This window comes from Rhinolophus hipposideros (genome assembly GCF_964194185.1).
Source record: "Rhinolophus hipposideros genome assembly, chromosome: 23".
Taxonomy (NCBI): Eukaryota; Metazoa; Chordata; class Mammalia; order Chiroptera; family Rhinolophidae; genus Rhinolophus; species Rhinolophus hipposideros.
The window spans coordinates 1,892,824-1,948,696 of NC_138069.1; the positions used below are offsets into that span (position 1 = coordinate 1,892,824).

General features: G+C 48.6%; 4 protein-coding genes and 2 pseudogenes across 6 annotated transcripts; 5 read left to right on the plus strand and 1 right to left on the minus strand.

Moving 5' to 3' along the window:
• Window positions 1-4,452: 4,452 nt before the first annotated feature.
• On the plus strand, window positions 4,453-4,857 carry LOC308491955 (histone H2B type 1-L-like; annotated as a pseudogene). Its single transcript has one exon. The product of its transcript is annotated as a histone H2B type 1-L-like (transcript).
• A 2,792-nt stretch (window positions 4,858-7,649) lies between these two features.
• On the minus strand, window positions 7,650-8,031 carry LOC308491719 (histone H2B type 3-B-like; annotated as a pseudogene). The gene has a single exon. The product of its transcript is annotated as a histone H2B type 3-B-like (transcript).
• Window positions 8,032-8,342: 311 nt separating this feature from the next.
• On the plus strand, window positions 8,343-8,735 carry H2AC25 (H2A clustered histone 25; the record flags this gene model as incomplete). The annotated part of the gene is made up of 1 exon (XM_081035764.1): window positions 8,343-8,735. The coding sequence occupies one exon, from the start codon at window positions 8,343-8,345 to the stop codon at window positions 8,733-8,735; it is 393 nt and encodes a 130-aa protein (XP_080891890.1).
• A 13,560-nt stretch (window positions 8,736-22,295) lies between these two features.
• H3-4 (H3.4 histone, cluster member) lies at window positions 22,296-22,706 on the plus strand (the record flags this gene model as incomplete). The annotated part of the gene is made up of 1 exon (XM_081035823.1): window positions 22,296-22,706. The coding sequence occupies one exon, from the start codon at window positions 22,296-22,298 to the stop codon at window positions 22,704-22,706; it is 411 nt and encodes a 136-aa protein (XP_080891949.1).
• A 19,757-nt stretch (window positions 22,707-42,463) lies between these two features.
• Window positions 42,464-47,093, plus strand: TRIM17 (tripartite motif containing 17; the record flags this gene model as incomplete). The annotated part of the gene is made up of 6 exons (XM_081035740.1): window positions 42,464-42,892; window positions 44,141-44,236; window positions 44,685-44,915; window positions 46,042-46,064; window positions 46,156-46,256; window positions 46,546-47,093. The coding sequence occupies 6 exons, from the start codon at window positions 42,464-42,466 to the stop codon at window positions 47,091-47,093; spliced, it is 1,428 nt and encodes a 475-aa protein (XP_080891866.1).
• A 1,154-nt stretch (window positions 47,094-48,247) lies between these two features.
• On the plus strand, window positions 48,248-55,144 carry TRIM11 (tripartite motif containing 11). Its single transcript, XM_081035322.1, has 6 exons — window positions 48,248-48,816; window positions 50,905-51,000; window positions 51,244-51,474; window positions 53,202-53,224; window positions 53,309-53,409; window positions 53,818-55,144. The coding sequence occupies exons 1-6, from the start codon at window positions 48,409-48,411 to the stop codon at window positions 54,363-54,365; spliced, it is 1,407 nt and encodes a 468-aa protein (XP_080891448.1). The 5' UTR covers window positions 48,248-48,408; the 3' UTR covers window positions 54,366-55,144.
• Window positions 55,145-55,873: the final 729 nt, after the last annotated feature.

Sequence of the window (55,873 nt, forward strand, 5' to 3'; positions counted from 1 at the left end):
CATCGGGACAGTTTCGTCAGACTGCAGATGGATGCACTGCACCCAGTCTAAAGCATAAGATCAGCGCTCTGACGGCTCCTAGCTCAGCCCACGATGGCTAAGCCGGCAGCCACACCTGCATTCATCCCAGACAGAGCGCTTGAAACCGTGTCTCCTGACCTTCTTACCAGCCTGGCCTGAATCTCGACACTATACAGCCTGTGGGGACAGAGTCCAGAGAGCAGGTCCCAGGCTCTCGGCTTCACGTGGAGGGGTGCTGGCTCGGGTAGGAGATGGCCATCAGCTGTGGCTGGGTGGCCATCAGCTGTTACCGGTTAGCCATTAGCCACTGATATAACTGCCGTGGCTACGATGGTTGGTTGGTTGATTGGTTGACAGAGAAGCGGAGGGCGGGTTGTGCATCGTGTGGCTCCTGCTTCCTGTGCCTCCAACCCAGCTGCCAGCAAGAATATAGCGGCATGACTTCCCTATCTATGCTTCCGTGGGTGTTCCTTTTTGGCCTCACCATGTCCTGTGTTCTTGTGCTGAGTCCCTGCACGACATACTGGCACCATAAGGACTCTCACCGGACACAAGACTCTCTCTCGTCCTTCTTTTGTAAGACTGTTCGCCTTGCCTAACCCTGTTGCTTGCAAAATGTGTGACCCTCTTGTGTAAAACTGCTCCACCTTGACTATTGGAGACTACCCTCTGGCTGGAGCCTTGGTTGATGCCCATGGGAATCCCAGTCCGTAGGACTAGATCCATGGCTTTATTCTAATAAAGTTTGACATTGTGGGAAGACACAAATGTGTGTGAGACTGCTACGGTGATAGCCACGTCCTGCTCACAATATATGGAAAGACAACTTCTTACCCAAACCCTTTCTAGAAATGCTCACCTCCTATCCCGCTTCAAGGAAGCCAAAACACCTCAGAGGAACCAGTGGGAGCACACCGCTTCTCCAAGGGCAGCAGGACCTGGGCGAGCATGGGACCATGGGTGCATAACAGCTGGGACCCTCTCGTCCTGCACCAGGCCCAGACCAATGGCCTCCAGGCCCGGTTCCTGGGCCCGCACCAGGATGGCCCTCAGAAGCACCCTGTGCTTGCTTCAGTGCTCTGTGTGTCCCTCTTGCAGTTCTTAATAGTCGTTTGAAAAAGTGCCCACATTCTTAATTTGCTCCAGGCCCTGCAAGTCATATTGCTGTCATGTGACATTCCCCAACTACCTCCTCCCCAAACCTCAAGCTCAGATGTCTGGGATGAACACCTTTGCTATGAAGGAGCTCAGAACATGCCACTCCAAAATCTGCTGCATTGTAATATTGATTATTTTGAGCTGAAGGCACTTGAAAAACCACAAACTTTGGGAAAAACTTTCTCTGAAACCCCTTTAACCATCTAAGACAGGTCCTCCAACATGAACTCAACTGTCAGCAATCCCCTCCTGGAGTTTCATCAACTTGACTCTCATCCTAGGACAGGAGACTAAAGTTGATGTCACACCCTAATGGACTTTGTCACAAACTGTCATACCTCCGGTCTAGTTTCCTAAGGGCCCAGTCATCTTTCCTATAATCATTTGCTCTCTCCTAAGAAGCCTAAATCCCCCTTCCCCTTTCCCTATAAAGACTTACGCAAGCTCTCAAATCTCATTGTTTTGGGGGGTATTCACATTTCCCCCCACGATACCCTAGGCACATTATATTAAAATTAAATAAATATGTATACCTTTTGTCCTATTAATCTGCCTTTTGTCGGTTGATTTCATGGACCCCACCATCAAACCCAGGAGGGTAGAGGGAAAGTCTTTCCTCCCCAACATTGCAAACTTATTAACCATTTCAATGTCTGAGTGCCAACAAGCCTCTATTGAGACAGAAAGATCTACTCAGGACAGTGAGTTTAAGATTCGGAGGCAGCTTGAGACCAGGGCATCTGTGCCAATTAGATCGACAGGTGAAAGGAAACAAGCTTTTGCTTTAAGTGAACCTCCTGTGTGAGACCAAGCTTCAAAGGTGTTAGGGATGTGTGTGACATTAACCATTTTACACTGATTATTAAGTCTCTGGTATAAAAATAAATGACGGTCACAAAAAACGTTTGAATAAACAATCCAGAAGCAAACTTTTGTCTACTTTTTTTTTTACTATTATTTTTATTGGGGAACTTTGTTTTTTTCCAGGACCCATTGGCTCCACATCAAGTCGTCATTTTTTTCAATCTAGTTGTGGGGGCGCAGCTCAGCTCCAAGTCAAGTCATTGTTTTCAATCTAATTGTGGAGGGCGCAGCTCACTGGCCCGTGTGGGAATCGAACCGGCAAGGCAAGCTTGTTGTTAAGAATTTGTGCTCTAACCAACTGAGCCATCTGGCCGCCCTCTACTTTTTTACGGTGACTTGTATTCTAAGAATATATATATATTTTTAATACTGACTCTGCGGCTGTAGAATTGACTGCAATTTCATCTGTAGTATTTTCATGTTTCTACTTTGGTAGAAATTTTAAGATTTCTGACTGTTTTTCCCCCCAGAAACTTAAACACAGAGCAATCCATTTTAATTTTGTTAACATTTTTCTCCTACACATCACAGGTATCATTCCCCTTCAAAACAAAATTCAATATCCAAAAAGTGAAACAATCTAGGGGGTGGTTAGCGCAGAGCTTGGCACCAGCCAGCCTGACTTTCTAGGGCCAGCACCACACCACAGCAGCTGTCTCAGTTGGGTCATGTTATGTTCAGCCCTTTGCTACCCATGTGTAAGATGGAGTTAATAATAGTGCATACTTGGAAGGGCTGCTATGAGCACTAAATTGAAATATTTATTAAGTGGTTACCTAGCTCATAATAAGCTGTAAGAAATGTTTATTAAATTAATTCCATATTTTTAAAGTAAAATGGTTAATGCTGAGGATGTTCAATGCAGCTTAGGGGACCTACAATCTCTAGTTGCCTGATGGACCTCAGAGGACAGTCTTGCATGTAGATGCCTTTACTGTGTTGGTACCTTGAAAGCAAAGTGCTAATAGCTGTTGTCTGTTGGGGGTCACCCTTAAGTCCCTTGGCCCATTCGGTAATGCCATGATAGTTAAAGTAGGCAGGTAAATGACTTCTCAAATTGTATGTGCATATGAATCTGTATAAATGCACATTCTGAGCCAATACATTTGGAGTGGGGCCCAAGATTCTGCATTTCTAACAAGCTCTCCAGGTGACGATAAAATAAGTGAAAATGTGAATTCATTACACCTTATTTTTCCAACCTTGGAGTTAACATAAGGGGACTTAACCTTGTGCATTTACGAATTAATTTAATAAGAGAGGCAACTGGGGGACTGATGACTTCTGTTAACGAGACAACAGGCCCCAAATGGAGCCACTTCTGCTAAGTCTCAAGTCACCAAACTGAGACAACTTGATTTCGGTTTCAGCTCTCTCAGGAATGGAATCTTAGACCAGCCCGTCAGGAATCTTCTGTCCAGCACTAGGGAGGTATCTGCTTGAGAAACTCCTTCTATCCCCCGAAGGAGAGCAGCCTTGCAATACCCACCCTCTTTGTCTAGTGTGACTTTAGACTTCCTGTTTCTGCTCCCTCTGCCTAGAAAAGGCTTTCATTTTGTACAGCTTCTTAGAGCTCCTTTCTATCTGCTGGACTGGAGGCTGCCCAATTCAAATTGATTTTTGTCCAAATAAAATCTTAAAGATTATAATATGCCTCTATTTATCTTTTACCAGTTCCATAAGCTTGTGTTCTGAGGGAGAACATTAATAGTATTTAATCCGTGGAGGTACTAGGAAGCTGGATGAGATCTCACATATCAAGCACTTAGCACATGGCTGTCACTTCAAAGGGGTTTGTTTAGTGGATATTAACAACAAGGACTAGTGTTTCCTTGGAAACCCATTCCAGTCCTCCCTCCAGTTAAAAGTCAACCCTGTTGCTACAATTCCAATGTAAGCACCTTAATATATCTTCAGCACTATCCTCTGTTTCCTAAAACACAGTGTGCATTTATTCTCGAATTCTGAAAGGAATTTATCTCTTTGGACTTTGCGTGGTTGGGGGGAATGATGGAAAAGAAATGGTTAAGGCAGTGGGGAGCAGCCATTCTCATTCCGTCTGCTGAATAAGCATCAACTTCCCCCTCCTGGCTTCAGAAAGAAATACCCCCGCCACTGTATCTGCCTCCTATACAAGGAAGATGTAGACACAGGTTAAAACGGGTTACTTTTTCTTTTCTTTTTTTGCTAAGGCCAAACATGGTGAATAAACAAATACTCCCTTGGATTACAACAAAAGGTTTGAACGTGTTCCTATACGTTGGGCATACGTACCTTTGGATTGGTTGCACTATCGTCCAATAGAAAAGAAGAGACGGCATCTGCTATTTACATAAATCCCTGGAGGCTCAGGCTGTGTTCAGCCAGCGGCCTGATCCGAGTTTAAAATTTTGGAGCCTTCGTTTGAATATGGAGATAATAAACCCGCAATTTGTGATTCTGCCTGTTTTTCGCTTGGCACCCAAGAAGGGCTGCAAGAAGAACATCGCTAAGCCACAGAAGGAATACTGCAACAAGCGGAAGCGCAGCCGCAGGGAGAGTTATTCCATCTAAGTGTACAAGGTGCTGAAGCAAGTGCACCCGACACAGGCATCTATCTCATCGAAGGCCATGGGCATCATGAACTCTTTATTCAACAACATCGTTGAGCACGTCGCCAGCAGGCTCCCTGCCTGGCGCGTTACAACAAACGCTCCACCATCACTTCCAGCGAGATGCAGGTGGCCGTGCGCCTGCTGCTGCCGGGGGGAACTGGCCAAGCCCCCCGCGATGGAAGGCACCAAGGCTGTCACCAAGTACACCAGCTTCAAATGAGGCGCTGCAACATCCGCGAACACAGAGGCTCTTTTCAGAACCACTTCTGTGCTCAAAAAGGAGCGTGCCCCCCTCTCGTCTTGTGATGTGCTGTTTGGTCAGGGTTGTGGGGGAGCTGCAGTGTGCCATGGGGGCGCAAATCCTGAAGTAAACCAAATCAAATATCCCACAGTATTAGCGATTCCTAAACCATGAAAAAAACCCCGCCCCCACTCGCAGGAACCCATTGTCCAAGGGGGAAAAGCCTCCTGCGGTTTGAATTCGCGACTTTGTCGGATGAACTATGGGCGTCTGACTCCTTGGAGGCTTACATCTCTGGTGTCCACCACACATTCCTCAACATTTAACCTCGTACAGTAAATTTATGTCTTGCATTTAGTTTCTTAAAGGAACGTTTTTCCTCCCTCTAAAATTTTTGGTTTACTCCGTAATGATTAGCAAATTTGACTTGAAACTTCTAGCTGAGATGGGAGAGCCCTGTCTCTTAAATGCATCTCAGATTGCACTTGTGAAATCCCTCAGTACGTTCCAGATCTTTACTAAGCATTTACCGGTTATTTAAGACCCAGAACATGTTGCCTGTTGTGTTGAGTCCTAATTCACTTAGCCTTTATACATTCTCAAATATTTGGTAAACCACTTCGTTTAACCTTCAACACTTGTCTTTCTCTGTTGTAACAATATTATAAACATGTGTTCTGTATACAATTTCTCTCCACTTATTTGATTATAAAATTTCAATAGCAGGGACTCTGTCACCTGCCTCTTCCTTGAGATTACCATCAGGAAGAAGGGCCAAATCGGACCCCTTCTGCGTGCGGGCCGCCTGTGCGGCCTCCACTGCACTGTTCCGTAAGTAGAGGCGGCCTTTTTTTACTCCAAGCTAATTCCGTGTCAGGAGAGTCAAAAGGACTGAGAAATTTATCTTACATTATCCACGGCAAAATGTATTTTTATAGAACTCTATTTGGAAATTAATACCATGTTAATTTTGCTTCCTGGTCTTATTTTTGGTACTAAGCAGTATTAAATATTACCTATTGTTAGAACAATCTAACACACTCTGTTGGAGACAAAGAAGCATCATTTTATTAAACCTAGGTTTTAAGCTCATTAGGGTAGAGAATCACGTGGATCTGAAACCAATTTCATGTGACTATACTGACTCCCAATTTATTTGGTTGCAGGCGCCTTACGGCTGGACCCCGTCTGCAGCCGATTTCAAGGTGGAAAACTGGATTTTGTAGTTTTGAATAGGAATCAGATATCTCAAAGAATTAAAGGACCCTTGGTGACCTATCACTGTTTAATTTTTGGATTATAACTAGGAAAGCAAAGAATTGAGTAAAAGGCTGACAAATTTTCCATTCTTCTGTATTTTTGTAAATACTGTTTCAGAGCATATACCTATAAAATAAGACAAAGGAAAAGAAATGCTGTGCTGTCTACTGCTATCATTGTAATCATAAAATTATATGTGCCCAGCGGTGGATAAACTGAAAGAGGGAAAAAGGGAGGGACCACCATCCATCTCATTAAGAGGCAGATTTCACTGAAATTTTGTTTCATAATTAGTTACCAAAACCTGTTTTAAACAATTGTGTGTACTGTCCAGATGATTTTTTAAATAACGATTTTTGGTCAATTACAAGCATTTTTAAATTTCAATTTACATAATTTTTGTAAGGAAAGGTGGTAGATAAGACACTGGTAAACAAAAAAATACGTTTTACATTAGGACGAAATTCTGACGTAGAAGTGGAACGCAAATGAGTTCAGGAAGGAAAAAAAAGCTACATGACCTCACTGCTAACGAATAAATTGATGGTGTTATTTTATAAATTATGGCACTAAATTGATATTCCAACAGACACTTTTTAAACGCTGATGTGTTTAAAACGTCGTATGGTGGGTTTCCTACCCTTGCAAGTATTTCAGCTAACCATAAAAATATTTTAGATGTCTAAGATTTTAAAAATTCTTTTGGAGTGGTCCCACAGGAAAAGGCTTCGAATTGAGGGGCAGAGGCTTCCAGTCGCAGGATAGCGGAGGACGCTTCCTCCCCAGCCCCGCCTGCCACCCTTTTTGTAGAGCGTTCAAAGGGGGAATTCAGCATCACTAATGCTTCACAGAAAGTGTGGCTGAAAAGGAGAGCTAATTTGCTCATAAAAAGGGAATTCTTTCCTTTAAAACCTATCAGGTCTCTTCCGCCCCCACTCTGGAGTTAAAGCTACCTGCATCAGGGGTCAGGTTACTACACCCTTTCGGTTTCAAACATCGGCAATTTCAAGATCCAGCCACGCAAACAACCTCCCGGAAATGTTCATAAAGATGTCTGGTCCATGCAGGGGGTGCAGCGCCAGCTGCCACCGCCAGACCTCCGCTGCAACACACCGGGGTCTCACTAAGGGCGTCTTGTAGAGCACCTCCGCCCCTCACCCACAGGCCGCGCCCAGAATTGCACTCTTCAGCCACCAAAGTACGTTCCGGCTCGAGGTTCCTCCTCTGCATGGCGAGGAACAGGCCTGGGCGGCGGTCAGCATGGACCTGGGGCCTTACACCACCTCGCTACGGTTTGCTTCCCAGACCTCTGCATTCACCTTTTCACTTTCTGTACCCCGTGCACAAGCGCGCACACACGACTGAAGCGGGACCTCTCCCAGTAATCAGAGAACCGCTGGAGCGCAGATACAGAAAGGGTTTGCTGTGACATTTCACCGTGTTCAAAACCCTCCCTTGACCATGTGGATGGCTCTGAAAAGAGCCTTTATGTCCCTGGGCATAGCGGCGCCTCATTTGGAGCTGGCGTACTTGGTGACAGCCTTGGTGCCCTTCCAACACAGCGTGCTTGGCCAACTCCCCGGACAGAAGCAGGCACACGGTCGTCTGCACCTCGCGGGACGTGAGGGTCGAGCGCTTGTTGTAACGCACCAGGCGGGAAACCTCGCTGGCGATGTGCTCAAAGATGTCGTTGACCAACTAATTCATGATGCCCATGGCCTTCGATGAGATGCCTGTGTCCGGGTGCACCTGCCTCAGCACCTTGTACACATAGATGGAGTAACTCTCCCTGCGGCTGTGCTTCCGCTTCTTGCTGTCCTTTTTCTGAGCTTTGCTGACGGCCTTTTTGGAGCCTTTCTTTGGCACGGGCGCAGATTTGGAAGGATCAGGCATCATAGCAGGTCTCTTCAAACAGAACTTCTCTGGATGAGGAACTACTCTATTTATACGTCTTATATTCAAATAAGGATAGGAGGCGCTAGTTTCTGATAGGGACAAATGCCACACAACGTCATCACTTCGAAAGGCGCATGCAAATTAGGGGAATGGCGACTCCTTTTTCTGATTGGCTATCGTCGCCATCCAATCGGAGGACGCCATCTCACCTACCTCCCTAGCATATATAAGAGATCGCTGTGAGTAGGAGTTTGGTTGTTTCGGGTTTGCCTTTTTTATTTTCGCTCTTGCTAGTTCTGTCTTCAGAGATGTCTGGCCGCGGCAAGCAGGGTGGTAAAGCGCGCGCCAAGGCGAAGTCTCGTTCTTCGCGGGCCGGGCTTCAGTTTCCTGTGGGCCGCGTTCACCGCTTACTCCGCAAGGGTAATTACTCCGAGCGCGTGGGTGCTGGCGCACCCGTGTATTTGGCAGCAGTATTGGAGTATCTGACAGCCGAAATCCTGGAGCTGGCGGGCAACGCAGCCCGCGACAATAAAAAGACGCGCATCATCCCGCGCCACTTGCAGCTGGCCATCCGCAATGATGAAGAGCTCAACAAGCTGTTAGGCCGCGTGACCATCGCGCAGGGCGGCGTTCTTCCTAACATCCAGGCGGTGCTGCTGCCTAAGAAGACCGAGAGCCACCACAAGGCCAAGGGCAAGTGAGGCCGCAGATGCGGGCCGAGAACGGCCGTGCGCCCCGGGGCTTCGTGACACCAAAGGCTCTTTTCAGAGCCACCCAGTTTCCAGAAAAGGGCTGTACCTTGCGCTCTCTTGTTCGTAGCGGGGGCTGGCCGGGGGCGCCAGAGGAGCCGGCTCGAACGTGGTCGGGAGCGGGCAAGGCCACGGCGGGCTCCGTGCTCTAGGCTGCAGGAAGTGGTTGACCTTTGGTCTGGAATCTTGTCCCCAAACCCTGGGTTTTCAATTCCGTTCGTTCTGAAGGTACCCATACTATTTTTGGCTCCACAAAGTGTCAGTCGGTCATAGACACCAAGTGCATTGTTTTTACCTCAGGGTAGATTCATCTAAACTGGTTCCCGGTCAAAATATATGCAAGTTTGTGACCTGAGGTGGCAGCTTTTAGAGAACATAAAGTACATCGGAATAGTCTCGATAAAGGATTGTTTTACTACAGGCGTTTTCAGTACTTAGAAATAAATTTCTAAAGGAGGTAAACTTTTTAAGGGAACTGAATCGTAAGTGAAATAAAGGAATTTAAATTGTTCAAATTGGGAAGGTCAAGCAAAGATCTTAAATTAGCTAAAATCAGGATAATTGGTATATTGAGTGTGAAGGAAAACTAGGTTTTTTGAATTTAGTAAATGTAAAGTGAGTATGTTAGGACCATACTGTGTAATATCCGGCTATTTCAGAAGATGAGTGTTCATGAGCTCCATATTCTGTAATAAAGCAGGGTTAGAGTCCCAGAGATGGTCCTGCAGTGAGCTTGGAAATGGGAATGTTAATAGCACCTACCTCATGGGGTTGGAGCGATTAAATGAGATAATACATAATAATCCCTTCGATGCCTGGCACAAAATAAGAGTTTGGTAAGTTATTCCTGTCACCATTACCCTTACTGTTGTCAATTTTTTATTATAACGATATAGGCAGTAAGACAATTCAGAAATATTACAATATTAATCTTCCTAAAATGAGGTCTACTCAAAACGGGGCTCCCTAGGTAGCCATATATCTGCTGGTCTTTAGGAAATACCCCAGGGCTACAAAACTATTCAACCAATAAAGATTGAGAGTAAGGGCTCTTCATGTGGATGGAAATAACTGGCTCCCCTCAGTGTAGGAAGATAGCGGCCCCATTTCAGTAAACAAACTGCAAGGACTGTCCAACAGACTCTTGTGCCTTCTGGAGGTGCTGCCAGCTTTCCAGTGACAGCCTTGTTTCAGCATAAATTTGTGTTCATGCATTGATACTCACAGAGGTCATTGTACGTCTTTAAACCCTTCGGTGGTATTGAAAGGCTTTTCAGGGGCTTGGATTTAGGTATTCCAAGTGTCACCACAGATATTCCTTCAGTTTTTGTTTAATTCCTCAAGTGTGGTGTCGGGGGAGGCTGTGAGGTGGGAGGTGCTCTTGGGTAGCACTTCATTTGTCACCTCTAAGGCTGAGCTGTCCCATATGCAGCCACAAGCCACAGGGGCTATTTAGTTTTTCAGTCACCCTAGTCATACGTGGCCAGAGGTGACCACAATGGACAGCACTATCTTTACAGAAAGTTCCTACTGGACAGCTCTGGTCTAAAATCTGACCATATGTCAGGTTATCAGGTTAAGAAACATGAAATGTCCAGAGCTGCCTGCCTCTGCAAGAGAATCACCTCAGGGCTCCAAAAGAGCGTTTATTATTCATAACATCCCAAAGGTAGAAACAGCCCAAATATCCCTAACAGATGGGTGGATAAATAAAATGTGGTCCATCCAAGCTCTGGAATATTATCCAGCCATAAAAAGGAGTGAAGGTGATTCATGCTACAACATGAAGCTCGAAAACTGTGTTCAGTGAAAGACACCAGCTGCAAAGGGCCACGCAGTATATGATCCCATTTATACTAAGTATAAGTAAATATATTCATACCAGAATAAGTAAATCCACAGATGGAAGTAGATTAGTGGTTGCCAGGAGCTGGAGGTGGAGGGAGGTAATGAAATATTTCAGAACTAGAGGTGATAGTTGCATAGCACTGTGAATGCCACTGAATTGTTCACTGTAGATGCTTACTTATAGATTATGTGAATTTCACCTTAATTTAAAAAGAAATCTGAACCTAATAGATGGTTATGCACCAAAAAGAGACTGGGTGTCTCCATCACTATCCAGTAGGTGAAAGCTGGGGGGACAGGCTGGCCTGCCTGTCTGCTCAGCACCCCTTGGAGACCACGTGGGAAGAGGGGCATGGAGTCTCTCTGGGTGGCCTTTTCCAGGCCCACTGGGGCACATCACAGGCTCCAATCACTGGGTTATCTCAGTCACTTCCCATATCCCTATGGGGCGATCACTTTATTGAAAGACAGAGAGGTGGAAGGTGCCAGAGGAAGAATGCAGTCCAGCCAGCCTCAGAAAATTTCACACCCACTACAGGTAACTACACCCGTTTCCAGAAGTCTTGGCTCAACCTGGCCACATCCCATAGCCCATCTCGCCGCTCTCTGGAGTAGGGCTCTGCCCCATGTCTAGTCTCTCCTCCTTGATACATCAGTCACCCTGCTGCATGACCCCAACCCTGATCATCAGAACTTACCTGTGCACTGCTCACCAAGCCTCACGAAGGCTTTTCTCTGATACCCTCCCATCAAAAGCTCTAAAACAGAATACCCCCCCAAACCTCGGCCCACTTCCCTCCCTCCCTCCTGGTCCTTCAGTCCCAATACCTCCTATGCAGTTCTCTGGGGACACCAGGTCCTGCTGCTGCTTCTCCTCCTTTACCCGCAGCCCTCTTGCCAGCACTGCCCTTGGACCCCCAGGTCGCCTCCATTGTCTGCACCCATCACTTCATCCCCAACCCCGTGCAGACCTCCTTGGGTCATGTTATTATAGTTCTGTCCTGTGGATGACACATCAGCCTGCTGGTGGGTCAGCAGTTGGAGTGAGGTCCCAGGAAAGCTGGTGGTCAGTGAGCATACTGAAGGCTGGCTCCTGGGCATTAGGGGCCAGTGGGAGTGGGAAGGTCAGTGGAGGGTCAGCTGGAGGTCAGTGGTGGGTCCGCTGGAGGTCAGTTGGGTGTCAGTGGCAGGGCAGCAGTTGATCAGTCACAGGTCAGTGGAGGTCCCTGGGAAGGTGCTGGTTCAGTGGCCTCCCTCCCACGGGCCTTGGTTCTTCTCAGCTTCTCTCCATGACTAAGTTGGTCTTCCTCACACAATTCTCAGAGGACAAAGAGTGCCCTGAATGCCTCAGGCCTAGCCTGTGGCCACACAACAGTCTAGACGTCTGTCCCCCCATGCCTTTCCCTAAGAAAGGAAGGATTTGTGGAACTGTGCCTCTCTGGGATTGAGTTTATTACACCTTGTGTCTCTCCGCCTGGTCTTCAGATGATGGGTTTGCAGTCAAAGATGGGTAAGATTTCTCACGAGAGAAACAACGTAAGCCTGACAGGACTTGAGCTGTATGAAGATTGATGGGAAGAGGCTTCAGTCATTCCTTCTGGTGACTCTTGCCTCTCCCTCTCACCTAATTGTAAGAGAGGATCATTAGAGCGATAATATCAAGCTCTTTCTGCTCAGCTCCAGGCATTGTTTTACCTTGAGAGACTTACCCCACCCCAGGGAGGCACATACCACACCGTAGTTATCATGGGACTGGATACCTTGGCTGTTTTGGGACAAATAATTGGATTTTGAGATCATTCTTTCTATGTGGTTTAAGAAGTTTCACAGACCATGCCGTAAATCCTAAAATCCTTAAATCATGTGACTTTGTCTAAAATCAATAAATACTGACAGTCGGCCTGTGCATTGTGTCTCTGTCTATTTATTACAGCTTAACCCAAAGCCGCCCCTTCTCGCCTCTCTACAGCCTTTGTTGCGGAATAACTGAAGCCTCTTCCCATCAATCTTCATACAGCTCATTGGGGGTCAACGGGGTCCCGTCTGGCTTAGGTTGTTTCTCCCATGAGAAATCTTACCCATCTTTGACTGCAAACCCATCATCTGAAGACCAGACGGAGAAACACAAGGTGTAATAAACTCAATCCTAGAGAGGCACAGTTCCACAAATCCTTTTTTTCTTAGGGAAAGGCATGTGGGGACAGACGTCTAGGCTGTTGTGTGGCCACACCCCAGCTTGTGGGAACTTGTTCCAGCAGCCAGGAATCTCACACACCGTCATCTCTCACCTGGACTATAAATCTCCACTATATACATCACAATATAAATATGATGCTCAAAAACTCAGTTTCCCTGCTTGAGAAGAAAATCTACAGAAAATCAATCAATGGAATCAGCCATATCAACAGACAGAAAAACAAAACAAAAAACAAAACAAAAAAGTATATCTTGATGCAGAAAAAACATTTGACAAAATTCAACAGCCATTCATTATTAAAAACAACAACAACGACTCTCAGCAAACTAGGAATAGAGAACTGCCTCAGCCTGATAAAGAACATCTACAAAATCTTCTAGTAACCACACAATTAATGGTGAAAGACGGAATACTTTCCCTCTGAGATTGAGAACAAGGCAAAAATGTCCACCTTATCTCTCATTCCACATAATGCTGCAAGTTATAGCTGGAATAATAATAATAATAATAATAATAATAACAAATGAGAGAAAGTGAGTGGGGAGGAAGATGAGGCATACAGATGGGACTATAAAAAGTAAAACTGTCTCTACTTGCAGATGACATGATTGTCTACACAGAAAATCTGGAGCAATCTACAAAATAACTCCTAGGATTAAGAAATTAATTCAGAAGGCTTCATGATACAAGATCAGTGGAAATATCAAGTGCATTTCTATACATAAACAATGAACATGTGAAAACCAAAATTAAAAACACAATACCATGTAAAATCACCCTAAGGAAAACGAAACACTCACATAAAAATCTAACAAAATACATATAGAGCCTGTCAGCTGAAAATTACAAATGATGAAAGAAATCAAAGATGACCTAAATAAATGAAGAAACATATCATGTTCATGGATTGGAAGGCTCAATTCTCCCCACGATGGTTTGCAGGTCTAACACAATTCCTATGACAATCCCAGCAAGGCTTCTTGTAGGCAGAGACAAGCTTATTCTAAAATTCATATGGAAAGTTGCACGCCCTGGAATAGTTACACAGTCTTATTAAACAAGAAGAAAGTGGAAGAATCACTCTATTCGACGTTAAGGCTGCTCTATACCTACAGAAATCCAGACAGCGTGGTATCCAGAGCTCACGCACAGTGATGAACAGAAGAAAACAGACCCACAAACAGAACCACACCGATATGCACAACTGATCTTTGACAGACATGCAAAACCAACTCAGTGGAGGAAGGAGCCTTTTTAACAAATGGAGCTGAAACATCTGGATGTCCACAGGGGAAGAAACCTCGACCTAAACCTCACACCTCAAGCTAGAAATTAACTCAAAATGGATCAGCAATTTAACTGGAAAATGTAAAATTATTAAACTTGTAGAAAAAAATGTATAGAAGAAAATGTACAGAATCTAGGGCTAGGCAAAGAAGGCTTGGACTTGACAACAAAAACATGATCCATAAAAGGAAACCAATAATTGGGCCTCATCAAAATTAAAACTTTTGCGTCGGGAGGAGAATGAGCAAACAAGCCAGAGTGGAAGAAAACATTTGTAAACCATCGATCTGAAAAAGCACTAGAATCTCCAACATTTAAAGACCTCTCAAAACGGCTCAGTGAAAAGCACATTCGGTCCTTGTTCGAATTCCTAAATAGGCCGAGCCTCTCCTGTCCCATACCCGCTCTGCCACCACTCTCCAGACCTCTGCCTGACTGCCACCTCATGGAACGGGCACTTATTCTATTGTTTTAGAATATTCAATTCGGCTAGAGAAGACAAGAAAAAAAGGTGTAGCTGGGAAGGAATGGATGACTTTCCTAGCAGGTGTTAATATGTAGTATACAACAGGCACTAAGTATTCAGGACCCTGAGACATTCAGGTTAAAGCCCCAACAATATTTTTGTGCACAGCACGAGCACCCTTCCCTTACCTCTGACCACGCCCATTTCCACGGGGCGGCTTCTTCTACCCTCTGCTGGCCTCTGTGCTCCAAACCCAGGCGTTCCACCATCCCCAGAGCAGGTTCCCCACCCCCCACCCCGAGCGCCTCGGAGTGTCCGCTCGAATCTCAGTCCCCATCGTCCCCGGAAAGACGTCCCAACCTCTCTTTCTACTCAGCGTGTAGATTTTCTACTCAGAAAATCTCCACTCTTTCAGCTTTACCGACCGTCGCCTCCCCCACTAGATGCAAGCTCCAGGAAGGCATTTTTCTTTCGTGTCCACCCCGCCCCCAGGTGCTCAGAGCTGTCCAGGCGCACAGTGGGTGCTCAGTGAATATTCGTGAAATTTAATCACGCGCGGCGGGGTGGGGGTAGGGCAAATCCTCTGCCTTTAGCCAATGGAGACAGAGAAGGCAGGAAACAGCTCCAACGGCCACATGGCCAAAGAGCGCGGAGGGCGAGCCCCACCCCACTGCTGAGCGCCTCTAGCGCCCCCCCACCCCCCCACCCCACCCCCACCCCCACCCCCCCCCCCCCGCACTAAGTAACTGCCCTACCGGATCCTTTTCCACAATGTTAGCGAGCCAACTCTGGCTTTGGATGGGAAGAAGTTACCAAGAAAAGCAAATTAGGGACCCAAGGATGAGGGCCACCCTCCCGCGGGCTCCGGGATGCGATAGCAGTTGCAAAGGGACTTTGAAGGCCTGGCCTCTTCAGAGGCTATGCCGGCTGGGAGGGCCTGGCTGCTTTTACCAAAACGTAAAAAGAGACGTGAGTTTGACGTCCTTTGGAGCCCTGGTCGCCATTCCAGCTCACTCCCTGTGGATGTGGCACATACGCTGGGGATCCATGGGTGTGACGGGGACGCGTCGGGCGGGGTGGCGCACAGGCAGGTGACCACAGAGCCTCTTCAGGCAGGCCTGGCGCCTTTGGTGGCGCCATCACGGCGGAGTTCAGTTTTGGGGTTCTGAGCCGTAGGACGCCCCGGGCGCTGGGAGAGCAGTGCGTAAGCCGGAGGTTCCGCTGATTCCTCGCGGCAGCGGGGCTCGGGAGCCGCGGTGGGGGACGCCAGGCAGCAGGGTTGAGGGGATGCAGGGGTGCAGGAGTGCAGAGTGCAGGGAAGGAAAGATACAGAATGCGGAAATAATAGGATACAGGCATAACAGGGGTGCAGAAGTGCAGCGCCGGGAATACCGCGGTGCGGGCGTGCGGGGGCGCAGGAGGCGGTCTACGCGTTAACGGCGCGCCTGCCGCAAGGCCGATGAGTGGAATCTTGGGCTGGGTGGCTGCCGTGCGCTGGGCGCTGGGCTCGCTGCGGAAGACACCAAAGCCTTTGCCGGGGTGTTTACTCTCGGGCGCGCTTCCATGTTGGTCAGTTCAAAAGCTTTAGGCCTGACCGCATTGGTTTCGCATCCTCCCTCTCGGCCTGCGGCGCTAACCGCCATCCTGCGCCCCGCGGACCCTCCTCTCCGCCCTGGGCTCTCCAGGTTTTGCACACTGAAGTCTCTGATTTCTCGAGGGCCGCGCCTACATGTTAGGTCTATGGCCAATTCTTTCTGAAAGGGGAGCCTTTTCTCCCTTGTCTGGGGATGTATTACCTGATGTGGGTACAGAGTCCCCGGAAAGCAGTTTCCAGGCTCTGGGCCTCATGTGGAAAGGTGCTGGCTCTGGTAGTAGATGGCCATCAATTGTGATTGGATGGCCATCAGCTGAGGCTAGTTGGCCGTCAGCTGTAACCAGGGAGCCACTAATATAACTGCTGTGGCTACGCTAGCAGAAGAGAATGGGGGACTAGCAAGAAGATGGTGACTGAGCTAGCAAGAGCAGATTGTAGTTAGCACGGCGGATCGCAGCTAGCGGGGGGAGTCGATCAGTTGGCAGCAAAGCGGACAGCAGGTCGCACATCGTGTAAACCCAGCCTCCTTTGAGACTACAGTGGTGTGACTCCCCTACCCATGGCTCCGGGGGTGTTCCTTTTTGGCCTAGCCATATCCTGCGTTCTTATGTGGGGAGCGGGAGCAGAGATCCCGCCTGTCACCCCGCAGGACACCTGACGTCTTTGTTCGTGTGCGCCCAGGGCTGGAACACCCAATCCTTCCAGAGTTTGCAGGGCTGCAAACTCTGCTTGCTCTCCCCTCACCCTTCTCAGGTGCGTTTTCTCCTCCTCCCTCTGCGTGGCGTGCGTCGGTTCTAGGTGCTTGGCTGCCTCATCTTTTTGTTGGTGTTTTCCTGCATGTAGGGTTACACACACGTCCACATCTAAACCTTACAGATACGCGCTTAAGAAATACCATATACCGGGTCTGGCAATTAAGTTTGCGAATTCATCCTAGAAGAAGTGCTACACACTTCATTGCTGAATATCACTACGGTCACCTTCGAAGGAAGGTGTGCACCTTGGGAAGCTGTGCACCTAGTCCACCCTTCAAAGCAGTTTTTGAACTCTTTCTGGAATGGCCATCAAGGCTGTCATCATATTACCCTTCACATCCTGAATGTCATCAAAATATCTTCCTTTTAATATTTCCTTCATCTTCGGGTAAAGAAAGAAGTCATTGGGGGCCAGATCAGGTGAGGAGGGAGGGTGTTCCAATACAGTTATTTGTTTCCTGGCTAAAAACTCCCTCACAGACAGTGCCGTGTGAGCTGGTGCATTGTCGTGATGCAAGAGCCAGGAATTGTTGGAGAAAAGTTCAGGTCGTGTAACTTTTTCACGCAGTCTTTTCAGCACTTCCAAATAATTCATCGGTGAGTTCCTTCAGAACCATTTTTGTACACACCTTTCTCATGCCAAGATTTTAAGCTAAGATTTTCCTGTTTCTCTATTGATGTTTACTTGGTCTGCTCTGCTTCCCACAGTCAACTGATGATTTTGATGTACAATTCAACAAATTTTTACAACGTTTTCGTCAGTTCTGCTCTTTTCTGGCCGTCCTGACCTCTCTTCATCATGACACATTCTCTCCCCTCAGAAAAATATTTAATCCATTTGTACACTGCTGTTTTATTCATGGTGTCACATGGGGTGTCATGCGGTGTCTCTGTCCCACTCCCCACATAAGAACACAGGATATGGTGAGGCCAAAAAGAAACACCCACAGAGCCATAAATAGGGGAGTCATACCACTATATTCCCGCCTGTGGCTGGGTTGGGACACAGGGAGCAAACATCCACCAGTACCCCAATAAGGGGTCTTCCTGCACCCCAGTCTCGCTGTTCGTTGGGCGAGACTCACACACAGGAAGTAGGATCCACACGATCCGCAATCCACCATCCCCTTTTCTGCCTGCCAACCAACCAACAAACCAACGCAGTCACAGCAGTTATATCAATGGCTAATTGGCTAACAGGTTACAGCTGATGGCCAACCAGTCACAGCTGATGGCCATCTACTACCTGAGCCAGCACTTTTCCACGTGAGGCTGAGCCTGGACACTGCTCTCTGGGACTCTGTCCCCACACATGGCATTGTCCCGATAAACTTGGACTAACATGTCCCTAATTTCACTTCTACTCTTGCCAAGTTTAACAAGAAATTTAACGTTTGTTCGTTGCTCTAATTCAAGCTCATTCTCTCGATGGCACACAAAAACACGCAGCAACAATAATGAACGCCCCTTAGCAAGATACCGCCACACGTCGACACAAACCCAGCTGTGAGACACTGATATACCAAGGTTATGAAACCTTACCTAGCTGTTTGTACAGTGCTGCCAATGTATGCACATAGTGCACGGTGGCAAGTTCGCAAACTTAATTGTCAGACCTCATAGTCTGTTTTAAAGGTGGCTGTGATTCCGTGTTTCCCTGAAAATAAGACCAGGTCTCATATTAATTTTTGCTCCAAAAGACACATTAGGGCTTATGTTCAGGGAGTGTCATCCTGCAAAATCATGCTAGGGCTTATTTTCTGGGAAACATGGTAGTTTGAGCTAATAGAAAGACTCTTGGAATTTAACTTAAAAATAAGCAGCCCCCTCGCAGCTAGTGAACTTGGAAGAGATCTGGGCACTTTTGACTCAAAGTCACGAGGCCTTGCTCCATCCTTGTAAACATCAGCTACACCTCATGCTAAACCTTCCTGGGGGCAAAATTGCACTTCCAGTGGAGACAGCAGGTCCTTGAAAAGGCAGATGGTGCAGCCAGTCTTATTTATATGGCTTACATTCAAATGAGGCCTTGGTTGATTGCAACATCTGATTGGATTAAATAGCACATTTAAATCAAAACAGCTATTCAGGTCTCTAATTGGATAAAACAGCTGGGTATATCAGCCAATCAGAACACAGGTATCTCCAGATGCCCTCAACTAGCTCCCACCAGAAACTCCTGCCACCAAAAGAAGGTGGGTTACTCCCAGGTACATGGTGACTTTTTAACATGGGAAAATATATCAATATAACTGATATTACTGGAATTTTAAAATATGTATTGGATAGTTATCTTTCTTTAATATAGTAAGCTTTTATTAAAATATAATAAATTCATGATTCTTTGAACTGATAAAAACAGGTAGCTCTCACACAACCCCCAGCATGATGTATGATGGTGACACACATCATTCTCTCAGTGACAAGTCCAGTAATACTTTTATTCTGGAACATTAGAGAAAGTAATAAGAGAGGGTTTTCTGTTTGTTCACTTGTTTTAAGGTAAATGTTATACATTTCAAATTATTTAAGAGTATTTAATACCTGGTGTGGACCCTGAGAAAGAAGATACCTACTAAGGGCTCCTGGTGGCTAACTGGGCTCAAATTTTTAAAAAGCAGCAGCCATTTCTACACAGAGGCCTCTCCAGCAAACCAATGTTCAGGGAGAAGCCTACACTGAATTGCCTGCGAGCACTGTTTCTGTCATGTGCGCCACCCTTTATAAAGGAGTTCCTGGAATAGTAGTTCAACCAATAGGACTTAGGCTTTCCCCATCCAATCAGAGCCGTGCATCTTATCAACCAATCAGAGTGGCTCCATTCTAACCAATCAGGACAGTGTTTTTTTGGACCAATCAAACTGTAAGGATTTGGATTCCTTATTTGCATGAGGACAGACCAATCAGGGACCAGGGGCAGGGACTTCTGTCTGTATAAATTAGTTTTCCTCTGCTTCCAATACCTGTTCTCCTTATAAAAAAGACCACTTTTCTGCAGTTGCATCTGAAGTATTGAAGATGAAATGTCCAGATTGTCTCACCAGCAGACCAGAGCTGAGCTGAACAGAATTGAGCAGAGCTGTCTAGCCTGAGAGGAGCCTCACCCATAGAACCTCTTCTCAACCATGCTAATCATAACTGAGCTATAACACTATTGAGTTGTTTGCACTGATAAAAGTCTCTGCTGTGCCCCAAATTGGGGATTTCTGTCTGTGCTGGATTGGCACCAGGCCACCAGTTGACACTGGAAATGCTAGAGCAGTGTTACCACAGTAGTTCTGGGCCAGTACCTTCAAGGTCACTTGGAAACTTGTGAGGAATGCAGTCTTGGGTTCATCCCACAGACCCACTGAATCATGGAGTGGATGAAGCCTAGCCATGTGTTTTTCAACAATCTCCAGGTGTTCCAATGGACATTGATGTTTAGTCAGTGCCTTACAGAAGTGACCAAAACAAATGAAAAAGTGCACTCAAATTCAGCCAAACACAACATCTTTCCTGTCTATTAATGAATCAGTAGAAAATTTAATGGGAAAATGCCACTGTAGTAAATAACAATCAAGGATAATACCCCCAAAAAGGAAAAATTATTTTGAGGAAAAGTATAAAGCTTATTGACAGGTTGATGAAGAATGTTTAAATGGACCAGCTTTTAAAACATTGGGGGAAAAATGCATTTTCTCCTAAATTGATCTGTAAGTTCAACATAGTGCCATTAGGATGTTCTTTGTTGGATAAACAGAAAGTGTGAAGATCCTCTAGAAGGAAATAGAGAAGTGGCAGGAAAAATTTTTTTTAAGTATAATCATTTTCAATGCACAAGATCATATCATCTACAAATAGTTTTATTTCTTACTTTCCAGTGGATATTCTTGTATATTTGAGGTCCTAGGGACTGTCACCAAACTGTTTATAATCTATCTAGGTTAATGATGGCTATCTCATTTTTTCTTATAAGTATCTCTCCTAAAAGAAAAATTTTAAATTGCCCTGTGATATAGCTTATCTCTTACAGAAAAACTAATAAAACGTTCACATGTGCTCATAACTAATTACTGTTAAGTATTTTAAATGAGGTAAAGATTTTCGAAGTCCTGAAGAATTGAAAACATACTTGGCTCCCAGGCAAATACTGTGAAACTATTAAAAAATATAAAATTCTACTAGTAAACAAATTTCCCCAAAATAATGAAAGAAAGCCTATTTTTTTCTTATGAAGAAAATGTAATGCTGCTATTAAAACAAATGAATATGATCCACCAAAGAAAGAAAAGTACAGACCAGCATCACATATAAATAGGGAATAGAAATCCCACCTTAAATGTTAGAAAAAATGATTCAAGTACATTAGAAGAATGATGATGACAAATTGTAACTTCTTGAAAGGCTAATAGTTCAGTATTGGGGAAAATATGAGCCACCTTATTTAGGTCTAAAGAGAAAAGGCATTTTTTAATCTTTTATCATTTTTAAAAATTAATAATTTTTATAAATTAGAATCAGTAGAGCCCAGCACCATGTTGCTGGTAAATGACTTTAGTGTGATTACATTAGAGGTGGAACAGATTGGAAAAGCCCACTATTTCCATCCTTATTCACCATTACCCTGGAATATTCATTGTCATCCACTATTTTGTCAAGAACAAAACTTCCAAGGTTCCCAAAGTGCAGAGTGCAGTCGCCCAAAGCGAAAACGGTGCCAATTCAGTATTCAACTGCAAGGAACAGAAAATGTGATGAGGAAATCCCATTCAGTGTGGCAAACAAAACACCAAGAATCTTGATGGAAATGTGTGCACGAAGGAATGAGGAAATGTATAAAGATCTGTAAGTGGTTAAAAATGGTTTGAAGGAACAGGTCCTGCCTCCCCAGCCAGATTCGAGGGTGTAAAAAACGTGCCCTGATAGTCATTTGTCAATTTAAGGCAATAGACTTATCTTTAAATTTTGTGATTGAAAGAATCACCAAAGAGAGTGGGGGAAGGGAGCGCCGGGGGGAAAACAAGGGAGTGGTGCAAAATGAAATGACACCCACGACTATGCCCAGGCGACGGGACCCCAGCCCGAAACCCACATCGGAACTACCATGCCGCAACCAGCGGGGATTTGGCAGGCCCGGGAAGCCTCAGACTTCCGCAGGACCGAGCAACGACGCCCCAGCGACACGGAAATAAGCGGCAGGCGGCTGAGCAGAGCGCCCTACGGACCAATCAGAGCACATCCTGCCATCGCGCCACCCAGCGGCCGGCCAATGGGGAGATGGCAGCCTCTATAAAAGCAGGCGTGCCTGGCACCAGGCGCAGTCGAGGAGCAGCGTTGGAGGTGAGAGCTGAAGCACTGAAGCACTGTTGGTGAAGCTGAGGACATGGCTCGTACCAAGCAGACGGCGCGGAAGTCTACCGGCGGCAAGGCCCCACGCAAACAACTGGCCACTAAGGTGGCTCGGAAGAGCGCCCCGGCCACCGGCGGAGTCAAGAAGCCGCACCGCTACCGGCCCGGCACTGTGGCTCTGCGCGAGATCCGCCGCTACCAGAAGTCCACGGAGCTGCTGATCCGCAAGCTGCCCTTCCAGCGTCTGGTACGTGAGATCGCGCAGGACTTCAAGACCGACCTGCGTTTCCAGAGTTCGGCGGTGATGGCGCTGCAGGAAGCGTGTGAGTCCTATTTGGTGGGGCTCTTCGAAGATACCAACCTATGCGCCATCCACGCCAAGCGCGTCACCATCATGCCCAAGGACATGCAGCTGGCCCGTCGCATCCGCGGAGAGCGCGCCTGAACCTGTTGCACGAGCAGTGTCCCGGCCAGAATCGCCGCTCTTAACCCAAAGGCTCTTTTCAGAGCCACCACCGCCTCAGAAAAGGTGCTGTGGCAATTCGGGTCCTCCCAACTAGCTCTGTCTTATCCGCCTCCACGTAGCACACAAGTTTACGTGGTTGCGTGGCTTCCTTATTAACTATGAAGACTATTAAAAAACCTTAACCCTAACTACAAATAGGGTGCTTTGCCATGGAAGTTAGCTGAGCGGTGCTTGGCCCATGTGCCCGCACATGCAAACAAGATTCCCAAACCCCCAATTAAGGCTGTGGGTGGCCCACGGATAAGACGCATGAGACTAAACCTGAGGAAACCCTGCAGCTAGGTGGTTAGCCATAAACCCAGGCGTGGGGCAGAGTTAGGGTTACCTGAGTGGCTGAGGATAAAGGAGGCATTTTTTTTTCCCTTGTGCTGGTTGAAGTGTTTATTAGGGCTTTATTTTTTTTTTTTATTAATTAATTTATTTATTAGTTTCAGGTGTACAAAACAAGGTAATACTTAGACGTTCATCATTTATATCCCTCATACTGTGAACCCCCCTCCCCCCATCCACTATCCCTCCGACCTCACACTGAACCATCACATTATATATATAAAATTATAGTTGGCATTCATTAATGTTTAGCTTCTGATGTACAATGTATTAGGGCTTTATTAATGTGATGGAAGCTGAGTACTGCTGGGTGTGCTGATAGCGGGGATAAAGTCCATCCCTCTGGGTCTACACTTCGAAGGTGCTTACAGCTGTTTGAATGAGCCGGGTATGTAGGAACAGTTACAGTGAAACATAATCGGCTGTTCAGGGTTATCAGCTTGCAGTGCTGTATTTTTTCTTGAGCCCAACTTGATATCTAGTAGATTCAAAGGCTTCATCAATGAAAGTAATTCATACAGAACTGTTTTGAAGATTAAGATGTATGTAAGTCAATGGGTGACAAATCTTTGAAGGGCCATACAAAAAGCCTAGATTGTTCAGGGACAGCCCTGTTCTGATGCAAAAGTCAACTAACCATCAATGCTAGACTCCTTTTTAATACATTTGAGTGTGGACATTGTCCCTGTGCTGTTTCATGAAGCCCTTATCTTAGCAAAGTTTTGCCCAATGTCAGCTAAACCTACCTGACCTGTGTATCTTGCTGTATGGCCTGGGGGAGGAAGGAATTTGGGCAACTAGCTGTTTTGAGGGAACTGGCTGCAGATTATGTGTTTTTGGCAGCATAGCCCTGGCTGGACAATCGCGATAAAACTTTATCTTTCCATAGGAGACAAAGCCACGGGTGGAACCATGTCATTCTATTTGTATCCACAGCAGGTGCTAACACTGCATGTTCCACCCAACTTTGCTAACTTTTCCTGTTTAGTGGGTGGGCCAGGGCATGAATAGAGGGGGAGATAAAGATAGGAAACTGGATGACGGGGCAATTGATGTCTGAGAACTGGTTGGTGCGCTTGTTAAAGACGAGGTGAGGAGCAAAGGAAAGAGAAGCAAAGAAGTGGGGACACAGGAAGAAAGTAACTGAAGTCCCTCAAGATCACATAAATGGATAGTCCAGGAAGCCTCTGACATGTTTGAACATACACAGCTGTGCCCGTGTTTGTCCTCACATGAATCCAATAAGCAAAGCCACTGAGACCCAAAGCTGAAGCAGGAGACCTAGGTAGGACAGATGGCTGCTGAAGGCGTGTCAGCATCCTTGGGGAAGGGGGCACAGTCTCACTCTCCAGAGAACATTCCAACCCCTTCCCAATTTGGCAGCACACAAGAGAAGATGACTTGGGAAAAGGAGAGAGCACCATCACTGGAAATGCTGGGAGTTGTCTCACGTGTGGTCTAACTGGGATTGCTCAGTAAAGATCTGAACACAGCAAATGAATGCTGTCATCTGAAATACAACATAATTGTGTAAATGTTTCTTTAATTAAGAGCTTCCAGGTGTCTGTAACAAGAACCAATTTTATATCACCCAAAAGATTTGAATGTATTGACAAAACTATTACAATATAGACATGAGCCTCTGTGTCTGCCAGTCCTAATCCCATGGGAAAATGAAATGGAAACATCTACATATATTGGCCTTGTAACCACATCCGTGAGCCACGTGTCCACCACAGAGAGAGTTTATGAGGAGAATGAACCAGCCCATTAGCAAATCAAGAGCCGAAGTTCTCAAAATAAATGACAGAAAGGAGACCAGGGCATGACCACTGGAGTGGCTCAAACAAACCGAACTATATATTTGATGGGAAAACACAAATATGTGGTAGAATTGGAAAGCAAAGCTAGGGGATGAAAAGTCAAAATAGTAGTTAATGGCGGGGTGTGGAGGAGGCTCTGAATATGTGCCCTAATTCATTGGCAGGGTGAGAGACAGGAGGGATACTCAGTGCCTGAAACGTTGTCAATATAACTCCAGCCCCTCTCCCCCGCCCAAAAAAATGCTTCACTGAAAGAGAGGATGGAATCTGCAGAATCTAGTGATTTGTGCAGGGAATAACAAGGTTCCTGTATTGGGAGGCCCTGCCCACTGACACGTCATCATGAGGGCGAGGTCACAGCACATGGGTATGTGGAGTGTATGGGACTTAAGTAGCTGACACTGCACACAGACAGGGCAAAGCAGGGAACAGGTGTGCCTCCACTTCTAAAACTCCAGTGGACAGGTAGGAGGAGTCACAGGACCCTCCTCTGGGGGCCTCTCTCACCTTTTCTAATGGGATAATTCTTGATTATCTGCCAACCACACCATATGCAATCCCCAGCTGCATGCTTCCCACTGGGCGTTTGCAGGAGATGCTCACCTCTTACCTCAGTCTGGCTCAGGTACTCACCTGCCATGAGTTGGCATAAGAACATCTGTACCCAGCTCAGAGGGTTGTCACAGAAAATCACATGAGACAGTCCAACCAAGGGGATGCTCAGTATGTCCACTATCTGTCATGAGCAAATAATGTCTCCCCAAAATTCACATTTTGAAGTCCTAATACCCAGGGTCTCAGAATGTGACTGTATTTGGAGATGGGGCCTTTAAAGAGGTGAGTAAGGTAAAATGAGGTCACTAGGGTGGGCCCTAATCCCACGGGACATCTTTGTAAGAAGAGATTAGGAGAGAGAGAGAGGGAACCATCTGAGGACAAAGGGAGAAGACAGATGTGTTGTTGTGATTTATAATAAGAAATATGTATTCACTCTTTGTCTTCCTTCCTGTCACAGAGTTCCTAAAATCCTTGGAATTTCCTGTGATGAGGATAAAGGTGTCTTGATATTCATAACATGAACCCCTATCAACCACCCCTGAGTTTATGTGAATGAGGTGATTTTGGAAAATCCCTAAGGATGGGGGCTTGTTGCCAAGGAAACCAACCATGAGATCAGAGGGTTGGAACTTTCAGTCCTTCCCAGGAAGGGAGAGGGGCTGGAGGTTGAATCAATCACTAGTGGCCAGTTACTGAATCATGCCTGTGTAATGAAGCCTCCACAGCACCCAAAAGGATGTGGGTTTGTAGAGCTTCAGGTTGGTGAACACATGAAGATGCAGGGAAAGTGGTGGGCTCAGAGAGGGCATAGAAACCCCTCATGCCTTCCCTATACTTTGCCCTGTGCATCTCTTCTATCAGGCTGTTCCTGGATTATATTCTTCATAATGAACGGGCAATCTAGTAAGTAACATGTTTCTCTGAGTTCTGTGAGCCACTCCAGCAAATTAATGGAACCAGAGGAAGGAGTTGTGGGAACCTCTTATTTATAGACAGTCAGAAGCACAGGTGACACCTGGATCTGCCATTATCATCCGAAAGGGGAGGGCGGCAGTCTTGTAGGACTGAGCCCTTAACCTGTGGAACCAGAGGCCATCTCCAGGTAGGTAGTGTCAGAACTGAGTTAATTGTAGGACACCCAGCAGATGTCAGAGAGTTGCTCGCTGTGGGGAAAACTCCCAACCACCACCACCCCCACACATATTTGATGATCAGAAATGTCAGAAAAATTAAAGAATTGAGAGTAAAGGACACACACAGTGTGTCTTTCTATAGCAATTACCATCTGCAGGCCAAGGAGAGAGGCCGCAGGAGAATCAGCCGTTGGACTTCCAGCCTCCAGGACTGGGGGCAATACATGTCTGTTGCTTGGGCTACATGGGCTGTTGCATTTGTCACACTGCCAAGATGACTAATACACTATCATTACAATTAAAATTGCCATTAGTATTATTTGTTTCTCTCTCTCCCACCCAGGGATAGGTTATTGAATTCAGGGACAAGAGGGAATTGCTTGACTCTTGCTCTGGTGGATAAAGCTAAAAAGCATGAGACTCTGGAGCTGTTGGTCACAGGATTTACTGTCACATGGAAAAAGCCAGAAAAAAACGGCACTGAAAGTGCAGAGGTGGGAGATGAAGAACGTAGGAGCCTGGCACTGGTGACAGTGATACTCTTCCCAAAGCCCTGCTTGGTGCCATCCCCAGTATCCTGGAATAAATGTGCCATACATTTGAAACCAGTCAAATTGGGCTTTCTGTCACTTGCAACCAAGAATCTTAGGAGCCATAATACAGTCTTTAATGTGACTGATAGTGTCTGGGTTGTTTTATTCTAATGGTTCACAGCTGCAGAAAGTAAAGGACTTAAATAAACACATGGTAACTTCAGCACAGTGAGCCCTGGGGCCAGTGCCTGCAGTATTCCCACCAGAGGAATGCCAGTATCAGGGCCAGGCATCCACTCTGACCACCCGCATGGCTGCAACTGCTGAGAAATTGTAATTTTAAAAAATTTAAAGTGAGAAGAAAAATAGTTCTCTATTATTTAGGAAGCATGAGACAAGAATGGGGTACACAGCACAGGCCACCCACTAAGAGATTGCAAAGACAGGAAGAGCTCTCACCCCTTCACAGAGTTGAGTAGATGCACCTACTCAGCACTTTAGGTATCTTTTGCAGTTTGAGCCAGGTAGTAGCTGAAGTTAGGCCCATCTCCTCCCAAGAAATTGGGAGATGGGGTATTATCTTCCTTGATGATCATGAAGGGAATCAAAATACACCACCTTAAAATATTCCACTTCGCATATAGATTATTTTGAGCTTGCGGCAACTGAGAATCAACAGATGCAGAAAGAAGCCTTCTTGGAGCTTCCCTTATCTGACTAAAAGCAGAAACTTCTGAGAAATGAGGACTGCCATAAGTCCTCTCTCTGGGGGAGTTTTATGGCATAAAGAAGACTGAAAGTTGGCTCTGAGACGAGTGCACAAACAAACCTTACTAAATACTTGTCAACCATATCCAAGGTCTGACAATTAAGTTCGCAAACTTGTTGCATTGATGTCGCTAACCTTTTTTGATATCAGAGGGATTATTCATTATGAATTTATACCAACTGGACAGTTAACCAGGTTTACTATTTGGAAGTACTGAAAAGGCTGCATGAAAAAGTTAGACAACCTGAACTTTTCACCAACAATTCATGGCTCTTGCATCACAACAATGCACCAGCTCACATGGCACTGTATGTGAGGGAGTTTTTAGTAAATAAACAAATAACTAAATTGGAACACAGTCCTACTCACCTGATCTGGCCTCCAAAGACTTCTTTCTTTACCCGAAAAGAAAGGAAATGTTGAAAGGAAGACAGTTTGATGACATTCAGGACATCAAGTGTAATACGACTACAGCTCTGATGGCCATTCCAGAAAATGTTTCAAAATTGCTTTGAAGGGTGGACTAGGTGCTAGCTTCAGTGCATAGCTTCTCAATGGGAGTACTTTGAAGGTGACCATAGTGATATTCAACAATGAGGTATGTAGTACTTTTTCTAGGATGAGTTCACGAACTTGCTTGTCGTACCTCATATTTCCTAGGCATCTTCCCACAATTTATGCCTCTTGCTAAAATGATATCTAAGCTTCTGAGTCTAACCACTTCTTGGACTTTCACTTCTTTTCTGTGAGTCCCCCCATGCATTTAAAAGTATTAACATCAATAAAATTTGTATGCCTTTTCTCCTGTTAATCTGTCTTTTGTCAAGTTAATTTGCAGGCCTCAGAGACTGAACCTAAGAGGGTAGAAGAAAATATTTTTCCTCCTTCACAATTACATTTCAGAGATGGCTCCCAAGTCCTTGAGGAAATCTTTCTGTGTGAGACTGGCAAGTTTAGCCATTGAGAGATTTACATATATTTGAAAAGGACAGAGGAAGAAATTCTGAAAGAAAAGGGAGAAGGGGGAAAAAATGTTTTCCCTTAATTTCAATAGGGAGAATTAGCCTCTTGTTTTCAATTTGTATTTGCCTTTACACAAGTCAGTGCCTGTCATCCCCATACCAGTATGATGTGTGGCATTCAAGAAATATTTGAGAAATGCTGCATCAGCCCAGGAAATTCATCAAGCTCTATTTAGAGGCCCCTCATCATTAGGCTGAGAAATATATCACCTTCACAGTAAAATAATTGGAATTAATCTTAATAGCTTTTCAAAAGGGAAAACTATGCATTCATTAGGGAAAATCAGGTAGATTTTACATGTTCTGATAAATTTTTAGTTTTAACAAAAGGCAAGTTGAAGAACAACATATGTCACATGACATCATTTAGGTAAAAAAAATTAGATGATTGTTTATGCAACTCTTGAAGAATATACAAGAAATTCTCTCTCAATAGACTAGCAGCTGAGGAATCTCTCAATTGAAGGAGACTCAATTTTCACTACACACCCTTTTGGAATTCTTAGACTTTATTCCATTTCCATGGAGTGCCTTTTGAAAAATAAATAAAATGTTTAAGTAACATCAGCAATGTAAATTCTGAAATATGCCTTACTTCTGTGACAAGGTATCACTTGAAATTACTGAACTCTTAGTGGTACTCTTTCAGTCTGATATTCTTCTCTTCAGCCCTCATTCAGTTACTGGCATTGCAGAAAAGACCACAAAGAAAGAACTGAGCCCACACTGCCCAATTACCTCTTCTACCAGGCTGTCACATGCCAGGTTACCACCCACTCGCCCCAATCACCTCAGGGCCAGGCACCAGACAACTAATGACAGCCATCTTCCCCAGTTACTCAAACAGGTGAAACCTAACCCACTCGCCCTTCCTAAGGAAACTACAGTCAAGACCTTGCCCACATTTTCCTCCTTCCATCTGCCTCCGGACTAGCCCTGGTGATTCCCGTGGTGGCCCTGCCTGGTGTGCATACCCCATTACCAGGGATCGGTGAGTATTAAAAACTTCTTCCTTCATGACAATCACTGCCGTGTCTCTGTGCCTTCCCATACTGGCATAAAACGAATGCCTGCTTTTTCAGATGTTCCTTTTTTCCTGTTTCATATCTAAGAGGCAACAAGATGAACTTACTAAAAAATAAAAATTGGACTGACGTCATCAAAATGGCTGCATGAGGTGAGCCTCTGGAAATCTCCCCTGGAATTTACAACAAATTGAAAAACTATAACTCCACAAAGGACTCCCTGCGCAGCAGACAGGCAAGACGAAGAGTCTCACTACTGAATTCACCTCCAGGTGGGTGAATCGCGCAAGCGGGGAAGGAGGGAAGGGAGAAGTGCGGAGACGGAGCTGCGAGGGTTCAGGACGCAGACCTAGCTCAGTGCTCGGAGCTCGCTGCATCCCGGAACTACTGCAGCTTTGGGAGAGGGAAGAACTCGGACTGCTAGGGCTCCGCTTATGGCCCACAGGGCTGAGGGGGCAGCATATAACAAGGCTGAATCCAATGCTCACGGCAGACCTCGGAGCAAAGACTGAGGGAAGAAAACTGAAAACGGTGATTTAAGCCCTCACTGCCACAGAGAGCGGAGCCTTAGGCACTGAGACTAGCCGCCCCCTCCCTACCCTCCCAGAGCTCACCCCACCCCCACCTGCCCAGTGCTAGAAGCGATAAAGTAGCAGTGTCAGATCAAAAGAACAGTATATTTGCAGTTCTGAGAACTGTGGACCGCAGACACAGATTCGCAGCTCAACTAGTTCCGGCAAATGGGAGGGAGCTGTGTAAGCAGGACCAGCTGTGGTGGAGGTCGCCACCATTGCTCTGGGCCACCTGTCACAACTCACCCCACCCCTGTCCCCACCTATCTGGGCGGATCCCTGCAGGAGTAAACAGAACTGCTGAAACACACAGGCTCTAAATCTGGTGCAGGAACAGCTCTGGAACTTCAAAAGCTCTCCACATTCCCACACGGACACGGCACCCTATGGCCAAGGCGAACTGTTACAGAGGAGAAGCCCATCTTCCAGGAAATCCCCCCATTGTGTGAGATGCTGGGATAGTGCAGAGAAAACAACACTACAGTGTGAGAGAGAATAAAAGGCTGCATTCAGAGAGAAAAAAAAACATTCTACCAACACCTATAGGAAGACAAAAGAAAGACTTCTTTCTATAAACCTGTAGCAGAAGCCACTCCTGTAGATGTCTAGGAAGATAAATAATAAATCATTAATAGCCATGAACAAACAAGGCAACAAGACAGCCCAGAAAGACAATGAAACGTCTCCATAAAATGAACTTAAAGATGTGGAAATATGTGACTTAAATGACAGAGAATTCAAGATTGCAATTCTTCAAAAACTCAACAAGATGCAAGAAAACACAGATAGGCAGTTTAATGAATTCAGAAACACAATCAAAGAACAACATGAGCATTTTACCAAAGAGATTGAAATTTTAAAAACGAACCAAATAGAATTTCTGGAGATTAAGAACTCAATAAAAGAAATGAAGAATGAAATACCCAGCTGAGGTGGTAGAGTTGACCAGATGGAGGAAAGAATCAGTGACATCGAAGATAGAAATCTGGAAATGACACAAATGGAAGAAGAAAAAGACTTGAGACTTAAAAGAAATGAAAGAACTCTACAAGAACTTTCTGACTCCATCAGAAAGAGCAATAAAAGAATAATGGGCAGACCAGAAGGAGAAGAAAGAGAGAAGGGAACAGAGAATATATTCAAACAAATCGTCGATGAGAACTTCCCAAACTTGTGGACAGAACTGGATCCTCGAATCCAAGAAGCAAATAGAACACCTAATTACCTCAATCCCAACAGGCCTTCTCCAAGGCACATTGTATTGAAGCTATGTAAAATCAATGACAAAGAAAGAATCCTCAAGGCAACCAGGGAAAAGAAGACGGTAACCTACAACAGAAAGCCCATTAGAATATCATCAGATTTTTCAGCAGATACTCTACAAGCCAGGAGGGAGTAAAACCAAATATTCAAACTATTGAAAGAGAGAAATTATGAGCCAAGAATAATATATCCAGCAAAGATATCCTTTAGATATGAAGGAGGAATAAAGACCTTTGCAGACATACAGAAGCTGAGGGAATTTTCTAACACACGACCTGCTCTACAAGAAATACTGAAGGAGGCTATTCGACCAGCATCAATAGGAATAATTTGTGGCAACCAAAACATAAAAGGGGGAAGAGTAAAGGCCTGAACTGGAATATGGGAATGGAGAAAGTAAACATGCTGAAGAAAATGGAATGCTCTAAATATCAAACATTCTTTTACATAAACTTAAGGGTAACCGCTCAAAAAAATCCAGAACTGAAATATATAATGTAATAAAAGAAGAAAGAGGGCAAAATCATAGAATACCACCACACAGAAATAATAGAGAACAACAAAAAAGCAAAGAAACAATGGAGACACAGTCTTACCAGAAAACTAAAGATAGAATGAACAGAAATCTTCACATATCAATAACCACCCTACATGTAAATGGACTGAAATCACCAATAAAAAGGCACAGAGTAGCAGATTGAATCAAAAAACTAAACCCAACCATACATTGCCTTCAAGAGACATATCTCAGCTACAAGGACAAACATAGACTCAAAGTGAAAGTGTGGAAATTGACACTCTAAGCAAATGGTATCCAGAGAAAATCAGGTGTAACCATACTGATATCAGGTGAAACAGACTGCAGGATAAAAAAGGTAACAAGAGACAAAGATGGACATTTCATAATGGTAAAGGGGACTATACAACAAGAAGACATAATAGCCATCAATATTTATGCCCCCAATCAGGCGCACTGAAATATAACAAGCAACTACTAACAGAACTAAAGGGAGAAATTGACCAAAACACAATTATACTAGGGGACTTAAATACATCATTGACAGCTATGGATAGATCATCCAAACAGAAAATAAATTAAAAAATAGCAGCCCAAAATGACACATTAGATGAAATGGACATAACTGACATTTATAGAACACTTCATCCTAAAACATCAGACTATACATTTTTTTTCTGGGGTACATGGAACATTTTCAAGGATAGACCATTTATTCAACATAAAACTAGCCTCAGCAAATTTAAGAAGATTGAAATCATACCAAGCATATTCTCTCAACACAAAGCTTTGAAATTGGATATCAACTGCAAAAAGAAAGCGGGGAAAACCACAAATATGTGGAGATTAAACAACATACTTTTAAAGAACGACTGGGTCAAAGAAGATATAAGAGGAGAGATCAAAATATACATAGAAACAAATGAGAATGAAAATAAATCCTACCAAAATTGTTGGGATGCAGCAAAAGCAGTTTTAAGAGGGAAATTTATATCATTACAGGCCTATCTCAAGAAACAAGAAAAATCCCAAATAAATAACCTCACGTTACACCCTAAAGAACTAGAAAAAGAAGGACAAATAGAACCCAAGGTCAGCAGAAGAAAGGAAATAATAAAAATCAGAGCAGAACTAAATGAAATAGAGAACAAAAGATAATAGAAAAAAATTAATGCAACAAACAGCTGGTTCTTTGAAAAGATTAACACAGTTGACAAATCCTTGGTTAGACTCACTAAGATAAAAAGAGAAAAGACACTAATAAACAAAATCAGAAATGAAAAAGGGGAAGTTATCACGGACACCACAGAAATACAAAGGATCATGCAAGAATACTATGAAGGACTATATGCCACCAAATTCAATAATCTAGAAGAAATGAACAAGTTCTTAGAAACATATAGCCTTCCTAGGCTGAATCATGAAGAACTGGAAAATCTAAATAGACCGGTCACGAGTAAGAAAATTGAATCAGTCATCCAAAACCTTCCCAAAAGCAAAAGTCCGGGACCAGATGGCTTCACTATTGAATTCTACCAAACCTTCAAACAGGATCTAATACCAATCCTGCCCAAACTCTTCCAAAATATTGAAGAAGAGTCAGTACTCCCTAAGTCATTTTATGAGGCCAACATTACCCTGATACCAAAACCTGGTAAGGACAACACGAAAAAAGAGAACTACAGACCAATCTCTCTGATGAATACAGATGCAAAAATCCTAAACAAAATTCTAGCAAATCGAATACAACAATGCATTAAAAACATTATTCATCACAACCAAGTGGGGTTCATCCCAGGGGCACAAGGATGGTTCAACATACGCAAATCCATCAATGTGATACATAACATAAACAAAATAAAGGACAGAAATCATATGATTATATCAATTGATGCAGAAAAAGCATTTGACATTATACAACATCCATTTATGATTAAAACACTTAATAAAATAGGTATAGAAGGAAAATACCTTAACATAATAAAGGCCATATATGATAAGCCCTCAGCTAATCTCATAATTAATGGTGAAAAACTGAATCCCTTTGCTCTACGTTCAGGAACATGACAGGGCTGTCTCCTATCACCTCTGCTTTTCAACATATTGTTGGAAGTCCTCGCCAGAGCAATCAGGCAAGAGAAAGAAATAAAAGGCATCCAAATTGGGAATGAAGAAGTTAAAATATCACTCTTTGCAGATGACATGATGCTATATATAGAAAACCCTAAAGTCTCCACCAAAAAGCTATTAGAAACAGTCAAAAAATACAGTAAAGTTGCCGGCTACAAAATCAACGTACAAAAGTCCATTGCATTCCTATGTACTAACAATGAAATCTCAGAAAAAGAAATACAAAAAGCAATTCCTTCTGCAATTGCAGGAAAAAGAATAAAATACCTAGGAATAAACTTAACCAAGGATGTGAAGGACCTATATGCTGAAAACTATAAGACATTTTTGAAAGAAATTGAAGAAGACACAAAGAAATGGAAAGACACTCCGTGCTCATAGATTGGAAGAATCAACAGAGTTACAGTGGCCATATTACCCCAAGCAATATACAGATTTAATGCAATCCCCATCAAAATCCCAATGGCATTTTTTAAAGAAATAGAACAAAAAATCATCAGATTTGTTTGGAACCACAAAAGACCCTGAATAGCCAAAGCAATCTTAAGAAAAAAGGACAATACTGGAGGTATCACACTGCCTGACTTTAGCTTGTACTACAGGGCTACAATAATCAAAACAGCATGGTATTGGCAGAAAAACAGATACATAGACCAATGGAATAGAATTGAGAACCCAGAAATAAACCCACATAAATATGGACAGATAATTTTTGACAAAGAAACAAAACACAATGGAGAAAAGACAGCCTCTTCAATAAATGGCAGAACTGGAAAACCACGTGGAAAAGAATGAAACTGGACTGCTATCTGTCACCATGTACCAAAATTAATTCAAAATGGATCAAAGACTTAAGCATAAGACCTGACACAATAAACTGCATAGAAGAAAACATAGGTACTAAACTTCTGGACCTTTGGTTCAAACAGCATTTTATGAATTTGACTCCAAAGGCAAGGGAAGTAAAAGCTAAAATAAATGAATGGGACTATATCAAACTTAAAAGCTTCTGCACAGTAAAAGAAACCATTGACAAAATAAAGAGACAACCAACAGAATGGGAGATGATTTTTGCAAACAGTGCCTCTGATAGGAGGCTAATATCCAAAATATACAAGGAACTCATACATTTCAACAACGAAGAAACAAACAACCCAATTGAAAAATAGGCAGAGAACTTGAAGAGACATTTCTCCAAAGAGGACTTACAAATGGCAAATAGACATATGAAAAAATGCTCAACATCACTAATCATCAGAGAAATGCAAATAAAAACCACAATGAGGTATCACATCACCCCAGTCAGAATGGCTATCATCAACAAGACAAATAGTAACAAGTGTTGGAGAGGCTGTGGAGAAAAAGGAACCCTCATACACTCTTGGTGGGAATGCAGACTGGTGTAGCCGTTATGGAAGGCAGTGTGGAGGTTCCTCAAAAAATTACGAATAGAATTACCATATGACCCAGCAATCCCTCTCCTGGGTATCTACCCAAAAATCTGAAAACATTTATCCATAAAGACATGTGTGCTCCAATGTTCATTGCAGTTTTGTTTATGGTTGCGAATACATGGAAACAACCAAAATGTCCTTCGATAGATTAATGGATAAAGAAGTTGTGGTATATATACACAATGGAATACTATTCTGCAGTAAGAAAAGATGAAATAGGAGTATTTGTGACAACATGGATGGATCTTGAGATTATAATGCTAAGTGAAATAAGTCAGACAGAAAAAGCAGAGAACCGTATGATTTCACTGATATGTGGTATATAAACCAAAAACAACAAAAGAACAAGACAAACAAATGAGAAAAAAAAACTCATAGACACAGACAATAGTTTAGTGGTTACCAGAGGGTAAGGGGGGTGGGGGGAGGGTGATGAGGGTAAAGGGGGATCAAATATATGGTGATGGAAGGAGAACTGACTCTGGGTGGTGAACACACAATGGGATTTATAGATGATGTAATACAGAATTGTACACCTGAAATCTATGTAACTTTACTAACAATTGTCACCCCAATAAACTTTAATTTTAAAAAATAATCATAAAAATCGATGTTGCCCTTACTGTCCCTGCGGTTACCCAGCTACCGCTCCATCTGTGCTCTCACTGGCCCCTCTTCACAGGACCAAAGTCAGTCTAACTTCATCCCAGAAAATATTTCCCTAAGGTTTGCAGGAACACTGACGTTCTCCCACTTGGAGGGGACATCACTGCAGAGTATGCAAACGACACTCAGCTCCCACAAACCATAGGGCGACTTGCAGCACCCCCAAAATCTTAGTGCAGGACAGACACCCCCCGTGGGCAGGGCACAGTTTCTATGGGCATTTGTCCAGGAACCGTAGGGTGAGAGGACACGCTGTTCCAGGTGCAGCCCAGCTCCCCAAGACAACAGCAGCTTAATTCAGGCCAGAGGCTAAAGGTATGGTGGGACCATGGCCAGACCATCTATATAATGGAGCTGAGCCATTACCAGCAGCAGCCTCGGCTCAGGAACTCTGCTATTACAGAACAGCAAACTAGGGGCTTGTACGAGGCTGGAATTCTGAGATCAAGGCACTGGCAGAGTCAATGTCTAGTGAGGGCCCCTTCCTGGCTCATAGCTGACCAACTTCTTGCTGGAGCCTCAGGTGATGGAAGGGTCTGGAGCTAAGAGGTCTCTTTTAAAAGGACACTAACCCCACCCCATGACCTAATCACCTCCTACAGTCCCCACCTCTCAACACCATCACATTGGGTGTTAGAATTTCAACCTATTAATTTTAGGGAGACAAGTTCAGTGTATAGCAGACCTGCTCAAGAAACCAGCCCACCGTCCCCAGCAGCCCACCTGGGAAATCGGCTGCCGTGAGTCACCCTTGCGGGATGTCAGGCTGGTGCCTCTCGTGACAGACAATCCAGGATGCCCACTTCCACTCAGCCGCCAGCTCCTGGGGCCACAGCCCGTCAGGGCACACCTAGAGCCTTCTCTGTCTCTACCGGACCTGCAAGAGTCTCTTCTCTTGAGTCATGGTGGCCCAGTCCATTCCTGCAGTGAGCTCTGAGCAAATAGCCATTCTATCTATGGACTCCATTTGTTTCCACACTGGAAAGAAATTAGGGGTGTTCTGGGGGCAGCAGCTGCCTTTAGGAACTTCTGGAAGCATGTTCTGTGCTGCGACTGGAACCATCGGGGGGCTTGTGTCCTGAGAGGCGTCAGGCCCAGCCAGTCCCAGAAGCCCACAGGAGACCAGCAGCCTGCTCTCCGCAGGGCTGCAAGGCTGTGGCCCACACTCTCCCTCCCTCACGTTCCTACCAGTGACCTCAGGGTCTCCAGCTCTGTGGCGGGCTTGGTTAACAGCCTCACAGGTTCCTTAAATCTGGTTTCGTAGCACCAGCACCCCTCATGCCCACCATGCGGTGTTCTTGACAACAGCATTTGCCTGAAGCTGATTACTCTTTAGACCAGAGGTGTCCAAACTTTTCTCAACGTTTTTTACCAAGGGCCGTATGCGGTAAAATACACAAACAGCCGGGCCACTCACTCGAGGTGAAGTACATATTGCCTCACCTGGTTTATTTAAGTAAACAAAATATATTTTTGGAATTTGCTGCAGGCCAATTAAAAATGGATTGCGGGCCGCAGTTGGCTCATGGGCCGCAGTTTGGACACCCCTGCTCTAGACCCTTAGTTCTCAACTTTGGCTGCTCGTTACTGCTGAGGAAATACAATGTAAATGAAACCTGCTACAGACAGGTAACTGCTCCGCAAAGAGGGAAGAGAAGGGAAAACAGTTTTGTTCCTGAATGCACATTCAGCCAGAACGTGATGCTGCTCACAAGCACCAGCTGAGGGGACAGCAAGGCCCACCAGATACAACCATTACGTCCCTGTCCTCACAGTAAAGTCCCAACTTCTTTCCTGAGGTTATGACCCCTGCGATCCGAAGTCAGGTGACAAGTCAGGCCCATCAGCTCCCAGGTCCCTGGGAAATGCTTACACTTCAAACATGCTCCCAGGTTCCCGAGGTGTTAGCAGGGCCAGAGGCTTATTTAGCCACCAAAAAGATTTACATACATTTGAAAAGAACAGAGAAAGAAATTCTGAAAGAGAAGGGGGTGTCTTTTATTTTCCACAGCGAGAACTAAGTCCCTTATTTTTAACTGTATTTGTTCTTACAGTTGGACGCTTTCCTGGAATTTAAGAAAAGAAGTGTCAGTCCCCTGCACAGAGATGCTGAGCCTCCCAGTACTGATGCTGAGTTGTTAAAAGCCCCTCAGGGAGAGAGGGAAAGACTCATAATGTCTGCCCTAGAAAGAACTTCCCTTGTCAAGAAGGTCCCGGGATGGTGGGACAGAATCAGTAACACTGTAAGGAGCAAGGAGACAGATCCCTACAGTAGGGCTGCTTTGTGTAGGGTGTCTGCCCCAAGGTATGAAGCCACTAGCATCAGGAAGATGATGATGGAGGAGAGGAAAATATATATAAGGAAAAGAAGAGGAACCACACATTTAAGTCCTGAAAAACCTAACCACCTCATTCTGATCGTGATTCAAACAAACCATTTTTTAAAACAAACACTTTTGAGATAATAGGTGAGATTTGAATAGGATCCAGAGGTCAGATAAAACAAGGAATTGTTGTCAATTGTGTGAGACAGGCAAAGCCTTGTGGTTATCTAAGAATACCAATAGTTTTAGAGATGAGTGGAAGTGTGGAGTCCATTCCAAACCCCAGAATTGCCATAAACATTATTTTAAGAAGATATTGGAGATTTGACAGATGTGGAAGAAAACCTCCTCAGAGCTTCCATTATCTGAGTAAAAGCAGCAACTTCTGGAAAATAAGGCTGCCATAAATCCTCTTTCTGGGGCAATTTTATGGCCCTGAAGAAGATGGAAAGACCACTCATAGCTGTATCGACAAGCATTATTACACATTTTCTTATCTCTCCTCTGTTGTAAAAACCCTCTTGTCCTTCCTAAAGAAATCTGGAGGCCATTTCTTTTCCTCCCTGTTCCCTACTAAGTTTTGTATATAAGCCTTTAACTATTTAACAAGCCAACTACTTCCTTTGTTGACTCCCAAATAACGTAAAAACTAAAACAGTTTTCTCCTGTGGATTGGGCTTTTGTCAGTTTAATTAGCAGGCCCCAGCCACTGAGTCTAAGAGGGTAAAGGTGAAGTTTGTCCTCCCTTGCAGAAGCACATAGAGATTAATCTAGTGATGTCTGGGATTTGTTTTGTTGTGTGTGTTTGTTTTTAAAACAAAACAAAAACTCTTCAGTCAAAACAAACAACAGGACAAATAAAGTAAAAAACACAGTACAATGCTGATCTGAGAAATTTATATATGGGGCTCATTGTTCTCTTGTGTGTTTTCTTGACTTTTGTTTTAAAGTTTTTAAAATTCTGTGATTCTATTTTCTAAATTGAAAGAAATCCTCAGCCCAGAATCTCTTCATATGCAGAGACGGGGTCGGGGGCTTGGGGGGATTACAATTAGCAACCGGTGTTCCCTTTTTCAGCAGGTCGTCAGCCCCCATGCACTGCCCAAGCACACGCAGGGCTGTGCTCCTGGGCTCTGTCCTAATGTTCTAATAAGGCGGTATCGCTCAAGAAATACACCCAGCCGCGCTTGGGAGTTAAGCCAGTGGTCTGCACAGGCGCGCGCTGGAGCTGGCGCGCTTCTGTTTCCGGCGCCCTCCTGCGGTGGCCCGAGCTTCAGTTTCCTATTCTGTTCACCCTCCAGGGGCTAGAACGCGGGGTGCGCGCAACCGGTGGTCAGGGCTAGGTCAGGGCTAGGGGGCAGAGACCTAGCAAAACCACCTCTGGGCACCCGCAAGACCCCCCGGGACCCACCCTGCCGGGTGCCCTCCTAGCCCAGTGTCCGAACTCCGCTCCTTCCCCCCACCCGGCGCTGCTGGGGCCTCCAGGGGCCCGCGACGCAATTACCTACCCAACCGGGCGTCAGTCCCTGCTGCCTCTTTTGCTCTTATCTCCCTCTCAATGCCCGGTCCTCCTTCCCCCCACCCCCCTCCACTCCCCCGCTGCCCACAAACCCCTTTCCCCGGTTCCCAAAGATTCCCTCATCCCCCACACCAGGTGACCCATCCCCTGCCCCGCAACTCGCCTACATCCCTTCCCAGGACAAGGCTCCAGCCCCAGTCCTACCCCCTTCGCCCGACACTTCCACCTTGCACCCCTGCATACTCTGCGCCCGCCCCCGCCCTTCAAGAGGTTCCCACCCCACCCCCAGGCTGTTGCTATCTCCCCACAAAACCTGCCAGCCACCACCCCCACCCTGATAACGAACCCCCTCCCCCAGTCCCTGTGACCTTCCGGCTCCTGCTGACGCCACAAAGCCCCGCGTCCCTGAGCCCCCCCTCCCCCCACCGCGGCCACTGCCCACGACGGTCTCCGGGGCGCAAACGCAGGCTTCCCGGGCCCTGCTTGAGCGTGTGTGGCTGGGAGCGCCTCTCCTCGGTGAGTACCAGCCCCTCGGGGCGCTCCTGGCCTGAAGACTGGAGTTCCCGCTTTTAAGGTGGTTATCAGTTGGAACCAGACGGGTCACCTGCTTTAGCCTGAGTTACACAGCAGCATCCCCGCCGCCGCGGCCCGTTTACCGTCACTAACCCAGAGCCCTTGGCCGGCTTCCTGCCACCCCACCCCTCCACCTACCCCCAGCCTGAACCAGGCCTGTGCCCACCAGACCTTCCCACACTCAGCCGGCTTGGGATGCGCAGCAGTGTGGCTTCTGGGCAGGTGGCCAAGAGCAGAGGACCTGACTGACCCCAAGGGCTCTGCGCAGAGAGGCAGCTTTCACAAAGTGAACTCACGGGGCCTGCGGAATCAGTCAGGCTCCTGCTCTGGGTGATGGCAGGGACAGAAGCCCCAGTAGTGCTGTGGTTGAGAAATAATGTTCAGGTCCTCTCTAACTCACCCTGGTGACCACCTGTGAGGTGCATGGAGAGGCTGTGGACCTGCAGTGCATGAGGTGGTGAGTATTCCATCCTCAAAGTGTGTGTGTATGCATGTGTGTGTGTGCCACTGTGTGTGTACATGTTTGTGTACATGTGTGGTATATACGTATATGTGTGCATGTGTCCATGTGTTTGTGTGCCTATATGTATGTGTGTCGGTGTATGTGTGCACACATGAATGTTCATGTGTCTTTTCTGTACTGAATCTTGTCAAAAAAACCAGGGCTGGACGGTAGTTAGAGCAGTAAAGACGTTTTTTAGGGTTATGGCCAAGGAGCAGGGTGGGATGGGTGACAGGATACATCTGGGTAGGGCACTCTGGCTAAACCCACATAGTGGGATTCTTACTAAACTTGGACAACGCCGACGAACATGGAAGCCCAGGGCCTGTTTGGAAAGTTCCAGGAGCCTGAGCAGAGTTTGGTCAAGAAGAGAACTTTTGCCAATCCGATTTTTCCTCTTAAAGTCCCCCATTTTCTTTGTTGCACAGGTGTTCTGTTAAAGAGAAACTGATTCTGACATTTGTTAACTGGTAAGAAAGACTTTATACACAGCTATTGCAATAGGGGAGGGACATAGGGTCATCTCCCAATGCAGCTGACACAGCAGGATGAATGGCCAAGAGCAGGGTAAGGGGGTCAGTGACGGAAAATCAATAGGAAGAGACATCTTCTTGCCAAACTGATTAGCAGGATTCCTGCTCAACCAGGTGGGTCAAGAATGCACATTCATCATGGGTAGGTGGGGAACGAAGGGCTAGATCAGATCTCGGGTGGGGTGGGCTCTAAACCCAGTAAGACTGGGATGGCGAGGCAGAGACAGATGGCAGCTCAGGGGAGCCCGGCTGGCGTGGGCCGGTGGAGAGGGTCGTTGTCAACTTTCTAGAGGCACTTGTGTCTCTTACTGAAGATAAGTCGGGGTGCCCTGACAGGACCCCATGTTCAGCCCTATCTGCAAGAGGATGCCTTGAGTGCCCAAAGCTTTGGGCAGAAGGTGTGGCAGGACACTCTTCCTTCTCCAGGACCATGGATGCTGTGGAACTTGCCAGAAAGCTACAGGAGGAGGCCACATGCTCCATCTGCCTTGACTACTTCACTGACCCCGTGATGACCACCTGCGGCCATAACTTCTGCCGCGAATGCATCCGGCTGACCTGGGAGAAGGCCAAAGGCAAGAAGGGCAGGAGGAAGCACAAGGGCTCCTTCCCCTGCCCCGAGTGCCGTGAATTGTCCCCCCAGAGGAACCTGCGGCCCAACCGCCTGCTGACTAAGGTGACTGAGATGGCGCGGCAACACCCTGGCCTCCAGAGCAGGGACCTGTGCAAGGTGCACCAGGAGCTGCTCAAACTCTTCTGCGAGGATGACCAGAGCCCCATCTGCGTGGTCTGCAGGGAGTCCCGGGAACACCGGCCCCACAGGGTGGTCCCTGTAGGGGAGGCCGTGCACGAGCACAAGGTGGGCCTGGACGGAGGTGGCAGGGGCCAAGGAAGCCCAAGTGCACGTGTGTTGAGGGGTATATCCATCAGGCAGGAGAACGAGTGCTGTAATAAACAGCCCCACACACAGGACCCCAAGATGGAAGCATCTGCATACTCCCATGACAAAGCAGGCATGTGGCGAGGCCAGCAGGGTGTCCCCTCCACTGTTATTGAAGAGCCCAGGTTGACGAAGTGGCCTCTACAGCCCGTCTGTGTGGGCAGGCCAAATGACCCTCTGTAGGGGAGGAAAAAGCCTTTTTCTTCCACCCACCTGAGGGTCTCTGGCTGGAGGCCCCTAAATTAGGTTGAGCAAAGATGGCTCAAGAGAAAGGCAAATTGTTAACACATGTGGCCAGCACATACCATGGGGCAGAAACCACAGCGATGAGTAAAGGGTGGTCAGAACGCGGGCTTCCCTGGCATCTGAACGAGGAACAGTACATTTGGAGAGAAGCAACAAAGCAAAAGGCGACAAGCTCCCAAGGGTTGCCAACTGGGAAAGTGCCTCAGTCCTTTCCAGCTGCTGTCACAAAACACCAGACTGGGCAGCTTATAAACAGCAGGAATTTCATGCTTACGGTTATGGAGCCCAGAAGTCTGGGATCGGGGTGCCAGCACAGTTGGGTGGGGGCTCCTTCCTGGTACAAAGACAATGACTTCTCACTGTCCTCATGTGGAGGAAGGGGCTGAGAGCTCTCTGGGGTCTCATAAGGGCACTAACCCCATTCCTGAGTGCTCCACCCTCATGACCTTATCACCTCCCAGAGGCCCCAGACCAGGTGGGTGGCTCTTATTTCATCACCTTGGGGGTTAGGATTTAACATGAATTTTGGGGGACATGAACATTCAGATCATAGCAGAAAGTAACTATTTTGGGGAAATTAATGGAACATAAGCGTTATTAGTACAGGTCCCTCTTGGTGCCCACTTTCCACCTCCACGGCCATAAACTTCCTTGGGAGGCAGACTCGTGGCAGCCCTCACTTCTCAGCAGTTTGTACTTCTGGTCAGACAGCAGGAGCCCTGGAAAGTGCCTTTCTACATTTGTTCTCATTTGCCTTCAGCGTAGAATAATCCTCCTGCCCACCAGGCACATTTTGGGATGGTCTATTTCCAACCCCTTAGGGTGGGCTTTTTGTGGTGCATGCAGCTTCACATGGCCCCTCCCCACATGGGTGTGCAGGAGGGGGGCTCTGACCTCTATTCCTCGGTCTGTTGTCCACAGCTGAAGCTGGAGGAGGACATACGGCACCTGCGGGAGGAGATGGCGAAGACCCAGAAGCTGCAGACCAGGGAGCAGCAGACCTTGGCCAAGTGGCAGGTGCTGGGGCTGCGGAGCAGGCGCGAAGGCCTGGCCAGCCCCCAGGGCACGGCAGGGCAGGGCCTCAGGAACCTGCGGACCCTGGGGGTGGGACTGTCACACGTGGATGAGAACACAGGACCCCAAAAAGTTGTGGGATTCCCTCCAGAAACGGGACTGAGAATGTGCACTCAGCCCAGATTGGCCACTTCAGAGACTCAGGGAGCAAGGCCACTAGGAGGCCTGGGTGCTGCCATTTGGGGCTCAGGGTGTCACTCCACAGTGACGGGGGGGGACTCTGCATGGCCCCAGCTCTGCCCCCCGCCGGCTGTACTGGCTTTCTGTGGGTCACCAGGGTCCAGGGAAACGTGTTAGAATCCCTGGAGAGGCCCCTCCAAGTTGGTGGGCACGAGAGTGGACACTGTGGCAGTACCTGGTTGGTGGCTCACCTCCGGCCCCCACCCCGCAGGAGAAGGTGGAGGACCGGAGAAGGCGCATCCTGGTGGAGTTTGAGAAGATGGGTGTCCTCCTAGAGGAGGAGCAGCAGCGCCTCCTGCAGGCTCTGAGACAGGAGGAGGAGCTCACGGCCGCCAGGCTCCGGGAGAGCGCAGAAGCACTGGAGCAACAGCACCGCGCCCTGGAGACGCTGCTGCTGTGGCTGGAGGACCAGAGCCAGCGCGAGCCGCTGCAGATGCTGCAGGTGTGGCTCCTGCTTACCTGGCTGAGCGGGCGGGCGGGAGCTCGGGTCCAGGTGTGGCCGACCAACAGGGAAGGCTCTGTAACCTCCTGCTGTGTGACAGATGCCACAGCCTGAGGGCTCAAACAACAGACTTTTACTGCCTCCCAGTCCGGGAGCCTGGAATCCGGGATCCAGGTGTGGGCAGGGCTGGTTCTCCTGAGACTTCTCCCTTTGGAGTGCAGGCGGCTTTCTCCTCCCTGTGTCCTCACATGGTCGTCCCTCTGTATCCTGATCTCCTCCACATTGGATTAATGACCTCTTTCACCTCTTAAAGGGCCCCTCTCCAAATCCAGCCCCATCTGAGGTCCTGAAGGTTGCACATGTGGATTTGGGGGCCACAATCAGCCAGACAGGCTCTAGGCCTAGACAACTGTGTTCTGCATTCCCTGCCTAGCCTCGGGGCAGACCCAGGGGCAGCGGTCATCCATGTGATGATGTGGGGCAGGGACACATGGTCCAGGACAGGACCCTGTGACTTCACGGCAGGAGCAAGTCATGTGATCCCACCTGAGGGGGATGAAAGAGCAGCAGGCCTGCCAGGGATGGGCCTGCATGCCGAGGCCTGGGAAGGCTGACAAGTGGGTGACTGGCTTGTCCAGCGTGTGGAGTGATGGAACCCGTGGCAAAAACTGCATTTCACATTGCGAGCCATCACACACACGAGTGTTTATACAGCCATGTGCAGTCAGCCCATTTTATGCCTGTTGTCCTGGCATCTTGGGTTTTGTTCCCAATAAGTGGCCTGATTTAGATGCCAGACTATGCACGTGCCCCAACTTTGGGGGAATACTTCGTCTTTTAGTAAAAAGCAGTCTGTTCACCACCCAGTAAGCATTCCTGACCTGCCTAAGGCCCGCAGTGTGGAAGCGGCCTCGGAGCCCTGTGCCTTTCCCCCTCGCATGTCCTCATTCATGTGCAGGGGAGAGCAGGAGGCCTGGGTGACCCGGATGGGGCTCCACTATGGGGACAAGCCCATGGAAGCATTACAAAGCGTCCTTGCTCTGCAGGCCAGAAATGTCCACACAGGGTGCTTGGAGAGGCCCCAGATTCCTAAGGAGTCCTCGCCCATCTCCCTCTGTTTTTGCAGGATATGAAGGATCCCCTGAGCAGGTATATGGCCACCCCAGGTGGAGGCAGTGATGGGCACAGGGAGGGCTCCACATGGGGTCAGAGGGGACAGTGACACCTGTGTCCATTGGAGGAAGAACAATGTGAGTGTGCAGTATCCAGAGACCACACCCACCATGCTGAGGACGGTCTGCAGGGTCCCAGGGCAGATAGATGTCCTCAAGATTTTCCAAGGTAAGTGGGGCCAGTGCTCTCGGCTGCAGCCTCCACTGAGGGGCTTGACCTTCATTGGATATTCACACTGTACCCTTACCGGCCGCTCCTGGGAGATGCTCAAATGGTCCGCAGCTCATCTCATTGGCACTATCAATATCAACAGCTGGGGTATGGCCTGCGCAGTGACCCAGGCTCACAGCTGGACTCAGCATAGGCAAAGCCGGGGTAGGGGAGTGGGGCTGGGGGGATGATCAGGGAGAATATGGGGTGATTCAGTCCCTGTCCCCTCGGCCGGGCCGGTTTGCAGAGGATGTGGTGCCTGACCCTGCCACAGCGTACCCCTACCTCCTCCTGTACGAGAGCCGCCAGAAGCACTACCTGAGCACCGCGCCAGATGGCACTCCCTGCAGCAAGGACAGGTTCCTGGCCTATCCCTGTGCCGTGGGCCGCCAGACCTTCTCCTCAGGCCGGCACTATTGGGAGGTGGGCATGAACCTCACCGGTGATGCATTGTGGGCCCTGGGTGTGTGCAGGGACAACGTGAGCCGGAAGGACAGAGTCCCAAAGTCCCCCGAAAATGGATTCTGGGTGGTGCAGCTGTGTAAGGGAAAGAAGTATGTGCCCCTGGTGTCTTCCCCGACCCCCATCACACTGACTGAGCCCCCCAGCCATATGGGTGTCTTCCTGGACTTTGAAGCGGGGGAGGTGTCCTTTTACAACGTTAATGGTGGATCCCACCTGCACACCTACACCCAGTCCACCTTCCCAGGTCCCCTGCAGCCCTTCTTCTGCCTTGGGGCCCCCAGATCCGGGCAGATGGTCATCTCAACAGTGATGCTCTGGGTGAAGGGATAGGCATGCAGGTGGGGGAGGCATGGGCACCCCATTTTCTCCAAAAGGTGAGGTGCTCAGCACCACGACTGACCCTGATTTCCTCGGGTGGAGCAGTGGAGAACTATTGCTGTATGGGGTGGGCTCACCGAGTCTAAATATAATCATAATTAATAGTTATATGTGAATAGACTATATTCACAGGTGCTTCACAGAGGAAACCTGTACCAATCTCTATACATACCTATGAACCAGTGCTGTATTTTTATTTAGTCATGTCCCCCTCCACCCACCACTCACTGGATCCTGCTGGGTCCAGGTTATCATAAATAAAGCTGTGGCCTCACGGGTCCACCTTTGTCATCAGCAATTCCACGTTTGGGTCCTTCGCAGGGGAATCTTTTCAAGCTGAACCCCTAAAAAACTCAGAGCTGCCCGCCTCCATACCTTTCCACCCCCTTAAGTTGCATCTGCAGGGCGAAATTCAAAGAGTAAGCACTATACCCTTACCGGCCGCTCCTGGGAGATGCTCCAGTGGCCCCCAGCTCATCTCACTAGCACAATCAACAGCTGGGGTATGGCCTGTGCAGTGACCCAGGCTCACAGAGGGACTCAGCATAGGCGGAGCCGGGGAGGGGGGTCAGGGAGAATGGGGGTGCTGTCCTTGTCTCCCTAAGCCACCCCCGCAGTTTCAGGCGCATTAACAGCCCTGTGACAGTCTCTAGCACACCAGAATTCCAGTCAATGTACTCCTAACCCAACAAGGTCAGAGGCCCCGCGGGTCGAACCTCTCATCCCATTCATTTTGATCGTGCCCGACCCGGGGTGCCTGCCCGGGGATGCACGGTGCGTGACTTGGGGGTTCCCCCATTTCCTCGCGGCGGCTGCACTGCGTGGGGAGCCCAGTGACCGTGCGGGGCGCCCTGCCGGCCGGGCCCCTGCACCCCACCCTTTCCGGGGCCCAAGGAAGAGGCCGGGGCACCAGCCAAAAGCTAAGCGGAAAGACGAGCGCCCGCCGGCGGCGGCGGTCGCGGAAGCAACGCCAGGCCAGCTAGCGTCTCGCCTCCAATTGTGTCCGGCCCGCGGGCCGCGTGACACCCGCAGCCAATCCTGGGCCAAAGTGGGTTGTTCAAAAAAACAAGTGCTTCCTGCTTCCGCCGCGTCCTTTTTCTGTCGGAAGGGAGCCGCCGCGCCCTCCCGGAGCCTCGCACCGCGCCTTCCCCCGAACGCTGCGCCTTGTGACCCCAGCGGCCCCGCGCCTCCCGTCCCCGGAGCCCCTGGCCCCCTCGCGCTCCGCAAACTTCCTGCGGCGGCAGGCCAGCGCCAGTTCCACCGCGCTATGGCCGCCCCCGACCTGTCCACCAACCTCCAGGAGGAGGCCACCTGCGCCATCTGCCTCGACTACTTCACGGACCCGGTGATGACCGACTGCGGCCACAACTTCTGCCGCGAGTGTATCCGGCGCTGTTGGGGGCAGCCCGAGGGCCCGTACGCCTGCCCCGAGTGCCGCGAGTTGTCCCCGCAGCGAAACCTGAGGCCCAACCGCCCGCTTGCTAAGATGGCCGAGATGGCGCGGCGCCTGCACCCGCCGTCGCCGGTCCCGCAGGGCGTGTGCGCCGCGCACCGGGAGCCGTTGGCCGCCTTCTGCACCGACGAGCTGCGCCTGCTGTGCGCGACCTGCGAGCGCTCCGGGGAACACTGGGCGCACCGGGTGCGGCCGCTGCAGGATGCAGCCGAGGACCTCAAGGTATGGTGTGGGGTCACAGCAAGTCCGCGGCCTGGCCCAAGTCTGGTCAGGGTGGGTAGGGCGCGCGGCTCAGCCTGTCCTAGATTGGCACTTTCGCGGGGCTCGGGCATCGCTCACCAATGCGGCGCCCGCCTGGGGACCTGGGAGAGGGAGCGTGGTCTTTGAGGCCGAGGTCCCGCTGTGGAGGGTACTGGGCAGCTGTGACTGAACAGTGGCCAGGATGGAGCCCAGAGCAAGAAAAAGTGGGACGAGAACCTCAGAGGTGGCCTTCGCCTAGAGGTGGGACGGATGAGGCTTGTCCTCCCTCGTGAGAGGTGAGTTGTGGCCAAGGCCGGGTGGGGGCTCAGCCAGTGCTGAAGTCCTGGTGAGAAGGCTGGCAGGAACCTGCTGCAGAGCCCCACTCTGGGAACCATGGTGGACAGAGCCATTGCCCTGGTGGGCAGACGCCAGGGCCCACCAGATTTTTCTTTCTGAGTGGAGTACTTGGAGCTACCACTGCCATCTGATACACCAGAGCTCAGCTGCACTTGGATCCCAGGTTAAGAAGCCTTGTTTTCCTGTTCCGGAAATGCATTTTCTTAAAACCCAGACTCATAGCAGCACTTCTCCCCCGGCTGGGAGCCTCAGGGCAAGTACTCTGCTGGCCCACCTGGCCTGCTGCCTGCACAGGGTGTGTTCTGGGAACTCATCTTTCAGACTTTTTGACTAGCTTGCAATTGGCTTCATGGCCAGTAGCATGTATCTGCTGAGGTTCCCACAAGTACAGGGTTTAGCCAGCATTAGGGTCAATACTTGGTCAGTCAGTCACTATCATAGAATAAGCTTCTGGAACACCAGACTAAACCTGTTCCCCAAACCATGTCAGTGGGCTTGTCTTGACATGGATTCTTGTGGTTTTCCTCCCCACTTTGAGGTATTACACGCATGCAGGAACGTCCACTCTGCATATCAGTCTGGCAGGTTTGCACTCTCACCAGACCTCCCAGTCAGGGTGCAGAAAGTGATCATGAGAGCAGAGAGTGACCAGGAGCTCTCCAGAGGTCCCTTCTGGTTGACCTGATAACGTCTCATGGGACAGCACTTAGCCCTTTTCTTTTGTAGGGAGAGGAAAACCTTCCCTCTATTCTGTTAGGTTCTGTGCCTGAGGTTTGCAAATTAAAGTGACAAAAGACAGATTAACAGATGGCATAATTTTATTAGTTTTTTAAATTTTACATGGCACAACAACTTCACAGAAGTGAAAAACCCAAAGAAGGGGTTAGACTCAGGAACTTATATTCCATTTTAACAGAAATGATAAATTGTGGAGAAGTGACTAGATAGGAATGGGAGTTTGGGTTTCTAGGGCCAATAATTTGTGGAAAAGGAACTAGAAGCTATATGGGGGGGACTGCTGGAAGGTGGGTGTTGTTTTAGTAAGGTCTGTTTAGACAGACTCCTCAGTGATGATGCCTCATCTCTGGTGAGTGTGCTCCCTTCCTGGTACCTGGAGGCCACCTTTCTCCTGGGGAATCCATTTTCTTGCCTTTAGGTAGGAAGGAGGAGGGCAGAGGGCGCTTCTGCATCTCCTGTTTCTCTCTCATCCGTAGCACTAAATAATCCTGATGCTAAAGTTGTCTGTCTTAGGGTATCGTGTTCTGATTTCCTTCACTGTACTGGTGCATACTTTGTCTTCTTGCTGGGGATGCCCCAGCAAACGTGGTAAACAGGGTTGAATTAAGCAGTTGGGTATTGCGTGAGGTCAGACTCAAGGTGGCCATATCCGGTGCACATCCCTTGCTCCTGGGGCTGCTTCTGGTAAAGCTAAACAGTGGCAAGCTTAGGACAGGCACAGAAGCAAAAGGGGTAGGAAGGTTGGCGGGAAATGAGGGGAGGCAGGAGAAGAGGCCAGGGGTCAGCTTGGGGGGTGGGAGGCCGTGCTGGGTAGAGGGCGTCTCCTGGCAGATTGAGTTTGCCCCGTCCTTTGTGTTCCAGACAGGGTTTCCCACGACTGGCGCCCGCCTACCAGGTGTAGGCTCGGCTGGGGCTGGGCAGCGGGAGCGGGGGCAGAGCCGGGCGGGGTCACTGGCTGGCCTCGCCTCCCTGCAGGGCACGCTGGAGAAGTCTCTGGAGCACCTGCAGAAGCAAATGGAAGACGCACTGCTGTTTCAGGCCCAGGCGGAGGAGACCTGCGCTCTGTGGCAGGCAGGTGGCTGGGCGCCGAGGTCCAGGGGATGGGGGGAGGGAAGCACCAGAGCCCCCACCTTGGAATGCCACTGTTCATACTCATGCTTCTCATAAGGCAGCACCCCTGCCCCAGACCCTGCACTCCCGGGGTGGGTTTGCATGGGGGAGCCCAGTGGTGGGTTTTGGGATGCGGAGGCATGGCGTGGGGAGCCCTGGTGGTGGGTTTGGGGGATCCGGCTCACCCTCTGCTGTGCCCCGCAGAAGATGGTGGAGAGCCAGCGGCAGAATGTACGGACGGAGTTCGAGCGGCTGCGCCGACTATTGGCAGAGGAGGAGCAGCGGCTGCTGCAGAGGCTGGAGGAGGAGGAACTGGAGGTACTGCCCCCGCTGCGGGAGAGCGCGGCCCGGCTGGGGCAGCAGAGTGCCCAGCTGGCCGAGCTCATTGCCGAGCTGGAGGGGCGCTGCCAGCTGCCAGCGCTGGGGCTGTTGCAGGTGAGCGCGCCTCGGGTGGGCACGTGGGGGTCTACCGGGATGGCATGTGGACGGGGAGCTGGAAAGGGGAGGAAGCCCTGATGGAGCAGGCGGCCTGACTTCGGCCTCTCCTGGACCTCCCGTGTCCTAACTGAAACGCTGGGGGTAAGGGCTGAGACAGGTGTCCCAGGTGTGACTGTCGGTCCCTGTTGATATGCCGTAGCCTGGGACATTGGATATAAATCCTGACCCCGCCGAGAACTGCGGTTGGCACCGGCATCAGAACCCTGTTGGGGACTGGCCCTGCTGTGTGGTGGGTAGCATTCAGGATCCAGGGGCTGTGTTTAGAATAACTGCTGTCACTGCCCGGCCCTCTGAAGGTTCAAGCCACTGGGCTGAGAGGAAAGGCTAGCAGTTCCATAGGAATCCAGTGTGCGCATTTGCTGTCCGGAGAAACTGCCTGGCCCCTATCCCCAGGTCTTTGTGCCCCAGGCCAGAGCGAGGACACTGTATGTGCAGCCCAGAGGGCCTTCTGCCGAAAGTGATCTTTCATGGAGCCTCAGAGCTGAGCATACCTTCAGGGACCACCAAGAGGCTCCTGGCTCTCCTGGGGTTTTAACTGGGTCCTTTGGCCTTTGTTGAGCCATTGAGTAGTTTTAAGCCTGGGAAACAGAAAGAACCCAGGGTGAGTGTGGCAGGGATTGCAGGAAGTTGGCAGAGGTGGCCATGTACAGTAAAAGTGTGACTGGGCAGCCAGCCAGGAGGTGAGTAGCAATGAATGGGGCTAGAGAAGGGGCAGGAGGGAGGTAGAGATTCTAGGAGGAAGAGTCGACCCAGGAAATGAGATGGAACCCATAGATCTGTATTAAATGCATCTCAGGGCCTCAGCTGAGGTGTCCCAGTGGGTAGGTGGCCTCGGCCAACCTGGCTGCGTTTCCACCAAGAGGTCACCTACTCTCAGCTGTTGTCCATCTGCCCCCTACCCTCTCCCCACTTCCCCCACCTGCCCCCACTGTTCCCCACTGTTCCTTACATTTCCCCCACTGCCCCTCACATCCTCATGTATCCTGGCCCCTGGCTCGTCACCTCCCCATCTCCCCCAGCTCCTCTGACCTGTACTGGGTAGAATGGGCCTGCTGTGTGGAGCGTAGGGGGCAACAGCCACGGATTGCACCATGTTTACTGGTCTGAGTGGGGAGGTCAGGTGGGTTTGCACATTCAGCCCACAGTGTTTGGCAGGAGGCCTGCTACAGGGGCCATCCATGCTGGGGTCCTGACACCTGGGGTGGGACTGTGAGTGAAGACCTGAGGGAGGGCAGCCGGTGGAGGCCGGGCAGGATGCCTGGGGGGCAGAGGGGAGGTGGGAACAAGCAAGGCTGCAAGCACCAGATAGCTGGATGCCGGGAGCCAGGAGACAAGAAACACTGGGCAGGTGCATGCCAGGCTCCCAGGACCCTACCCTGCCTGTCTCCAGCACCCATGGGTGCTCCGGGCTCTGGGTGGGTGAGCCAGCAGCTGGACACCCCATATCCTCCAAGCATGTATAGGGCCTGGGGCTGGGTCTGCAGGCCTGACTGCACCCCAAGTTTCTCAGTGTCCCTGTGTCTGAGCATGCTTGGGATGGCCCAGGGTCAGTTTCTGACCCTGTGTGTGGGTGTGGGTATGTGTGTGGTTTTGAGAGACACGGGCATGGGAGAGGGGGCCCAGGAGCAGGTGACAGGTGCTGATGCCACATGTCTCTCCCACAGGACATCAGGGACACCCTGTGCAGGTAGGAGCCGGTCCTTTCCCCTGGGCAGGTGGCGTGGGTGTGGGTGGGCCTGCCCCTGGGGGTGACACCCGGCTGCCTCTGCAGGGTCCAGGACATGAAACTGCAGCCACCCAAAGTAGTGCCTATGGAGATGAGGACGGTGTGCAGGGTCCCGGGTCTGGTGGAAGCCCTGCGGAGGTTCCGAGGTGGGTGCTGCGCTCGTGGCGGGGGCGACCCCGCCAGCTGGCTCTGGTCTGCAGAAGGTGCCCATCCTGAGCTCCTGCTGGTGGCCAGGGCCTGTGGCTGCGGAGCTGGGAGGTGTCAGGGCTGGCGGCTGAGGGAGGTCCAGGCTGGGCTGGAACACCGGGGATAGGAGGAATGGCCATGGAAAGCACTTAGTTTCCTCCTGCCTCCTGAAGAACAATGAATGGCAGTGTGGACCACTTTTCAGAACATCCCGAGTTGCAATTGCAAGTGGTTAGGTGATCTTTTCAGGGAGGATGCGGCAGTGGGGGTGGAGTAGCAGTCACTTTGGCCAGCTATGAGGCAGCCTGGGCAGGTGCCACGTGTGCTGGCTGACGGGACCCCATAGGTGACCACTGTGCTGTCTGCAGGGGACGTGACGCTGGATCCCGACACCGCCAACCCCGAGTTGGTCCTATCAGAGGATAGGCGCAGTGTACGGCGGGGCGACCTACGGCAGGTTCTGCCTGACATCCCTGAGCGCTTCGACCCCGGGCCCTGCGTGCTGGGCCGGGAGCCCCTGATTTCTGGCCGACACTACTGGGAGGTGGAGGTGGGCGAGCGGGCCAGCTGGGCCCTGGGCGTCTGCAGGGAGAACGCCAACCGCAAGGAGAAGGGCGAGCTTTTCGCCGGCAACGGGTTTTGGATTCTGGTGTTCCTGGGGGGCTTCTACAACTCCTCCGAGCCCGCCTTCGCCCCCCTGCGGGACCCACCTCGGCGCGTGGGCATCTTTCTGGACTATGAGGCTGGGCACCTATCCTTCTACAGCGCCACTGACGGGTCGCTCCTGTATGCCTTCCCTGAGACGCCCTTCTCAGGGACGCTGCGCGCCCTCTTCTCCCCATTGTCCAGCAGCCCAACCCCCATGACCATCTGCCGGCCCAAGGGTGGCCCTGGGGATGGGCTGGCTCCCCAGTGAGTAGGCGTCTCGCCCCCATCCTGCCTTTAGATCTTTGAGGGTGAACTGAGCCACGGGAGGGGCTCCCAGTGTTGCTCTGTGTGTGTAGTAAATCCCTCTCCCCATCACTCCTGGGAAGCCATGTACGAATGTGTGTGGAGCCAGTGAGGTCCTCCCCTGGGGGACCTTCCACAGCCGTTGGGTGTCGATACCCCATTACCAGTGCATTGCTCACAGCCCTCTGCAGAGCCTGAGCCTGGAACCCCTGCAGCTCTACTTCCAGGAGCCCCTGATGACCCTGGGTCTGCACCCCAAGAGAGCTGCTGTTCTTTGAGGCTGCTGGCAGGAAGGAGAGCCCACTAGCCTAGTCTGTCTTGGGGTCTGGTCCTAGAAAATGGGGGCTGGGTGTGGTTGCCTCATTAGGGTACAGCAGTCCTCAGGAGGGGTGATGTGGGAAAGACCAGAGGAAGGGCACTGGGAGCGAAAGGTGCTGAATGAGGGGGCTGAGTAACTGGACACGGGCCCTCAAGTCCCCCAGTGCAGGCCATTTGTGGCTTCTGCAGAATGTTTCTTCCCACCTGGGAGGTGTGCACTGGCTCCGTGGCTGCTGAATGATGCTCTGGTCCTGCCTGGGGGAGGCGTGAGGCCTCGGAGAGCCCCCCACCCCTTGGCAGAATCCAGGATTCATTTTTTGCTCAAGTTTTGGTGCTTCACGAGAAGTTATGGGGCAGCATCTGCACCCCGAGATTTCTTCTGTTGTAAGGACTGTCCTCACAGTAAATAAACTAACTTGTATATAATCCGCTGTCTTGAGTGGGGTGTGGGGAAGGCCACTGCCACTCCCAGCAGTCGGTGCCATAGCCCCAGTCCTCCCATGCTGGTGCTCACTTCATGCAGCTGCTGGGGAATTCCCCTGCCCAGAACCTGGTAAACGCTTGTAGGCTCCACAGTCTTCAGGAGCTGAGTACTTTATGTGAATATATTCACCTGTTCTCCCATTGTTAGACTTTTTGTTATTTCATGCATGTACCACTTTTTGAGTATCTTCAATAACAATTCCTTCAAATGATGTACACATCAGTTTTTGTCAGTCAGGCCTGGACTCGGGGCTTTTTTCCGGATGGAGAAGTGCTCCCTTCTCCTTTTCCTAAGCAACTGCCCACTGTTTCGCTTCCTGTGGAGAATCTGAGGGTACTGGTTCATTCCCGCCTGGAGCAAGATTTGGATTTCCCGGATAAGCACCAGAACCCAGGTGGAGGGCCATGTGGAGGTGAAAGCCCTAATGCGCACATGGCCACACCCAGGACAGCAGGGCAGGTGCCTCAGTCGCAGCTGGGGAGCAAAGCCGGATACCACTGCAATGGAGGAAAATGCTCCCTCTGCCTTCTGAGCCCTTGGCGGATCCCTGTAATGGAAGGTCAACCAGAAAAACAAGTTCGTGAACATGTACACCTTATGTGCGCATGGAAGACACCCAGGGAAAAGGGTGTAACTCCAGCAGCGACTTAGAATTGTGACTCCCACAGCCT

Excerpts from the sequence above, each read along its gene's own strand:
- TRIM11 (XM_081035322.1), top strand. The coding sequence starts at position 48,409 with ATGGCCGCCCCCGACCTGTCCACCAACCTCCAGGAGGAGGCCACCTGC. Across the intron at positions 48,817-50,904 it reads ATGCAGCCGAGGACCTCAAG|GGCACGCTGGAGAAGTCTCT; the intron begins GTATGGTGTGGG and ends GCCTCCCTGCAG. Across the intron at positions 53,225-53,308 it reads ATCAGGGACACCCTGTGCAG|GGTCCAGGACATGAAACTGC; the intron begins GTAGGAGCCGGT and ends CTGCCTCTGCAG.